This window comes from Benincasa hispida, chromosome 7 (assembly GCF_027475165.1).
Source record: "Benincasa hispida cultivar pf3 chromosome 7, pf3_genome.v1.1, whole genome shotgun sequence".
Classification (NCBI taxonomy): Eukaryota; Viridiplantae; Streptophyta; class Magnoliopsida; order Cucurbitales; family Cucurbitaceae; genus Benincasa; species Benincasa hispida.
The window spans coordinates 29,912,182-29,984,270 of record NC_143484.1 but is presented as its reverse complement, the minus strand read 5'-3'; the positions used below and the strand labels follow the sequence as shown (position 1 = coordinate 29,984,270).

The 72,089-nt window shown below is 33.1% G+C and overlaps 5 protein-coding genes across 12 annotated transcripts; 2 read left to right on the top strand and 3 right to left on the bottom strand.

Annotated features, from left to right (window-relative positions):
* The first annotated feature begins 2,098 nt into the window (after positions 1–2,098).
* On the top strand, positions 2,099–13,442 carry ORC4 (origin recognition complex subunit 4). 8 transcript variants are annotated; one of them, XR_016530907.1, is made up of 17 exons: positions 2,099–2,523; positions 2,751–2,841; positions 2,944–3,000; positions 3,433–3,480; positions 3,680–3,730; positions 3,813–3,856; positions 3,930–3,993; positions 4,205–4,291; positions 4,466–4,557; positions 4,671–4,752; positions 5,182–5,267; positions 5,363–5,472; positions 6,234–6,326; positions 6,419–6,483; positions 6,591–6,734; positions 6,911–7,094; positions 9,779–9,981. XR_016530907.1 is itself a non-coding variant. In XM_090315853.1 (16 exons), exons 1-16 carry the CDS (start codon positions 2,408–2,410, stop codon positions 6,935–6,937), a joined length of 1,257 nt encoding a protein of 418 aa, XP_090171979.1. In that variant the 5' UTR covers positions 2,101–2,407; the 3' UTR covers positions 6,938–7,622. The 8 variants fall into 8 exon arrangements, 1 of the variants encoding a protein (XP_090171979.1); XR_016530909.1 differs by lacking the exon at positions 9,779–9,981 and adding an exon at positions 13,205–13,442 and having other exon boundaries at positions 2,101–2,523; XR_016530913.1 differs by lacking the exon at positions 9,779–9,981 and adding an exon at positions 13,205–13,442 and having other exon boundaries at positions 2,101–2,523; positions 6,569–6,734.
* A 19,781-nt stretch (positions 13,443–33,223) lies between these two features.
* LOC120081454 (sorting nexin 2B-like) lies at positions 33,224–36,651 on the top strand. Its single transcript, XM_039036333.2, has 5 exons — positions 33,224–34,577; positions 34,904–35,113; positions 35,702–35,962; positions 36,176–36,262; positions 36,354–36,651. Exons 1-5 carry the CDS (start codon positions 33,585–33,587, stop codon positions 36,438–36,440), a joined length of 1,638 nt encoding a protein of 545 aa, XP_038892261.1. The 5' UTR covers positions 33,224–33,584; the 3' UTR covers positions 36,441–36,651.
* Positions 36,652–36,667: 16 nt separating this feature from the next.
* MRLK (meristematic receptor-like kinase) lies at positions 36,668–39,938 on the bottom strand. Its single transcript, XM_039036332.2, has 2 exons — positions 37,602–39,938; positions 36,668–37,504 (listed from the first exon to the last, which is right to left on the bottom strand). Exons 1-2 carry the CDS (start codon positions 39,514–39,516, stop codon positions 36,885–36,887), a joined length of 2,535 nt encoding a protein of 844 aa, XP_038892260.1. The 5' UTR covers positions 39,517–39,938; the 3' UTR covers positions 36,668–36,884.
* A 5,503-nt stretch (positions 39,939–45,441) lies between these two features.
* LOC120082178 (PRA1 family protein B1-like) lies at positions 45,442–46,597 on the bottom strand. The gene has a single exon (XM_039037435.2). The coding sequence runs from the start codon at positions 46,466–46,468 to the stop codon at positions 45,821–45,823; it is 648 nt and encodes a 215-aa protein (XP_038893363.1). The 5' UTR covers positions 46,469–46,597; the 3' UTR covers positions 45,442–45,820.
* A 19,721-nt stretch (positions 46,598–66,318) lies between these two features.
* On the bottom strand, positions 66,319–69,342 carry LOC150035095 (uncharacterized). Its single transcript, XM_090315825.1, has 2 exons — positions 67,623–69,342; positions 66,319–67,417 (listed from the first exon to the last, which is right to left on the bottom strand). Exons 1-2 carry the CDS (start codon positions 68,449–68,451, stop codon positions 67,185–67,187), a joined length of 1,062 nt encoding a protein of 353 aa, XP_090171951.1. The 5' UTR covers positions 68,452–69,342; the 3' UTR covers positions 66,319–67,184.
* Positions 69,343–72,089: the final 2,747 nt, after the last annotated feature.

The following is a 72,089-nucleotide window of genomic DNA, read 5'->3' as shown; positions in this document are numbered from 1 at the left end:
TATACTTTGATGGGTTTTTACATGAGCCCGCCCGGGTTGACGCCTACTTGCATCTAAGATAAACTAACATTGAGTGAAAAAAATGAAGATCTATACATGATTCGATGAAAAATCCCAAATAATCTTCAAATGAAAAGGAAAATCTGAAATGTAGTTGAAATCGAGTGAGAAAATGGAAGAATGAAATGGAAGGAAGGCTAAACGGGTAGGTTTGGGAGGGAATGAGAGTTTGTGACTTTTGAAATGTTGAAGGGCATTACAGTAATTTTACATTGTTAGGGGTAAAAAAAATAATATTTTTAAAAAGGGTCGAAATTTTAAAACCAAAACTCTAAATAGCTCATTTTTGTTAATTATCCTATACTTTTGAAGGAGTGGGATAGGGTATTTTGTTGGAGAGAAGGAGAAGGGGTAGTTAATAGAAAGAGAGTATCATGAGGTTAATTGAGATATTTTTAAATCACACACGGATATAAGTGTCCAAAAAAAATTTCTTCATCATTAGTACTTTTATGTATATTATAGATAAGTGTTACGGAATTTTTACTTCCCTCCAATTTTGTTCTTTACTTCTTGCATCATGAGCTTTTAACTCTAATTTGAGATTTAAATATGTGAATGTCCTAGGAAGAAGAAGAATATGTAAAAAGTGATTTATTTTTCAATATCATAGCATGACTTGTTTTTATTGATTTTTAGTTTTATTATTAATCTAAATCGATCACCTTAGTATATAAAAATCGAGTTTAATATTAAAAATGTCGGATACAATTTAGTTTTCATAAAACCAAGGTAGGAAAAGAGCTTAGAAATAAGACTTTATTTTTTTTTTTTATCACCAACATATAACAAAATTTTTAGTATCATAGATGATTGTATTTTATTAACTAAATTCACATTAGCCATACACAACACATGTAGATTTAATGGCTTAGAGTTTGTTTGAATTGACTAGAGAAAAAAATGTTTTTTAAAAATTCGTTTTTATTTACACTCTTTTAATAAATTTATTAAAAAAATACTTTTAAAAATTATTTAAAAAATTAATTTGAATGATTGTCAAACACTTAATTTTTTTTAAATGACTTATTTGTAAAATTAAATACTTGAAAAATTTAGCTAAATACTCTTTTACCTCTTAAAGATACTTTATAAAAAGTCGAAATATGTTTTAAATTCATATTCACTATGCATTTAAATTGAGCGGGGTGACAAATTGCATATTAGGCTACATTTACTTTTAAAAGGGTATGGACATGTTTGAATCCTTCATTCTCAATGATATCTTTCTTTTCTTTTTTCTTTTTCTTTATTTTCTTTTAGAAAAACGATCTCTTCATAAATTATTTTTGCATTGGTTACCAAAGCCGTTTTCTTGAAGAAAACCTTTGTTTCACTCTTAGAATCTTCATAAATTATTTTTGCATAGATTATCTTTTTCATGCTAAAAAAAACATATTGTCAATTGACTGAGATATATATATTGTCGACCAAAAAAATAATAAGTCAAATCTCCATTTAAAAAAAAAAAAAAAATCAAATGTCTTCCATGGTAAATTTTACTATTTTGCACGTAATTAAGTTATCAAGTAATCTTCAAACCGAGTATAAGTCAATTGACATACGAGTATGTTAGAAACCACGAACTTTGTGTGGCTCGAATCCCCTACCTTTAATTGTACTAAAAAGGAAAAAAAATGTTATCGAGTAACATTTATCAAAATTCACAAATTTCATCCAAAGGTTATCATTTCTAATATTATTTTTCTTTCAAATCTTATCAATTTTTGTCCAACTACACATATGTTTAATAATTCATTCATGGCATATATGACTACATTTTTTAACATTTTAATGAAAACTCATCGAAGTTTAAATTGCAATAAGTTTCAAGTTTAAGGTTAAATTGCAATTATTATCTAATTTTGACCTTTCATAAATATTTTAAAATTATTTTTAGATTATAATTTTATTAAAATATTTGATGAAAATCGAGACTTAATTTTAATGTGACAAAGACTTAATGAAAAATGGGAGCTGAAACACTCTTGCTAAAAAAAAATAACCATATATATACGCATATATATTGTAATTTAAAATATATTAAACATAAATTAATTTTTTAAAAAAAGACAGTAAGTTTATTTCTAAAATTCTCTCTGCCCCGCCCATATCCATTTCCTCTTTGCCGCAGAAACCACCGGCCGCTCCCTCTCTGCCGCTCGCCGGCACTTAGTTCTTTCTTCTCCTTCTATCTCCCTCTCTGCCGCAACCTCACGCCGCCACACCAACCACCGTCTTCCGCCGCAGTCCCTTCCCTGTTCACTTGCCGTTGAGATTCGTTCTAATTTGAAATCCTCCCAAATCCAGGGATTCCAAACAGAAACTACAAAATTTCAGAGGAAAAATGGCAGCAGAAGATCTTCCAGAAGCAACGGCAGCCCTCAGCCTCCTCCGCACTAGACTATGCAACTCAAGTTTCTACTTCAAACCTCCATGCGATTCTTCCGATAGCAATTACAGGTACAAATCTTTTTTTTTTTTCTCGCCTGTATTTCTCATTTTCCCTGTGGTTATCGCGAATGGAGGTTTACATTAGTGCTCGAGTTCTCTAGTCGAGATGAATTAAACCGAACAAACGTATACTTGTTGTTTTTCTTTCTTCTTTCCTTCTCGAGTTTTTCTTTTGAAGGGAACAAAATTTTTTCTTGTTCAATGGAAATGAAGTGTTATTGATTTGGTATCTTCAGCAAATTGAAGTTCATAATATCCAGTTCGGTGGCTGAAGCGTGTAATAATTCGATCCTGCTTCTTGGCCCCCGGGGTTCAGGGAAAATGGCGGTATGTGGAAGAAAACCTATTGGTATTAAAATTTTAGTGTTCTTTTTTAGATTAGTTTATTGTTTCGTGAAATTATTTTGGTGTTTGCTTTACGCATTTTAGGTGCTGGAGCTCGTTCTACAAGATTTATTACTAGAATATCCCGATATGATTACTGTGGTAGGCCTTTTACTGATTCTCTTGACTCTTTTTTTTTTTTTTTTTTTTTTTTCAAGATTTTCGCAAGTGTTCAACAATTTTGACTTGGTAATCTATGAAACGAACAAGTTTAACCTGTGAAGTAATTTTATTGAAAGGGAGGACCACAGATAACAATTTGTTGGGGAGTAAAATTAATTTCGAACTGTATATTAATGATTGATGCGTATACTTGATTAAATGAGAACATCTGTAAAAATTCTAAAGGCAATCCCTTTAATGAGCAAATTTTGGTTACTTCATAAAAAATATCATCAGATGAGGGTTATGTCTTAACGTCTACAATTGACTAGAGTAGTAAATAAAATTCTTGAAGAATAAAAAAAGTTTAGAAACGTTAGATCTACTTGGTTTGATAGATGCTTTTAAAAGGCTTCTCCTTATTTTTTGTAGATAAGGTTGAGTGGTCTTTTGCATTGCGACGACAATGGTGCCTTCAAGGTGGGATTTTCTCTCTTTCTCTTTCTCTGTTTAGCATGAAGTATGAACTGAGTAGTGTAAAAGCATTTTTAAATATCGAAAATGATTTTTTGGAGAAAAATCTGCATCTCGAAGTCTAAACTCTTTGTTCATAATGTGAAAGGATGATCTATTTTTATCTTTTTTATTCTTTGACACCTGACATGCCATTGACATTCAGGAGATTGCTAGGCAGCTTTGCTCAGAGTATCAATTATTGTTCTCAAAAATGGTAAGACACTCTGTCTATTTTATCTATCTTTATGCAATCATGACCCATTCTGGTTTATTGATATGGATATGATATGTTATAGGCATCCTTCGACGATAACTCCCAGTTTATGATAGCTATGCTGCGGTAAGTTATCTGCTAGTTTTCACTTATCTAAATTACTTGAAGTTTTGCTAAAGCCATGGATTCTTATGCTTAGGGAGTGTGGCTTGGCACACAAGACAATTGTTTTCGTACTGGATGAATTTGATCTTTTTGCACAAGTAAGACTCCTCCATCCTGTGCTGAAATCTACTTTTCTCAGTTCTTAGACCCCACCGTTCGGCATCCGTTTTTATATGGCTCTGACTTGAACTCAATGATATCTTTGGTTGAATCCTGGGATTCCATAGTCCAAAGGATTGAACATTTGTTTGTAAAGGACACGTTCTCTAATTATACATGATATGTGCTTTCTACTATTGGTCATTTCAGGGAAAACAACGGCTACTTTATAATTTGTTAGATGCCATGCAATCAGTGTCATCGCAAGCTGTTGTTATTGGCATCAGTTGTCGATTGGTAAGTTGCCTCAACAATGTATCCATTCCCTTTTGAAAAGTGAGGGTAAAAGATATATTGAGAGTTAGTTTCCTTCCAATTTCATTGGTTTGGATGTATTGCATGATCAGATTATTTCTTGCTTATGTTTTTGATAAAATCAAGTTACTAACAATTTCAATTGTTTTTCACCAGGATGCTGATCAGCTACTTGAGAAAAGAGTAAGATCTCGGTTCTCCCATAGAAAGCTGTTATTTCTTCCTCCCTGCAAGGAAGATGTGGAGAGGTAATTTGTTATGAACTTTATTAGTGGGCAGTTTTGTTTCTGTACGTTAGATTGTTGTAATTCCAGTATCATTAGTTTTATTTTGGCCATTTTCTCATACTATGATAATGCAGATTGCTGGAGCACATTTTATCATTGCCAATTGACTCAGACCTTCCTCACGACTACGTTATTAAATTTAATGCAAAGCTTCATGTATCCTTTTTTTTATTGTATATCTTATGGGAATACAATGTAGAAAGAGCATTTTAGACGGATGGTAGTAGACTTCAAGATTAACCAGTATTAGCAATCTTACAATAACGTTGATGATCCAACATCAAAACTGGCTACCTGCTAAAAAACCAAGTTTTCCATTTTGTAGGATTCATTAATAATCCAGATTAGGCATTTCGTTACCTCATAAAAAACATGACCCAAGAGCTCCATCAGATATTGCGAACAACTGGAGGTTGCTTTGAAATCATTATTTTGCAGTACTATTTCAGTTTAGCTGGCGACTGAAATCTTATGAATGCCATTAATGTTAACTTGTGCATGCAGAACAATTTTGTATGGCATAACTAATCCTTTTCAACCTTATTAAACATGGTTTCCCTCTGGTGAAGTACTTGACATTTGTAGAATATGTTAGCAAATGAGAGATTTAAAGAGATCATTAACACTTATTTGGACTCTGATTCGACCGTCAAACAATTAGTGAGATATCTGTAAGTTCTTTCACATGCCTCAAATAATGGATAAATTTCGTATGTTTGAGCTTCCATCCTAGGTTAAACTTACAGTGAAATGTCATGACATTTAGGTTTTGTGCCATATCAAAGATGGACTTGAAATCTGGGTTGCTGACCCTTGAGAATTTTGAACATGCTCTTTCAGATATTCAGAGGCAGCCAAAGCAGGAATATATAAAAGGTTCGGGGATTGAAAATGTTATAATGACTGTAATATCAAACTTTTTTCATCGTCATTCTGTAGTTTATGTAGTTTTGTATGTGTGCTCGCTTGTTTTTAATATAATAAATTTATTAAATGCTGTCTCTTGTATGTACACACCAAATTCCAGAGAATACCCAACATTGAATTGCAGTAAACGAATTCTAAGTATTTTAGTTGAGTTACTGTGCTTATAGGTTTTTGTTCCTTAATTTTCTTTTACATTCTTCTATTCTTGTGATTTTTCAATGATATGCTTAATCTTTATCTTTTTTCTTATTGGTTACAATGTTATTTTATTTTGTATATGGTGAGCTATTGTCCCATCAGTTATATAATATTGCTGTAGTTTTATTATCTCTTTCGGACCTACCCACTTTTTCTCTCGAGTCAGTTACAACATTTCTCTCTCCTAGTCTCTTATGAGAAATCTACTAAACAAAAAACATATTTAAAATGTTGATCGGTAAGTCTATTTGTGTTTAGATTAGTTATCACTATTAGTCCTTTTCAATCATTATTTAACATCAATTTTTTGTTATGATTATTTTTTTAATTGAATTTTCTCTTGTATTATATTTATCCATTCTTGGGTGTTTTCTTCAATGATAAAATTATTCCCTCCAAAAGCAACATGAAATGTTGTAATCGGAAATTGAATATGTAAGCATGTTATCAGATTGAATCCATTTCTTTATCCTCATTAGCAAGTCACGAATTTATCGAACTTTTTCTAGCAGATTGTTCCATATTGGAGCTCTATATTCTGGTATGCATGAAAAGGTTGGAAGTTAAGGAGCAGAATTCATATAACTTCAATTCTATAATGAAAGGTGCACTTCTGTTGATCCTCTAGTTGTTTTGTTGAAACTTTGCAAGATGTACAAGCATTCTTTCAAAATGTTTTTATTATTGAATGTGACAGAGTACAAGAGTATACATGATTCATTCCGGACATCTGATTATTATTCACGAAGTGTATGCTTACGGGTATGTTGGCACTGAGTGAAATTGTTTACATTAATTTTTTTTAGCTTCCTTCTAGGTTGGGCTCTATATTTGATTCTTTTACCAGAAAATTCCCTGGAGTTATGCAGGCGTTTGAGCACCTTCTACAGCGTGAATTAATCTGTTTCACTGACAACCGTGGACATAATCAATCAGTTGAATTTCGATCAGTCAAGCTGTTAATAACATCTCATGAACTACATCATGGACTGAAGTCTTATCGATCATGTCCTGTAAGTTGTTACCATAAAAGCAGTCTTATGGTGTGGCATTTGCTTTTGAAAAATTGAAAATTTGATTAAATGTGTAATCAACCATTTGTAAATTACATGTCAACTCGTAATTTATTTTTGTTCGTGTACCTTCCATCAATGTTGTAGTGACTGCGTCTTTTCTCTTATGGTTACAGGTCATCCTTCAGAAATTAATGAATTAAGGAGGTCAAATTCATGCAGCTGAGATGACTGGATGGCTGTTTAGCAGCCTCCCGACAGCGAGTTTTTCAGAAATTTTAATATAATATATTTACTTCCACAGATGTTATTCTGGGACTCCAGACCTTTGGTCTTGTGCAAGGCAGCTCAGGATCAGCGGTAAGTCCCTTATGCGAACATCTTTTCCGGATAGTATTGGGTTAGGTTTGACAAAAACTCAGCTCATTTTCTAGGTGGGACTTAATAAAAAAATTTCATTACTTGAACCAAATTTGCCCACCTTCATCTTATATGTTGTTTTCTTGGGATCCCTGGTGGGTATCAATCAAAATATTGGAACAAAAATCCTAGATCAGTGTTGCCAGTTTAAGCATAGATCATCTTGCCAAATTGTTGTATCATCGACAAAAGGATCAGGAGGTTCGAATCTCCATCTCCACGTATTGAACTCAAAATGTTTAGATTCAGTAGACATGTTGCTGGAGGAAAGACGAGACTTTTATGTGGTTTATCACCTGCATCAAAACTCATCTGCAGTGCGCTAAAGAGTAGTGAAAGTTTAGTGCAGGATTTTGGTCATCACAGTCTTTTAGAATACTTTGATCTTCGTATTGTTCAATCATTTTGGAAGACTCATATTGTAAATATTTTTATAGTGCTGGATGTCAACTTCTTTCCCATGAATGATTTCTTGTGTGTACTATGTCTTGAAGCATCTGTTTAGGAGGTACTTTTTCTTTACGACGGTTGTCTAAACCATTTTGATGGTATGTGTCGAAAAAGGGTTGGTTTGCCCTAGAGGTTTATTTGTAATTCTCTTATGGGCCTAGGGCTTCCTGTCTGTCTATTTATTTGAGCAGTCTTTCTGTATTTCGGTGTAACTCAATAATAAGATTGATCGTGGTTTTTTCTCCCTGGCCTAGGGTTTTCCACGTAAATTAGTCGTGTTTTTTTCCCCTCTTCTTCTTTTATTTTTATCTTGGTATCAGAGCAAGGGGACGAAACCTTAGCCACCATTGATGAGTCTCTTTCGACGACCAATTTTGAGATAGCTGACACGATTGAGGAAGCTGCCCAACAATACCTAGAGATCGCCTTACCTCGCCTTCTTCAACAAATGAGTGCCGCCAGAACGACAACCCAATCCATCGACGGACAGATCGGATCGCGCCCAACCAAAGAGAATCAGCGTCCAGATTTGAGCGATGCCTAGCCACCCTTTAGCCGTGGACCCGTCGATCTCCTAGGTGCAAATGGTGTTCGGCGAACAGATTCGGTCGTAGACCCAACTTTCCTCAAATCTAGAATAGTTGACTGACGGCGACCAGATATGTCGATCTTCCAGCAGCTTTCGCGCACAACATGCCAGTCAATCTCCCAGCAGGCTTCGCACAAACCAAACGTGAGCTCACCAGATCGATCGACAGCCCTAGGGTTCAAAGTCGCGACGACTTTTCTGGCTCGACTAGCCACGACCTTGTCGGTGGGTTTTCTGTCCAGCAACCTCCGGTGGTAGATCGACCAGTCCTCTCTTCCATCGGAATCGTCCAATTTACAGCTAGGCTCCGAGAACCCGGTAAACTCTTTCCATTCTTTACCTGCTACAAATTTATTATCTGGATCAATAGGACACTCTGCAGGAATTATTATTGGAGAAAAGTTGAATGACGAAAATTATTTCTCCTGGTCTCAATCCATTCGAATGACTCTGGAAGGAAGACAGAAATTTGATTATCTAATTGGGGAGATAGTCAAACCTGAACTTCGCAGTCCACACGAACGTATTTGGAGAGTAGAAGATTCATTGCTATGATCAGTTCTGGTGAGTAGCATAAAACCTCAAATTGGCAGACCGTTACTTTATACGACGACTGCCAAAGAGATCTGGGATGCAGTACAATAGTTGTATTCGCAGAAGCAGAATGCATCCCGCCTTTATACCTTATGCAAACAAGTCCATGAATGTAAGCAAGGAGCTATGGACGTCATGTCATACTTCAACAAATTGTCCTTGTTATAGCAAGAAATGGACGTATGTCGTGAGATTATCTGGAGATGTACACATGATGGGATGCAGTATTACAAACTTGAGGAAGTTGATCGAGTGTATGATTTTCTGGCTGGGTTAAATCCGAAATTTGACAGTGTTCGCAGCAGGATCTTGGGCCAACGTCCTACACCCTCACCGAGGAAGGTATGCTCTGAAATACGCCTCGAAGAAGACAGGTTTAGGGCCATGAATATTTCAGTAGTTACGTCTACTGAGGCTGCTGCTTTTGCCACTAAGTCATTTGGATTAGACAGTGACAACAAACCTCCACATGTCTGTGAGCATTGCAAAAAACCATGGCACATGAAAGACCAGTGTTGGGAAGCTTCCAAATTACAAACGACGTCAGTCATAGGACAAGGCTGGTCCTGGACGGGCTCTGGTCAGCAACTCGGCGAATGACAAGACCTCGACTCTGCCTCAAGCTGGCAGTCAAAGTAACTCAAGTGCTGTTGGGGTCGGTGCAATTGTACACTCAGGTACGACTCAGTCTTTTGGTTTTATTAGCATTAATGGTAAACGACCCTAGATTGTGGACTTTGGAGCAACAGATCATCTGACTGGGTCTTCTGATAATTTTATATCATATCACCCGGGTGCCGAAAAGATTAGAATCGCAGATGGGTCCTTTACCCCTGTTGCAGGGAAATGACATCTTTCTTTGTTTGATGGTTTAATATTGCGTGATGTGCTGCATGTTCCTAAAATTTTGTATAACTTACTATCTGTTAGTAAAATTACAAGGGACCTGAACTGTCAGACTGTTTTCTCACTCGACATTGTTTTGTTTCAGGATCTGAGCTCAGGGACGACGATTGGCACTGCCCGGCACGATAGGGGCTTTATTTCCTGACTGATGAAACTTCCTTTAAGGATGGTTATAGGACTAGTTTTATGTCTTTGAATTTCTCTACTGTTGAGACCGATTTTATGTTATGGCATTACCGTCTGGGACATCCTAATTTTCAATATATGAAGTATCCTTTTCCGCATTTATTTCATAATATTAATATATCATTCTTACATTGTGATGTGTGTATTCGGACTAAACAAAGTCATGTTTCGTTTCACTCTCAACCTTACAAGCCGTCCAAACTGTTCAGTTTTATCCATATTGATGTCTGGGGTCTCTCACCAACCACTACCTCTACAAGCAAACGATGGTTTGTCACCTTTATTGACGATCTCACCAGATTGACCTGGGTCTTCCTTTTGACCGATAAGTCTGAGGTGTCCTCTGTTTTCCAACAATTTTATGCGACCGTAGAAACCCAGTTCAACACAAAAATTACCATTTTATGGAGTGACAACGGGCGTGAATTCATTAATAACTCATTTTGGGACTTTCTAGTACAAAAGGAATTATCCATCAAAGCTCGTGTGCCTATACTCCTCAGCAAAACAGAGTAGCCGAGAGGAAAAATAGGCATCTAGTAGAGGTCGCTCGTTCCCTTATGACCTCTCTTTCTTCCTATTTGTAGGGCGATGCTATCCTCATTGCAGTCCATCTAATCAACCGCATGCCTTCCCGTGTCTTATCCTTCCATACTCCTCTTGACCGTTTCAAAGAATTGTATCCCAACACTCGGTTAATTCCTAACGTACCTCTGCAGGTGTTTGGATGTGTTGTCTTTGTCCATACTCACAGTCCCAATCATACGAAATTCACTCCTCGTGCCTAGAAATGTGTCTTTGTTGGGTACCTTCTCCATCAATGTGGGTACAAGTGTTATCATCCCTCGTCTCGAAAGTATTTTGTGTCTATGGACATCACCTTTCTCGAGGATTAACCGTTTTTCTCTGTTAGTCCTCTTCAGGGTGAGCGTCCTAGTGAAGAGGCTAACTGGTCCATGCACTCCATTCCCCTAGAGGTGTTGGCTGAACCTGAACATCCTAGCTATGTTCTTCCTAGTCTTGTTCTTCCCACTAATCAAGTCCCTTGGATAACTTACTACAGGAAGAATCTCAGAAAGGAAACAGTGCCGCCTGTCGCATCTCCGGCTCCAGTTCATGAGTCTGACTCGGTCTCAGTTCCAGGTATGAATATCCCTGTTTGTGATACTGATGATTGTGTTGAGACTAATAATTGTAGAGTGGACAGAGATATAGAGATTGATGCAAATGATGAGAAAATATAGGGAATTGAGGAGGATGGAGAAACTGATGGAAAAGACAACATTGAGGAAATAACTCTAGCAAACGAGAATAGTGGAAGGGAAGGTGATTGTGTGGGAAGTCCTTCTAACGAAAGATCCATGGATCAGACGGCTAGTTGCAGCAAGGAACGTGGAGAAGAGGAAAACCGTGCATCTCTTGATCTTCCAATTGCCTTGAGAAAAGGGACTAGGTCATGTATAAAGTTCCCTATGCATAGTTACATGACATATAATAACCTATCTCCTGAGTTCAAGGCTCTTACTATCAGTCTAGATACGGTAATGGTTCCAAGTAATATACAAGTTACCATGGAAACTCCCGAGTGGAAGGTTGCAGTTATGGAAGAAATGAGAGCTCTAGAGAAAAATGGAACATGGGAACAGGTTGTTCTTCTTGAGGGGCACAAGACGACTGGATGTAAATGGGTGTTTATTGTCAAGTACAAATTTGATAGCTCGATTGACAGAAACAAGGCGAGACTGGTAGCCAAAGGCTTTACCCAGACCTTTGGTATAGACTACTCTGAGACATTCTCTCCTGTGGCCAAACTCAATACGATCCGGGTACTGTTATCTGTTGCTGTTAATAAAGATTGGCCTTTGCACCAATTAGATGTGAAGAATGCGTTTCTTAATGGAGTACTCGAAGAAAAAGTCTATATGAGCCCTCCACCCGGCTTCGAACACCAGTTTAACCATTGGGTTTGTAGATTGAAGAAGTCATTGTATGGGTTGATTGTAGATGACATTGTTCTGATCGGTGATGATACTGATAAAATTATGAGACTTAGAACAAAGATGGCTAAAGAATTTGAAATTAAAGATTTGGGAAAATTGTGATACTTCTTTGGGATGAAGGTGGCTCGATCGAAAGAGGGTATCTCTGTCTCACAACGAAAGTATACTCTAGATCTCCTCAAAGAAACAAGAATGACTGGGACCTGTAGACACCCCTGCAGAATATAATGCCAAACTGAGTAATGTTAATAATGGAGCCCCTGTTAGCAAAGAGAGATATCAGCGATTAGTCGAGAAGTTGATATATTTATCTCACACAAGACCTGATATATCATATGCCGTGAGTGTTGTTAGTCAGTTCATGCAAGCTCCTTATGAGGAACATATGGCAACCATTGAATGCATCCTACGGTATTTAAAGGGCACTCCTGGTAAAGGTCTTTTGTTCAGGAAGTCTAGTAAACGTGGTATAGAAGCATATACAGATTCGGACTGGGCTGGATCTGCTGTTGATAGAAAGTCTATGTCTGGATATTGCACGTTTGTTTGGGGCAATCTGATCACTTGGAGAAGTAAGAAACAGGGAGTGGTTGCCCGGAGTAGTGCAGAAGCCAAGTACAGGGCCATGAGTTTGGGGATATGTGAAGAGATCTGGTTGAAGAAAGTATTAACAGATCTTCGACAAGACAGTGAGCTTCCAACGAAATTGCTCTACGACAATAAAGCAACAATAAGTATTGTCAACAATCCGGTCCAACACGATAGAATCAAACACGTCGAGATTGATAGACATTTCATTAAAAAAAGTCTGGATAATGGGAGCATATGTATTCCCTACACCCCTTCAAATCAGCAGATTGCAGATGTCCTTACAAAGGGGTTGTTAAGACGGAGTTTTGATTACTGTGTCAGCAAGTTGGGTTTGATCGATATTTACATCCCACCTTGAGGGGAAGTGTCGAAAAAGGGTTGGTTTGCCCTAGAGGTTTATTTGTAATTCTCTTATGGGCCTAGGGCTTCCTGCTTGTCTATTTATTTGAGCAGTCTTTCGTGTAACTCAATAATAAGATTGATCGTGGTTTTTTCTCCCTGGCCTAGGGTTTTCCATGTGTGTTTTTTTTCCCTTCTTTTATTTTTATTAGTATGAAAATCACATTTAAAAGTTCAAAATCAAATACTAAACTGATCAAGTGAATGAAGACATGTTTTATAGTGATTTTATATATGACAAAAGTGATTTTAACTATTTAAAAAATGATTTTTTTTGATAATTGTTAAGTCATCTCGGATTCTCGATGAACTTGCTCTTTCAATCACTGGTATAGGCATTTCTGTGGCTGCCAAATATAGGCTTCAGTGTGCTGGTAAAGACCCTGGATTTGGATTGTAAAAGTTTATTGGATTGATTTGCTAGTTTCTTGTAGAAGATTGATTTAGTTTGTTTTGATATATAATAAAGAGGATGGCGTTGTATTCAAAATGGTAACATACAAATAACAATCATCAATGACATATCTATTAAAATAATAATAATAATAATAATCAATGGCATGTATAAATGGATTCCTCATATAGTCTTTAGCTTAGAGAAATGTCTTGAATTTTCCCTCTGATGATAGATGTCTTTATAGTTGGATTGTGTCCATGGCGGAAAGGTGTAAATTACAACTAGGATTTCATGGATAGATATGTTATTCACTTTATTTTGTCTAATTATCTATTATATGCCATCTCTTATCACGTCATATCAAATAAGTCAATATTTGTCAAACATCAATTTTTTTCTTCTTCTATCCCGTAGTTAATAGGAGACACATACATTTTTTAATTTCCATCTAACAGTTATTATGAGACAACCAACTCATTCGATAATTTTTTTTTTCACCTGCCGATCAATTGAGTCAAGCTTTAAACTTTGAAAACTTCCTCTCGTCTAGTTCTCGATCTTAAGAAGTTGACAACATAGATATATATTTCAAGCTATAGAACAAATTTAGACCTCCATAAGATTTGGAGGAGTAACATAAATTTGAAAAATTGGGCAAAATGATCCATTAGAACTTCTATTTTGTTTTTTAAACCTATCTTTTGAAATTTTTTTTTTTGATCCCTTGATGATGAAAATGATGTAAGCATGATTGTATAATTACTCTTATGCCCCTTACCACTAACCTACCAAATTAATTCACATTCTCCACCTAAATTAATTTATCCAAAAACCATTAACAAAAAATTATTCACACAAAAAAATTCTCCACCAAATTTGTTGGTTGTATAATTACTCTTATGCTTCTTATTAAATTCCCACTTTCAATTTCAACCATTAACCTACCAAATTAATTCACCTTCTCCATCTAAAATTAATTTATCCAAAAACCATTAACAAAAAAATTTTCTCACAAAAAATTCTCTACCAAATTTGATTTCTTTACAACCCCACAAAAAGTTCTCTTCATCAAATTGTTTCTAGAACGAAATTCGTCAAGTCCAAAACTTGTATTTCACATAATTTTGTATACTCTGTTGTAAGAAGATGTGTATTTCATTTTTTTTTTATGTATTCTCAATAGTTCACTAATTACTGGGAAAATTGACAATGTCCTGCATTTGATATTTATTTATAAATTTTTGAAGTTTGATTTATGCTTGCTTTATTGATTGTTTTTTTTTTATTAATGCCCTACATTTGATATTTATTTATAAATTTATAAAAAAAATTAAAAAATATGATTTTTTTATTCCCAATCAGGCTTCACTTAGTAGGAAGCAAATGAGTTCAAATTACCCGGCTGGGCTCCATCGGGAACAAAATAAATGTAGGAATAATTTTGATACTCGGTCGGGCTTCACTAGGTATTCACCGAGTAGGAAGCAAATGAGTTCAAATTACTCGGTCGGGCTTCACCGGGAGCAAAATAAATGTTGGAATAAGTTTGATTCTCGGTCATGCTTCACAGGGTATGGCATAAAATGATTGACCCCTCACCGAGTTACCAGACCGAGCTTCACCGGGTCTTCCTCGGGTCCGTGCCCGGTAGAGTTGATCCTAACCCGGTCGGGCGCACACAATAAAACATGATTCTATTTTTTGGCCTGGTGGTGGACCCGGCCGGGTAAGACCAATTCCGGAAACTCGTTTTTAGGCTCAAACTTATTCAGAAAACGTCGAATATGATGTTTTTAGGGAAAAAAATAACATTCAACATAGATCTAACATAGATTTTAAATATTCACGCAAGAACATCTAACATAAACTAACACATTGAGTGAAAAAAAATGAAAATCCATACCTTAGTTCAAAAATCCCAAATGATCTTCAATGAAAAGGAGAATGGCAAGGAAATCTAGAATGAGAAAGTGAAATGGGGTGAGATTGAGAAAATGGTAGGAGGTGACCGAAAATGGAAAGGAAAATAGTGAGAGTGAGGGTTTGGAGAGTTTGAGTAACCTTTGAAATGTGAATGGTATTAGAGTAATTTTAATTAATTTTCAAAATTGTGGAGTCAAAAAAAACAAACTTTTTAAAAAGGGTCCAAAACTCAAAATCAAAACTTGAAAATGGTTATTTTTGTCAATTACCCCATGAATTTACTATCAACTCTCAAATAAGTTAGTTAAAACCAGTTTTCTATAGGGCCCACTAAAGACTTATTTGATAAAGTTCTTATTTTTTTTTGTTTCATGTTCTTAGTTTCTCATTTTTTAAAACGTTACTTCTTTTTTTTTTTTGTTTCTTGTTCTTAGTTTCTCATTTTTTAAAAAGTTACTTTTTTTTTTGTTTCTTGTTTCCAAACTTTAGAAATCGTCTCTAAAAGATTAGTCAAATTTTAGAAAATGTATAGTGGTTAGTTGCCTGAGTTGAAACAATATTTTCTCTTTTTTATTTCTTCCCCTGTTATTTTATTTTATTTATTTTTAATTTCTTTACCTATTATTTTATTTTATTTCTTTTTTATGTCATTACTTTACCATATTTATATTCACATATATATTTTTAATTTTTTTAATTTAGCAATATTTATATCAAAACTATTACTTAATTTATATCTTAATTTTTCAATATGTATTACATGTGTATATTATTTCAATGATAAATTTTAAATTTTGAAAAAAAAAAATATATTTATAAATTATTTTAATTTTTAATTTTGTTTAACAGTTGGTGGGTTGGAAAAGATTCGAATCTCCGACCTCTAGGTCAATAGTACAAACTTTATGGTCAATAAACTATTTTCACTTTAACTTTTAATTTTGAATTTAAATTTTGTCAACATGTATAGTTTAATATTTTATAATACAATAATTACATAGCAATGCAATTTAGTTGAATCTGGGTCAATATTATTTCAAACAAAGATCTCGAGTGAGAAAATATTTCAAATAAAAATTTGATGACATTTGAAGGATAGAAACACTTTTATTATTCTTGTTAATTTTGCATCAAAATTGTTTTGTATTGATAATGTAAATTTTTTATAATTTTTTTAGGGCATTTTAATGCATATTATAGGGTTTTATATTGTGTAACTAAATTATATTTAAACTTAAAAAAGAGACAAATGAAAAAAAAAGAAATTATAAATGATAAATAATAAATAATTATCAAACAAGTTTTTGTTTCTATTTCTTGTTTTCAAGAAACAAAAAAACTGAAATAATTATCAAACATATTTTTGTTTCAGTTCCTAAAAATCAAGAAAGAAAAAATAAAAAAAGAAAGAAAAAACAGGGACCTTTAATATTAATATTGTTGTTTTCAAAACTTATTAGAGAAATGTTATTGTTTTGGGATTTCGAGGCTAGAAGTCGAGGGTTGAGGATTCGACTAATGTAGAGGTCGAACGTTGAGAACTCGACAAACAGAGAAAAACATGGAATTAGGGTTGTCAAGGGTTGAAGTTTCGACATAAATAAGTCGAAACTTCAACCCTTGACAAGGAAAGGGAAATCTCACTAATTTTGTGATGAGGATCTCGCTCTAGAAGGGAATCTCGAAAGGAATCTTGCTAATTTTGTATATTAGGTTGTCGAATGTTGAAGTTTTGGCATACATAAGTCGAAACTTCAACTCTTGACAACGAAGATAAGTGGGTGAAGCAGATTGTAAGAGAGAGCAAGATTGTAGGAGAGAGCGAGATTGAAAGCGAGATTGTAGGAGAGAGCGAGATTGAAAGCGAGATTGTAGGAGAGAGCGAGATTGAAAGCGAGATTGTAGGAGAGAGCGAGATGGAAAGCGAGATTGTAGGAGAGAGCGAGATGGAAAGCGAGATTGTAGGAGAGAGCGAGATTGTAGGAGAGAGCGAGATTGTGGGAGAGAGCGAGATTGAAAGCGAGACTGTAGGAGAGAGTGAGATTGAGAGAGCGAGATTGTAGGAGAGAGCGAGATTGTGAGGGAGAGTGAGATTGAGTCTGCCACATGGATTAAACAGCCAACCAGTCAGCTGACGTGGTCTGCCACATGGAAATCGTCTTCACTTTATTTACTTTCCATAAGTCTGAAAAAGTGCATATATATCACCAAGCTGCCCCTGCTCTGATTCCCTTGCACGATTCCCTGCATGCATTGGCGTTATCCGATTCCCCTGCTCCGATTCCATGCATTCATTGACGCATTCATGCCCCTCTGCCATAGCCTTAATGCCTTTTCAACCACCCTAAACCCGTGGGCCGAGTGTTCAACACTCGACCTACATCCTTTTAAACCACCACCCTCTTCATTTTTCCTCAATCACGCCCTCGATAATTTTTGAAGACTCATTGCCCTTGATTTTGCTCATTCCTCTCCCCTTGATTTACTCACTGCCCCTTCATAGCTCACTGCCTCCTCACTGCCTTCGAAATAATCTTCCTCTCCTCCCATTTCCATTTCTCTTCTTATATTTCGTTTAATACAAATTATTCTCACACAACTATACTGGGTCGTTACTCTACTAAATTTTTATTTTTTAAGAATAATTATAAAATTTATTTTTGTTCTTATATTATTTTTTTATAGATTCTATTTTTTTTTTATTTTTTGTAATTGTTGTCAGATAACAAATAACAGGAAAAAAGGGCGAACGTTGTCACTTTGAAGGAAAAAAGAGAACTACCGTCGAATCTGTGAGTTGAACTTATGATATTTGAAAAGTTTAGTTTATTCTTATGATATTTGATTTATTTAGTATTAACTTTGATGTTTATAGTGTTAAAATGTTTAGTTTATTGTTATGTTTAAGAAGTTGATATTTATAGTTTAATACAAAATTATTGTGATAGTTAACAAGTTTAGTATAGTTTCAAAAGTTTAATATAGTTTGAAAATTTTAGTTTATTCATATGATATTTGATTTCTTTAGTATTAACTTTGATGTTTATAGTGTTAAAATGTTTAGTTTATTGTTATGTTTAAGAAGTTGATATTTATAGTTTAATACAAAATTATTGTGATAGTTAACAAGTTTAGTATAGTTTCAAAAGTTTTAAGTTTGAAAATTTTAGTTTATTCATATGAAAATTATTGTTGTTATGTTTATTGTGATAAGTTGATATTTTCTAGTATTAACTTTGAAAATATAGTTTAAAATAGTTTGAAAAAGTTTAATTTAATTTAATTTAATTTTTTATTTTGTATTAAATTTGAAAAAATAGTTTTAAAAAGTTTACCTCATTTTAATTTGAAAAGTTTAATTTGTTGTTATTTTTAAAAATAGTTATAAAAAGTTTAATTTATTGCTATGTTTAAAAATAATTATAAAAAGTTTAATTTATTGTTAAATTTAAAAAGTTGATGTTCATAAAACTTAAAAATTTATGTTTATAAACTAAAAATTTAATATTTTTTAATATACTTCTTATAAAAAGTATAATACAAAAAATTTGATATTTGTCTTTTTTTTTTTTTTTAGAAAATGGCAGGCAAATGCTTGGGATTTTTGTTGTTTACAAATGCTAATATGATTGATGGTATTGATGGAGTTGAGTATGACCAACCACCAAGTGGGAGTTTTACCATAAATGTGAACAGTGGAATTGTATTTAAACAATTCATTCAAATGATTGGGATGTTACTTAGTGTAGATATAGGAGCAAATCAGATAGAAATAATATATAGACATCCCAATCTAGAACCATCAGGATCAATAAGATATATGTCATTCCCTATTTCGAATGCACAGGCTATGAACTTGATGTTCTCAATGACAATGCCAGTGTCAAATGTAGTGCATTTGTATGTAAATGTAAATATGATAGGGGTGGATCCTAATACATCATTTAAATAGCTTGAAGATCCAACTCAATGTATCGATCCTGATCCGGAGTCAGTTGCATCGCCATGTGATAATGAAGATATGGCGGCTAACAACCTGTACAGAGACTTCAGAACAGAAACGGATGACAAATTTGAAGAGTTGGATTTCGATGGTCGTGAACATAAGATGCTTTCAGATACATTCAATGATTTGGATATGAATGTATTGGATAGCATTCGGGAACATGACCCAATTGTAGCTCCTGTGGACGTTGACAATATGCAATTGTATAAAGGAATGATTTGTCAAGACAAGGAAATGCTACAACACGTGGTCAAATGTTTTGCTATAAAGTGTCACGCACCATACGAGGTTGTTGAATCTACACTGATGATTTGGACAATTCGGTGTAAGAAGTGGGAGGAAGGTTGCAAGTGGAGACTTCGTGCAATAAAGAAAAAATCGCATGGCTTGTTCGAGATCACTAAGTATGATGAGCAACACACATGTTTTTATTCAGAACTAAGTCAAAGTCACGTGCAATTGGATTCATCAATGATTGCACTGGAGTTCTGTGATGCCGTAAGAGAAAAACCATCTATCAGTGTGGCACAACTGCAGTCCGACATGAAATCAAAGTTTGGATATCATGTTCCTTACCATAAGGTATGGGAGGGAAAAAGAAAAGCGTTGGCTAAAGTATTCGGTGATTGAGATGAGTCTTACAAATTGTTGACTAGGTGGTTATATATGGTTAAGCAGACCAATCCCGGAATACGAGTAGAGTGGCGAGTTCAAGAAACGCTTACTGAAGGACATGTTATCCTACTATTCAATTATAGTCAATTTTAGTATATATATTTTTTTTCAGATCATGACTTTAAACCCAGGACCTGTTGATCCCGATGTTTTGTACGACCAGTCCATTCATCGATCATATGTTGTATGGCGAGATCGTACTACTGGAGAAATATCTTGCAGACGTCGAGAGGCAGTTCGATCCAGTGCACTATCACTCTACAAGACATAGAAGTGTTGTTGGCGTTACCTGTTGACGGTGAGCCGGTCACCGGAGTGATGTACGATGACTGGTTAGAAGTTTGCCAACTGTACCTCGGTGCGACCCCACCTGCCGACAAGATTAAAGGATCGAGGTTAAGTTTAATATGGTTAGGAACACAATTTCGTGAGCTCACAGATGATGCAGACGAGAAAACTGTCATAAGATATGCGCGAGCATATATACTACAAATGATGGGTGGAAGCCTGTTTTCAGATAAATCAAGTCATTTTATTCACTTGATGTTCCTGCCACTGTTAGCTAACCTCCATGATGTGGGGCGGTATTCATGGGGTGGAGCATGCTTGGCATGGTTGTATAGACAACTATGCAAAGCAATAAAACCTGAGGTTCGAGAGATAGTTGGGTCTCTCATACTTTTGCAACTATGGGCTTGGGAGCGATTTCCAACAATGGCTCCACAGCTACATCATGTTAATGACGCTCAGTTAGTTGGACGAGCCTACGGTTCTCGGTATATTATTTTAATTCAATTTAATTTTTATATCACTGATCTAGTTAATTTAAATTCTAAATTATCAATTTAAAAATTTAGGTGGAGAGAAAAATTTTGTGTGACTAGGACAGCCACACATGTAGTCATACATGTTTGATCTGCTTCAACCTGAACAGGTACATTACACTAAACCTAATTGATTATTTTATTCACATTTTTATTGTATTTGTCTTTAATATTCTCTAATATAATATTTTGTGTTTCAGGTTATTTGGGAGCCGTACAAAATTATTGTGCATACTTTGCCTAATTTTTGTACGAATGGTCAAAACATATGACGGACGATGAGTCATCTCATATGTTTTCACATTGGTGAGTGGCATCTTCCTGACAGGGTGATGAGACAATTCGATTTTCAGCAGGATATCCCATCGCCTTATAATACTGAACCCGTACTGCATGATATTGACCTAAGGACTGGAGATTGGTCCGAAAAAGTTGCACATTTGGTAATGCGATGACACTATCGTGCAAGGTTTATTGCAGTGGGGGTTTCTCTTGAACAGTTTGACACAAATGTCACTCAAGAATATATTCATTGGTATAATAATATCACAAGGCGCTACATCACTCATCCGGGAGCAGATGTGAGTCATCTGGTAAATGAATGAATATTATCTAATTTTTTTTATTTAAATTTATTTTAAATATTGTCTAATTGTTTTATAATTCACAGAGATCGAACAACAGTAGACTCCGTGAGGTTGTGAATGATCCAAACCAGGTTCTTGCTATATCTAGTGACAACCAAAGCTATATGGAGGAAATTCATTATATGTACGAAATACCTATTGTTCCTCCACCAGCTCCTAGATGTAGAGGACCTGTTTGGGAAGAGGATGAGTTTGATGAGGTTGCACATAATGTGGAAGAGTTGCCCTCTATGACGCAGACGCAGAGTCAAACTGATTATGTTAGTCCGATGATGATGATGCCAGCATTTGGTTCAGGACATTATGACTCTTTAGGTTGGTCCTTCGTCTTCATACGTGCATGGACATGGTTGGGGTCGTGGAGAGCATAATGAATATTTATATTATGAAGCGCCTGCAGAGGTACCAGAGCAACATCAAGAAGAACTCGAGCAACCTCAAGTTCGAAGTCGACGACGACAACCAGCTCGAAATCGACGACGTCCGCCTTGTGGGATACATTGATTTTTGTAATTATTAAAATGAGATATTTAATTATTTTTTATTTTTATTTTTATGAGTTATTATTATTTTTAATTTATTCTTTTTAGAGTTTAAATAAAATAATAAATATTTTTAGAATTTTTTTTATAAAATGAAAAATTTAAAAAAGAAAAGAAAAGAAAGGATTAGAAAGAAGAAGGTGGAATGTGTAATAATTAAAAAGGAAAAAAAGGAAAATTTGTACGGTATTCTCGCTCTCTATCAAAATCTCGCTCTCGCTTAAACTCTCACTGTCTCTCATAATCTCGCTCTCGAATTTGATTAGCTCGTTAGCTCGTTAGCGGCAAAAAGAAGGAGATTCATTAGCTCGTTATTTAGTCAGACTTGCTGAGATGATAGAATCCGTTTGAAAACAACAAGATTTTCCTAAAAAAAAAAAGGTATTTAAAACAACAATATTTTTACAAATAGTTTGAAAACAACAATATTTTCTTAAATAGTTTCTAAAAGTACAATATCCTTTTAATTTTCCCGAAAAAAGCAGAATCGTTATCAAACGAATCTTAATTTATACCGCCCCATGTTGTAACAATAAATGATAAGTAACATGTGACTTTTTCTTCTTTTAGGTTTAGTCAGAGGAGGGAATGAGTGATCTAAAACAAAAACCCAATATTAAGGTCATGTTTGGTCTTTGCTTTTGAAAATTAAGTTTATTTTAACCACATTTCTTACAATGATTTGTATATTTCTTAATTACAATGGTTGAATTCTTAACCAAATTTTAAAAACAAAAACAATTTTTTGAAAAATACTTTTTCTAGTTCTCAAAATTTGGTTTCGTTTGTTAAACTATTAGTGAAAAATAGATAACAAAAGAAAAAAATTTAGAAGTAAAAGTAGTGTTGATAGACTTAATTTTCAAAAACGAAATGATTACTAAATAGGGTCTAGATTAATTTGTATTTTTTTAATATGCTAAATTAAATATGTGGGTTTAAAATTGTAATTTGTTAAGATTATTGTGATAAAAAAAAAGACCAATAGACATTTGTGTAAATTTGGATGATTTTGGACATAATGAAAAATGAGTCATTATGAACTATATCCATGTAGTTATCTACTTTTTAAATTATTGGTAATATTACGATTATTATTTTTTTAAAAAAACATCTAAATTAAATAAAAAATTCTATTTCCTAAACGTTTAGGTTTTGTTTTGTTTTTGCTAAAAAAATTTTAGGTTTGTTCATTGGACACTCAAATTTTAAAAAAGTGTTCAATATTATTTGCATCTAATAAATTTCTTAATCTTTAGTTTTAGATTTTCTAGAAAAATGGATCAAAAAATAAATAAGCAGAAGAATTTAATGTATGATGTGTCTTTCCTAATCACTTATTTTTGTCTTCTTCAATCTTATATTTTTAAGATTAGACCTTAATAAAAAAAATAATACCGTTTTGAGACTAAACAAAAGGATTGTACACAAATTAGACGCTAAATCTTTCAATATTATTTGCAAAATTAGAAATGAGGGGGAAAACCAATACCAAGAGACTCAATTTGTTTAGAAATTTCTAATTGTAACAAATAGTCCAAAGAAGGTGTAAAAATTGCTTTTAGAGTAATCATTAATTTATTAAGTAAAAAAGACGTAGTTATATTTGATTAATTTATTAAAAAATGTGATGTATGAAAAAGTGAATTTTTATAAGAAAAAATGAATTAATAAAATATATAAAAGATTTTTTGTACCAATAGAAAAAAATATTATATATATATATATATATATATATATTATATATTTATATTTATATATATATATATCTATATATAATGTGTTAAGAGTCAAACTATTGGTAGCATTTATGAAGGTTTTCTTGTCTCAAATTTTAATTTATTAAAAGTGGAGAAAAAGTATGAAAAATAATGGAAGCCCTCTAGAAGTGTTTTTTCTCTTAATAGGTCAAGCATATAATAGATGACTAAAATGTCCTTTATATTATAAATATTATAAAACTAAATATCCAATACTTAGTATCCAAAATGGAAATTCATGTGACTTGTAGTTATCCATGATTTGTGTCCATGTAAGACCAAATCTTACCTGTCACTTTGCCTGCCTATAAATAGTGACATTTCGTGGATCTTGAAAACATACACATTGGTGAGAAATTTCACCTCAAAATCCCACTTTGAATTTCCATATTATCATAATTTCATAATTTTAGTTACTTTATAATTTTAGTTATCTTATTTTATTAGTATATTATATTTTATCCATATCCGTATTCCCGTTGTGCTCCTCATTTTTACAACACGTTATCAGCACGAGCTCCTGTCGCTTCCCCTGCTAAAGGTAGGTTGGATTTTTTTTCCTTTTTATTATAATTAATACATCAAATGTTATTTTGCTAGTACATATTAAATTTCTAATATAAATACAATGTTTTGTGATAGTGTTGTCATGACAAACCTTATGAAATTAGAATTCTCAGCCTTTGACATTAATGACAATAATTATTTGTCATGGGTGCTCCATGCCAAAATCCACTTGGATGTTATGAACTTTGGAGAAACAATTAAAGAAAGAAATATGACATCTAATCCGGACAAAGCAAAAACTATGATTTTTCTTTGTCATCATCTCTACGAGGGATTGAAAAATGAGTATCTTACACTAACAGATCCTCGTATTTTGGGAAAAATTTTGAAAGAAAAATAGTGTTATGAGTGGATGCATTTGAGGTTAAAAGATTTTAAACCAGTAAGTGATTACAATTCCGCATTATTTAAAATCAGTTCAAAATTATTGTTATGCAGAGAGAAAATTACTAATGCTGATATGTTAGAGTAGATATTTTCAACATTTTATGTCTCGAATATGCTCCTACAACAACAATGTCGAGAGAAAGGTTTTAAACAATATTATGAATTAATTTCATGTCTTCTCGTGACCGAACAAAATAACAAGTTATTGATGAAGAACCATGAATCTCGACCAACTGGAACAACACAATTCCCTGAAGTGAATGCTGCAAATGTTGATAATCGTGATCGTGATCGTGCTCATGGTAGAGGTCATGACCGTGACAGAGAAAGAAATATTCATTATTTTTGTGGTAGTCGTTCTAATCATTCAAATTTCAAAAGAACCACACAAAATGATGATCACAAAGGAAAAACTACACAAGATAAAAATTCAAAAAGTGTTGAAAATAAATGCTTCTGATTCAGAATGACTACGTCAAAACACTTAGTTGATCTTTATCAAGCCTCCCTAAAGAAAACGAGAAAAATGTGGAAGCAAACTTTGATACCAGGATAATGACATATTTGACCCATCCCATATGGCAAATTTGGCAGACTTCTTTGAATCTCCTAAAGAGAAGAATTGACACAGTTGATGGAACATTCTTTTTATTTTGAGAATATCTAGATTTAGTGTTTTTTTAATAATTTTTTAAATCTATTTTCATGTTTTTTTTAGTAAATATTAACTTTTGTATATTCCAAGTGTTGTTTTTCTTATTATAATTTTTTTCTTTTAGTGAAGAAACCTTGATCATTTTCATATGTTGGGTGATTAAAATGAATAAAGAAAATCTATGTCTGGCAGACAGTGCAACTATGTACATAATACTTACAAATAAAAAAAATATTTTTCCAAATTGACAATATTGAAAGCAAAAGTCAATACAATATCAGGTTCTGCAAAATTAATTGAAGGGTTTGGAAAAGCAAATATTATTCTGTCGATACAATTGACAATGCATTGTTCTCTAGTCAATAAAAAAAGAAATCTTCTAAGTTTTAAAGATCTACGTTGCAATGATTATCATATTGACACTGATAATAAAAATAATGTGGAATATCTATATATTATCTCTACTATCTCAAATGAAAATGCATATTGGAAAAGTTGCTTGCTTTATCTTTTGGATTGTATTGTATGTTGGGTTGTATGTCCTCAAACTCGCAATTTGTAAGGTTAAACATATTCTATAATCAATAAAGATGTTATTTGACACTACTTCAATAAATTTGTTATTGAAATCTATAAATTGCACTTATAAAATCTAAATCCAATAAATTAAGATCCATGACTATTATATGAATACTTACTTTATGTGGAGACATAAAAGTGGATCAGGTTCGCGTAAATAGTCAAAATAATTTATACTATACGAATAAGGTTGGGTGCTTATTAACATTATTAGATGCGGCCCACTCTGTAGTGGTTACAAGTTGTTGTAAATGTGCTACAAACGAAATGATCCTGATTCGTTCATGAATTAACGAGGAGTGGGGGCGTCCTGTGTAATGAGTTTGCATAAGATTAGACCAAGAAATAAGTCACTCTTATTTTGTAACGTTGTTTACTGTTTAAGACCGACTATTTTGCTTTGATGACCGAGGTAACTCGATCTTAATCCTGAGCTAACTATGAAATCCTGTTTATTCGGGATTATCCTTAGAACATGAACACCTTGAATTAATGAATTGAGTGAACTTAGAATGATATCAATTTGGATTGATCAAATTGAATTTCAGTTTGAAAATATTCAAATTAAAATTAGGGTTTGAATTTGAATAGTTCAAATTCAAATTAGGGTTTGTACAATTATATTCGATTAATTAATCAATGTTTAATTTATCGAAATTAAACAAAATTGGAGAGTTTATAATATTTAAATATTGATTTAAATACAAGGATAGGATTCATGTTCAAAATTAGGTGTGTGATCAATTTAATATTTTGATATTAAATTATTATTTAATTAATTAAATATGTTTAATTACTTAAAAATCAAATTATTTTTTAATTTCAATTCAATTTGAGAAATTGAATTTTGATGTTTTAAATTTAATTCATAATGAATTAATTAAATCTCAAATTTTAGTTAATTTTTGAATTAATTAAAATTTGAATTTAAATATACAAAATTGGAAATTAGATTTGAGTGGGATCTTCCTACTTTTTCACACAATTGAGGTATTACCCTCATATACACACACAAATCCTATTTTCATACATGCAATTGAGGTGACCTTGAGATGTCTCCTTCAGTGCCTGCATGAAAAGAATGGATAAATTCACTCCAATTTGGCTGAGAAATGGAAGGCTAGATATTGGAAATAGGTTTCCTACAGAAAGCTTGTTCATCATCTAAAAACCCATTTTTCTTTTACAAATTCACTCCAATCTGAGTTCCACTACTCAAATTCAAGACTGAGAATAGTAGAGAAGATCTCTTGGTGGTTTACTGTTGAATTGGAGCTGGAATCACGTGAAGAGTGACTTGGAATTGGGAGAATTCATCAAAGGTATGTAGTTTAGAAACCATTTTCTGAATGTTCTGTTTAAGCATACTTTTAGAACTCAAATTAATTGATTCCATTTGCTTCTGTTGCATGTTAGTAGATCTTAATATTATACTTATATACGAGTAATTGAAACATATGCAACAATGAACTTGAAGTTCACGAATCTAGATATATTAGTTATTTGACATGACAAATAAGGTCATCTAGGATCTATAATGATGAAAAGAATTATTGAGAATTCAAATGAAACATCCATTAAAGAGCCAGGAGATTCTTCAATCTAATGAATTATCATGTGATGCTTGCTCTCAAGGTAAATTAATAATTAGATCATCGCCTCGCCAGCTAAAGTGGGAATTGAATCACCTGCATATTTAGAAAGAATTCATGATGATTATGTGGACTTAGCCTACCAAGTGGACCATTTAAGTATTTTATGGTATTAATAAATGTATCAAATAGATGATCACACGTGTGCTTATTATCAAGTTGAAATCTTACATTTGCAAGATTACTTGCTCAAATAAATAATTAAGTTAAGAGCACAGTTTCCTGATTATACAATTAAGACCCTTCGTCTTGATAATGCGGATAAATTTATATCTCAAGCTTTTTATAATTATTGTATGTCAATTGGGATAAGTGTTGAACATCTTGTAGCTCATGTTCATGCACAAAATAGTTTAACAGAATCATTTATAAAACATTTACAATTAATTGCAAGACAATTGCTTATGAGAGATAAGCTTCCTACATCTGTATGGGGACATGCTATGCTATTTTGCATGCAACATTACTTGTACGCATTAGGCCAGTAACTTATCATAAGTACTTGTCATTACAATTAGCTTATGACCATGAGTCATATATTTCTCATCTGAGAATTTTTGGATGCGCAGTATGTGTTCCAATTGCTCCACCACAACGTATTTAGATGGGTCCTCAAAGAAGGTTAGGAATATATGTTAGATATGATTCCCCATCAATTATTAAATATCTTAAACTCTTGACAGGTGATTTATTTACTGCTTGATTTGTTAATTGTCATTTAAATGAAACAAATTTTCCAACGTTAGGGGGAGGAATTAAGAAGTTGGAAAAAGAAATTACATGGAATGCATTGTTATTGTCTAATTTAGATCCCCATACAGATCAATGTGAATTTGAAGTTCAGAAAATAATTCATTTGTAAAATATAGCAAATCAATTAACAGATGCATTTATAGATGCAAAGAAAGTAACTAAGTTGCATATATTAGCTGCAAATATCCCATCGAAAATTGATATCCCAACACAACAAGTTATCACTATTGAATCTGGAATACGTCAGAAGTGTGGTAGACCAGTGAGTTCCAAAGATAAAAATCCTCAAAAATGAAAAATAATTAATAGTAAAAAATACTTGGTTGAGAATATAAATACCCATGAAGAAATCTTTAACATAACTAGTAAGGAAGGTGAAATATCTAGAGATAATAATAAGATTTCAATAAACTATGTCAGGACAGAAAAATGATAGAATCGATCTAATGTAGTTATTGACAACATTTTTGCATATAATATTGTTCTTGATATGATATCTAAAAATGAGGATCCTGAACTAAAATCTGTTGAAGAATGTCGACATAGAAAAGTTTGGCTTCAGTCGAAAAAAGAAATTGAGACAGAATTAAACTCACTTTCAAAACGTTAGGTTTTTGGAGCAGCCGTTCAAACACCAGAAGGTGTCAAACTTGTGGGATACAAATGGGTATTTGCATGAAAATGAAATGAAAATAATAATGTCATAAGATATAAAGCAAAACTAGTTGCACAAGGTTTTTCACAAAGACATGATATTGATTATGAGGAGACATATTCTCCAGTGGTGGATGCAATTACACTAAGATATTTAATTGATCTGACTGTGTATGAAAGTCTAGATATGCATTTTATGGATGTAATTACAACATATTTATATGGATCTCTTGATAGTGATATTTATATGAGAATTTCAAAAGGATTTAAGATACCTGAAGCATATAAATCAAATTCCCGGAAATTGTATTCAATAAAGTTACAAAGGTCATTATATGGATTGAAACAATTAGGACGAATGTGGTACAATCACATGAGTGGATATTTGTTGAAAAAAGGATATCAAAATAATCCAATATGTCCATGTGTTTTTATAAAGAAATCACAATCAGGATTTGTTGTTATAATTATATATGTTGATGACTTAAATATAATTAGAATTTTTGAAGAGTTTTCAAAGGCAATAGAATATCCTAAGAAAGAATTTTAGATGAAAGATTTCGAAAAAACAAAATTTTGTCTTGATTTACAAATTGAACATTTAGTAGATGAGATATTTATTCATTAGTTAACTTATACAAGAAAAATTTTGAAAAGATTTTATATGAACAAAACACATCCACTGAACATTTCCTTGAAAGTTCGTTCACTAGATGTGAAGAAAGATATATTTCGACCTCGAGATAATAACGAAGAACTTCTTAGTCCTGAAGTACCATATCTTAGTGCAATTAGTGTACTTATGTATCTTGCTAATAATACATGACTAGATATTTCGTTTTTAGTAAATTTATTAGCTAGATATAGTTCTTCTCCAACGAAAAGACATTGGAATGGAGTTAAACATATACTTTGTTGTCTTCGAGGAACGATTGATATGAGATTGTTTTATTCAAATAAATCAAATTTTGATCAAGTTGGTTATGCAGATTCTGGATATTTACGTGATCCATACAAAGCTAGATCTCAAACAGGTTATCTATTCATATCTGAAGGAATTGTTATATCATGGTGATTAGTGAAACAAAACATAACAACTACTTCAAATCATGCTGAAATCCTCGCTAAGATTAATGACTCGGCATATTCATGGAACATGTGGTTTGTTTTTTAGTAAAATTCTTCCAACAATACTATACGAAGATAACATAGCATGCATATTTCAAATCAAAAGAGAATATATTAAAGGAAATAGAACAGAGCATATTTCACCAAAGTTTTTCTACACTGAAGAAAATGGCGACACCACTATACAACAAATTTTTTTGACTTATTGAGGCCTTACCTACTGCAACCTTTGAAAAATTGGTGCATAAAATTGGAATGCGGCGATTATGAGATCTCAAGTAATATTTTCATGAGGGGGAGAAAATATATTGTATTCTTTTAGGATATTAAATTTTATGAAATGTGTACTTTTTTTCCTTCAGTAAGATTTTTTTCTCATTGGATTTTTTTTTCCTAGTAAGGTTTTAACGAGACATATTTCATACATATATATGGGCACTTAAGGGGGGAGTATTATTAATATTATCAAAATAGATGTCCAATGCTCAGTGTCCTAAAAGTCATGTGTCAATCATCTTTGTTGTCCCATATAGTTATTCATGTTTGGTGTCCATGTAAGACCACACTCTACTTGCCACTTTGCCTATAAACAGTGGCATTTGGTAGATCTTAAAAACACACATTGGTGAGAAAATCCACCCCAAAATCCCACTTTGAATTTTCCATATTATCCTATTTTCATAATTTTAGTTATTTTATTATTATATTATATCTTATTCACATCTATATTCTTGTTGTGCTCCTAACTTTTACAACACTTTAAATGATTATTATTTTGTAGGGATTATGATGTAATACAAATGTAGATTGGACTCTTGTTTCGTAATCACGCTTAAATGGAGTATTTAGAGTTAAAAAGTATAATCTAGATCATGAAGGACACAAAAAGACGATTCTGCCTCGATGCTCTAAAATCCAAAATCCTATTTATAGAAACGTGATAGCATCACAATGCTATTAACGCTAATTTATTACATTCAACACAAACAAACACAAGCTATCACGTTTCTACAATATACAACGTTGGAGATCGAACTTCAAACTTCGAGATTAATAGTTCAGTTTATCACATATATTTGTATACTATTTCTCTAAATTATTCACTAGAGACTAATATAACTTGTATGGTAATGAACGCCAATCATTAGTTAAGATATTTATATATTCTAAAAAATTGAAGGTCTTCTCTTATTTATTAAACTAAAGAAAGTGGTGATTTATATTCAATCGAAATCTAAGATTTAAATGAGACTGGTCATGTTTGAGATAAACAACTTCTTAAAAATTAAACATTTTTTTATTTGTTAGAACTTTCATAAAAACGATTAAATATAAGATACTTGTGTTTGAAGTATGACCACTAAACCTCGACCAAAGGAGGATTTGATTCAATAAATTTGGTGGTATAAACTTGACAATAAGCATCACTAATAAGGTGTCAACATTTAAATTCTATAAGAATCTATATATGAATTGCTCTAAAATAAAATTTGGGAATATAGTTCCATTAACCTAATTTTATAACAAATGCACTCAAGTTAATGGTGTGAACTTTTAATTTATGTTGTTAATTAATTTCAGAAAAAAGGTACTCAAGAGAAAGAGGGTTCATTTTACTTCTACAGAAAGATTTGGACATATTATTAATTGGACAACTTACTTGAAGCATAAATGAGTACACAAAAACTATGTTTTATTATTATTGCATACTTTAATAGTGAGTATAAGCTTCTTTTACATGCATGAAAAATGGAGCAATGCTTACTTTACCATACCGAAACAATTATTAGAAAAAGTATTTAGATTAGTTTTCTTACATTTTGTCACATCAAGTTGAAATTTTCACTTCCTCTTAGTTCAATGAATGTGAGAGTCAAAAGAAAAAAAAAATGGAACTTTTTAACTTTTAAGAGAAAGTAATAAATATCTTATCTATGAGCAGATTTTATTATTTTCTATTAAGGTGCCTCATCTTGATTCTATTTTCCTCTTAACAAGGTAACTAGCACTTTTTCTTTTTCTTTTTCTTTTAAAGTATTTAATTTTAAAAATAATCGACTTCACGACCGCTCAAAATAGATTTTAAATACTTTTAAAATTTATCTTAAATAAATTTTTATATATAAAAAAATTTAAATAAAAATATTTTTTTAAAAAATACTTTTGTCAATCCAAACCGGTAGGAAATTTGAAAACAAGAGATTCAAATAAAGTTGTATTTTATATTTTCATATATGTGTTTTGCAGTAATTCGGAAATTGAATTCTAATTTAAATTATTGTTTAAAATATGATTGATATTATATTTATAAATCAATTTAAATTTGTTGGAGCTATTCACTAAATATTAGTTGACAATAAACTATTATTAATTTATTTATGAACATGTTTTATGTTATTTTTTTATAACTACTATTCATTGCATAAAACATATATTATTTTTTTAAAAAAATGAATTGAGTTTATAACATGATATATTGTATAGTTCTAAGTGTTTTTTTTAATCTCTATATAATATAATTTCGCACTTTTTAAAAAACAAAATCTAAATTCAATTAAAACATAAAATTTTATTTTTTTAAGTTGCAATATTCAGATGACAGAAACAAAAAACAATTTTAAGAAATAGGATCTGAGTTGTCTATTAAACACATGTTTTTTTTTTTTTTTTGAAGAATTTGAAAACATAAAACAACTTCTCTACCAAATAAGCTCATAATCACTCCACCTCATAACGAATTATATATAATCTTGAACTAAAAAGATTTCCCCCTTTTCAACTATTGAACTTTTTTTTTTTATAATTATTTTAATAATAAAACTACTAAAAATATTTTCAAATATAGTAAAATATCACTGTATAGGGATAGACAATGATAGATATCTATTAGGCAATAGACTACGATAGACATTTATCAAACATTAATAGATGACTATCGTGGTCTATCGTGATCTATCACTGATAGATTGTGATATTTTACTATATTTATTACTAAGTTGGTTCATTTTCGTTTATTTAAAAATAGTTTTTTTAAAGAAATATTTTTATAAAATATTTTATTCCAACACTCATTTTCATCAAAAAAAAAAAAAAAAAAAAAGAAAAAAAAAAAGAAAAAAAAAAAAAGAAGAAAAGAAAAATCTAAAACGGATAAGGCAAAGAAGTTTATCAGTATATTGTCTTATTGTTTAAGTCTGATTCACTCACTAAAAATAAAAATAAATCACCAGTTTTATACATTTAACTCGCAAAACCGTACACTGAGTCGACTCAGTTGTCAAATTCCTCGAGTTCTTCGTAATGTTATTCTTACCCACGTGGTGACTCACTGCCTCGGCTGCCGTGTTCACCTCTCTCCATATGCGGCTTCATCACATCTCCCCGAAGAATTTTTCAAACCTTCTTCAAATTCTTCGCATAGTCCACTGTTTTCGCCACTAATCCTTCGATTTCGACGTTGTTTACAGTAGAAATTTGAAGATTCTTGTGTTGATTTCGCCATTTTTCTCTCCTGATTTCGTTTGTTTAGTTTAGTTTTGTGTTGTTCTCTCTTTGTTCGATTCGATATGATGAGCCATGGAGATCAGGAGGAAGAAGCGGACCTTCACTCATCTCGTGACGAAATGGAGAGTTTGGTTCTTGATGATCCTCCTGACGAGCAATCTCATGGTAGGAACGGTCAATTGAGTCGGCCGGTGACGATTAACTATGATCCCTTGCTTTCATCGTCGCCATCTTATGTGGACCGTCAAAGCCCTGATTCACCTTTCGATTCCTTTCTTGAACCTCCTTCTTATGCAGAGGCCATTTTCACTTCTTTTGATTCGTCCTCTAATGGTCGCGATGGTAGCCCTGATTTCTCTTCCACGCCGAACGCTTTGAGCTCAGAGTTCTTGAGTATTTCGGTTTCGGATCCGCAGAGAATGGATGAGCTAAACAATTCGTTGGTCCCTGGTGGAAGTGGTTACTACACGTATCTGATTACGACGAGAACTAATCTGCCCGAGTACGGAGGACCTGGATCCGAATTCGGTGTTCGAAGGCGGTTCAAGGATGTTGTAGCATTGTCTGATCGATTACTCGAAGCATACCGTGGATTTTTCATACCGATGAGGCCGGATAAGAACGTGGTGGAGAGCCAAATGATGCAAAAGCAGGAGTTTGTGGAGCAAAGGAGGATTGCATTAGAGAAGTATTTGAGGAAATTGGCATTGCATCCAGTAATCCGGAAAAGTGAGGAGTTGAGAATGTTTTTGGAGGCAAAGGGTTCATTGCCATTAGTTAGAAACACTGATGTAGCTTCAAGGATGCTTGATGGAGCGGTGAAGCTGCCGAGACAACTATTTGGGGAACCAGCAGCGGCTGTAGATTTGCAGGAGGTGGCAAAACCCGCAAAAGGAGGCAGAGATTTGTTGAGAATCTTTAAGGAGTTGAAGCAATCAATGGCAAACGATTGGGTTGGGGCAAAGCCGATGGTTGTGGAAGAAGATAAGGAGTTTTTGGAGAAGAAAGCGAAATTAATGGACATTGAACAGCAACTTAGCGATGTCTCCCAACAGGTGTGAATCTTATGCCGTAAAGTTTTTCATACGTATCTCCATCTTGTCAAAACTAGAGAATTTTAGATAATGTGACATTAGGATTAGGAATAATGTAAATATTTTGAGAAGCTCTATTAAACCATAGTTAGAGGAGTATAGGATTGAGTTGTTGTTAAGTCTGAAATACATTGCTGATTGCCCTTAATTTTGGATATGAAAATGTATGGCGCTCATTTCTTTATACTTTCTAGTACTGTTGCATGTCTTGCCATTGTTTCGAAGTTACATGTCTTACCATTATTATACTTTCTAGTAATGTTGCATGTCTTACCGTTGTTTTGAAGGCTGAATCACTCGTGAAAGCTCAGCAAGACATTGGTGAGACAATGGGGGAACTGGGATTAGCATTTGTAAAGCTTTCCAAGTTTGAGACGGATGAAGCTATTGTCGAGGCTCAAAGAGTACGAGCTGCTGACATGAAGAATCTGGCCACTGCTGCTGTTAAAGCCAGCAGATTGTATAGAGAACTAAACTCACAAACAGTGAAGCACTTGGTGAGTTCTAAGAAGTATGTTGCAAGTTGAATTAGTATCTACCACTTGGGCGAGTTTGATAACTCTTAGAAGAAATTATTTTTTCACTATGGTTACAAAATGATTGATTGGGTGATTTTGAAGATTCTAAAATACTTACCTCATGTCAAACTTACTTTAAACTTTAAAGGCCGTTTGGAGAGTTAAAATGTAATCAGGATTACTGGGAATCAGAGGAGTGTTGGAAAGCGTGGGTAATCGAAGACAGAATGAAAATGAGATCGTGAAGTGTGAAAACAATAAGAAAGAGGGTTGGATTGAAAACTATCAGAACATAATGAGTTTTATATTACAAATCGGGTCCAAAACGCTCAAACATGAGTTTTTTATTACATTACAACCCCATCCCGTTATGGATCACCAAACACCCCCTAAATGTCTTATTGCGGCCTGTAAAGTTTTCCATTCCAGAAAGTTCAAACTCATGCTTTGTCCTGGAAATGGGCTCTCCCTTACTGATCAGTACTATTAAGTTGATGAGGTCCTTTAAGGAGATGACTCACTTCATCAATTATCTTGTCCTTACTTGTATCCAATCATCCATTTCAGGATAAGCTTCACGATTATCTTGGAGTTATGTTAGCTGTCAATGGTGCATTTTCTGACCGAGCAAGCGCTCTACTGACAGTTCAGACCCTTTCATCAGATTTATCTTCCTTGCATACAAGGATTGAGAAGCTTGAGGTTGCTTCATCCAAGATATTTGGTGGAGACAGATCCAGGTTGCGGAAAATTGAAGAGTTGAAAGATACTGTGCACGTCACAGAAGATGCTAAGACTCGTGCAGTAAGAGAATATGACCGGATCAAGGTAGTTTGCTTCCCCAGCTCCCCCACTTAACTCGTTTTTCTGTATGTGCTACTTTGGAAAATATACGATTACATGGATATTCATACACCTGGCTGTTGACTTTGAGAGGGAGAGGCATTTAATTGAATTATGTATGCATGTAATTAGGTGAATCATTTTAAATTAAGTCTTCAGATGCTTAAAGTGATGAATATGAGTATAATATGAGTGCAGGAAAACAATAGAAGTGAGCTCGAGAGGCTCGATAGGGAGATGCAAGAAGACTTTACACAGATGTTGAGAGGTTTTGTCCTTAATCAGGTTAGATTCTCTTGAGTTCCACGTACAAAGAAAACCTTCACTTTGTCGTATAACCGGTTTGAAGTACCGTAATCGAAATTCATTGTGGCAGGTGGGATATGCAGAGAAAATGGCAACTGTTTGGAAGAATCTTGCAGAAGAAACTAGAGACTACCAGAAACAGAAAGATCACAGCTGAAAATTTTGGTTGTAGTTTTTACAAGAATGTATACAAAACACACCTTTTGATTAATGAGGAGTTTCTTGTAGTCTTAGCGAGCGGATCGGTGTACGTGTTCATGATGGTCTTGTAAACTCTTTCGTCGAGCGCTTTATTTACACGATATGTAGAAGAATTTATTCTCAAATTTGATTGCAAATTTACAGGGAAGTGAACTGTTGTTATTCAATATAGTACTCAGCAGATATGGAAAATAATATTATATATAACTAGAATTCTAGTCATTTACTTATCAAAGTAGAAAAATTGGCCTTGAAACAAAATATATGAGCTGTTTTTGCTCGAGAGGCCAACCATATTAAATTCTAAGACAAAAACACCCTTAAAAGAATTAAAAGAATCACACAGAAGTCGCTCTTTCTATCATCCTACATTGCACTTGTTTGGAAAAAGCCTTTTTTTTCACTCACTTATTGAAGGGCCTCCTCCTCCTGCTCCATCATCCCCAGAACTTGGAGCAGTTTCTGGCCTAATCTCCTCCAGTTGTTGCAAAACTTGTTGAACTTCCGGTCTCGCTGATGGTGAAGGGTCGACACAATGCAAAGCGAGTTTCAGAGTGTTTAGTAACTCATCACCAATTGTAGATGCATCCCTCATCAGCTCCAAATCGAAAACTTCATTAGTCCATTCCTCTTTGACGATGGATGCAACCCATTGTGGCAAATCGACTCCGTTCATGGCCTCACCGGGAGACTTACCAGTCAAGAGTTCCAATATGATTACTCCAAGGCTGTAAATGTCGGTTTTCGTATTTGCTTTCTTCAGCTTTGAGAGCTCTGGTGCTCGGTATCCAAGTGCCCCTGCTGTAGCTATCACATTTGAGCTTGCAGCTGCAGTCATCAACCTTGACAAGCCAAAATCTGCAATCTTAGCATTAATGTACTCATCAAGTAGAATGTTGCTGGATGTTAGGTTTCCATGGATACTGTTCTCATGCACGTGAAGGTGACACAGGCCACGGGTCATACCCTGAGCTATCTTCATCCTCGTCGGCCAATCAATGGATGTGTCCGGTCCACGAGCTGGAGATTTCAAAGAGAGTTAAAGAGTAAACAAGCTTGCAGAGTATATACATTACAATAAAATGTGAAACAAAGTACGAAATTTGCAGTTACTTACCGTGCAGGAACGCTGCGAGACTCCCGTTCGGCATGTAATCGAAAACGAGAAGCTTTTCTCCTTTGGGTCCCAAGTAATAAGCTCTCAAAGCTAGTAGATTTGGATGCCTGATCTTACCAAGTATGTTCACCTCTGCTTCAAATTCCTTCTGGCTCTTAGTGATTTTCTCTCTCAATCTCTTCACCGCGACTTGATTTCCATCTTCCAATGTAGCCTTGTAAACAGTCCCATAAGTACTCTTTCCCATTATTTCTGCTGTTGCACACAAAAGATCATCTGCTGTGAAGACCGTTTGCCCGTCGAAATGGACGAGCTTTCCACCGGCATCCCCTCCTCCTGCTTCAACTTCACTGCTAGTCGGAGGAACGCCCTTCTCTGCCCTTGCAGCCCCAGCTGCTGCAGCCTCACCACCATCCTTTCCTTTTGAAGCAGCCCTTTTCCTTATCAAGCAGCAGAGCAATACAAAGAAAACTATAACCAATACTAGAAGGAGGGCTCCTGCTGCTATGAGGATTATATCTTTAGTACTTAACTTCCGATGTCGGGTTGTTGAACTTTCTGGTGGAGGAGCAGGAGCTTCTTGAGAAGGGGCTGGGGATGGGCACAGAATCGAACCACTGAACCCACAGAGCTGAATGTTCCCAACAAAGGAACTTGCATTGAATTTCTCGGCGAGAGGTGGAGGAACCAAACCCGAAAGGTTATTGTATGAGACATTTAAGGATTGAAGACCTTGTAAATCAGCAAGAGAAGCTGGTATTTCTCCACTTAGATTGTTCTGAGATAAATCAAGTTGTGTAAGTGTTGAAATGTTCCCTAAAGTTTCAGGAATTTGACCATTGAATCTGTTTCTACTCAAGTTGAGAATAGAGAGGTTTCTCAATCTATCAAAATTTTGTGGCAAGCTTCCATTAAGGAAATTATTGGAAACATCCAGAGTTTTCAGCAGAAAAAGCTTACTAATTTCTTCAGGAATGCCACCATTTAACCTATTGTGGCTAAGGGAAACCACTTGAAGCTCACTTAACTTGCTTAAAGAAGTTGGTATAGTACCTGAGAGGAGATTGCCATCAAGAGTCAGAGACTTGAGCTGAAACACCCGGTTTCGCTCGGTGACATCGCCGCCCCAAGAGTCAGGAATGTTGCCTGAGAGATTGTTATGTTGAAGATCAAGAAAAGTAAGGGACACCGATCGAGCAAGACTCGTAGGAATTGGACCCGAAAACGAGTTAAAGCTCAAGTTAAGCCAATAGAGCTTGGTGGAGTTTGCCAAAGTAGGTGGGATTGTTCCAGTGAGCAAATTGTTACTAATGTGAAGAGTTTGAAGCAGAGGACAAAGGCCCAATGAAGCCGGGATCGAACCCGAAAATCGATTATTAAACAACTGAACTCCTCTAAGATTAGGAAGAAGCCCCAATGAAGAAGGGATTGATCCACCAATGAAGTTATCATGTAAACTAAGCTTCCTAAGTGCTTGAAGTTGGCCAATCTTCTGAGTGATTCTACCTCCTAATCCCTTCCAAGGAAGCTGTATTACAATAACCTGTCCTTTAGCACATTTAATCCCAACCCAACCACCAGAACAAGCCCCAAATCCACTATCATTCCAACTCTTCAAAAACCCTTTAGGATCATCAAGCTCTTGCTTAAAAGCCTGAAGGGATTGAAAATCAGCTTGAGTCACAACCACACCATCCCAATCCTGACTCAAAACAGGTTGAACAAAAACCAAATTAAACAACAAAAACAACAAACCCAATCCACAAGAAACAAACCCATTAGGGTTTTTTCTCAGAATCTTCTTATATGAAGAAAAACAGAGCCCATCAGGAGATTGAGTGAAGAAAACACCAAAATCCCGAAATGGGTATCTCCAAAAAGAGGTGAAATCAAATGGGGTTTGAGGATCATCCATAGAAAAGCTAAAGAAGAGCAAAGAAAAGAGTGAGAGGGGATGAAAATGGAATGGAAATGGAATAGAGCATAGGGGAAAGAAGAAATTGGAAGCAGAGGAGGATGAGGAAGAAGATTGGTAAGTGGAAGAAAGGGGTTTTGTAGAGATGAATAAGAAATGGGGTTTTTTGATGAAGAAAAGACCACGTGAATCCCTGAGAGAGACACAAATGTCAGGTGGATGCAATAAGGGACCAGAGGCTCTTCTTCTCTTGTTTGATGGCCTTAACGGCTAGTTTCCTTTTTTTTTTTTTTGGGTTTGATTCTGATTTTTGTGTTTCTCAAGGTTTAGGGTTGTTTTTTATTTTTTTGGGAGAGGATTGAACACAGAGAGAGAGAGAGAGAGAGAGGGAGAGGGTTTTAGGGAAGGTGGCAATACCGCTCCTCCAACGGCTATGTCTTTGTGTTTTCAGTGATGGGATCCACCGGCTCAGGACAATGTGAGAGAGAGAGGATAATTTCATTGGAAATGGTGCAAAATTATTTGAGTTTAGGGTTTATAAAAGGTGGATTTCAAATCAATTTTTACCCATACTATTAAATTTTAATATTTTTAATATACAGTAAAAAATCTATGAAACATACCAAGAAATAAGTGATATAGTGCCACTAATGTAAATATATTAGGGATATTAGATATATCAATTTGATTAAAAATCATAAAATATTTATTTATTAATTAATTTATTTTTTGTTTTTATAATGTTTTTTAGAAATATCCATCAAAATTCCTGTAAAACTAAGACACCGATATTTTCATTTTTAAACCTTAGTTTCAAATCAATTTTTAACTTTGATTTTTTTTTTATTAATTTGGTGGTTAAATTATAAAAAATAATCATGATTTACAATGTCAAGTAAGTTCCGTTTTAACTTGTGAAATTTGATTTTTTTTTTTAAAAAAATAACTACGAAATGTTTTTTTTGGTTGAAATTTATGGGCGAAAAAAATTTGTGTATGCTTTTATATCGGTTAAGTGAACAATATACGTAAAAGTAAATTTGAGGGTTAGAGTTAGACAAAAAAAACAGTAAACAACATAACAAAAAATTATAGTTCGAGGATGAAATTTAGAAGAAGACAATATGTATGGTTCACAGATATGTCATTTGTATGAATTTTCTTCCTTGTATGCGTTTAACATTCACAGAAGTAGATAATTTTTTTTTATTTGTATATTTAATAACAAAAGCCTAGGAGTATTGTTTTTAATAAACATCAAACGTCAAAGGTTAAAATGAAAAGATTAGGAGTATAATTATAACGAAACCCCATAACTCTTAAGGGCATTTTTTTTATATAATTTAACTTAATTTGATTAAATTAATATTCTGGTCACTTGTAATTTGAGTTTCATTTATTTGGTTTTAATATTTTCAAATATCTAATTTTGATTCTTGTATTTTTAATTAACGAAGTTCGATAACCATTAATTTTTAATAACTAAATTTAAGATTTATTGAAAATATAAGTACTAAAGTTCAAATGGATTAAAAGTATAAAGATTATAATTGGACATCTAAAAGTAAAGTACATTGATTAAAAAGAATGAAACAAAAAAATGTAGGGACCAAACTGATATTTTTACCTATTAATTTTTATCTTAAATTTTCGTATTCCATTAATTTGAATTCTATTTCAATATATATGGTTATATTTGCTTTTTGGGTAAATTGCAAAAATCATTTCTAAAGTATAGTGGTAGTTGCAATTATACCCTTAAACTTCGAACTTTAAAAATTGAATCCTCCAAATTATATAAATATATTAAAATTGGATCAAACTGAACCTTTAAACTTACATAATTGTATAAATTTAACATTGGTATCAGTTAAGTGTTCGATTTTTAGGGTCCAATTTTAACACTTATAGAAGTTTAGAGACCCAATTTGTACAACTAAAAGTTTGAGGGTATAAATTGCAACTACCACCATACTTTAGGGGTGGTTTTTGCAACTTATTCTTGCTTCCCCCCCTCTTTTAGTATGACAAATAATATAGAGATTTGAACCTCTTACCACATAGCAATTTGTACATGTCAATTACCATTTTGTTATGACCATATTTAAGTTGATTATCGAGAAAATAATTACAAACGAATCTAAATTATTCAAAAAGTACTTTTTTTGTCATACACCATATATATTTTTAAATATGTTCGGTTATGTTTATTCAAACACACCCTTAATAGGAATGATTAGTGACAAAGTTATGCTCATGTTAACAGTCTTATGTTACAATTCTATAACAATTTAATCTCTACCATTGAAGATTTCATTACGATGTAAGATTTATGTATGCAAATCGATACATTTTAACCATAAGCACGAAATAGTTATACACCAAAAGGTCGATATTCACTCGTTAATGACTAAATCATAACAAAATTGAGTATATAAGAAGTATATCTTATTTTAACAAAAGTGGATTAATCAAATGTAAATAGTTTTAAGGGCAATGTTTGTATTAGATAATGGGACATTGGACCTACTAGCAAGGACATGAGAAGATACTTCCTAGGAAATGGAGTGAAATTAGAAAATAGGAAAGAGAAGAGATTAGTATCTAAGTTTTTTAGTTTAGTTCAGTTCAGTTTGGCTTTTACTTTTTTAAACTGACCCAAATTGGCTTGTTTGATGCTGTGTTTTTATTTTATTTTTCAAGAAGAAAAAAACCAATTATATTTTATTCACTTTGTTTGATTCAAAAGATAAAATTATTCATTTCTATTCATGTTGTCTTCTTTTGTTTAATGTAGTTATAGTTAGCTTGTTAATTTTATATATAGATAGTTTTTGGGGTTTTGTGGGGATCTCCAAGTTAGTTTGAAAAAATATATTAAAATGATATGTGTTTGAATTAATATTTTTTTAATATATATATATATATATTACTTTTGAACCTCTAATATCTTTTAGGAAAAGTATCTTCTTAGTTCCAAGTTCTAAAAGATATGTTTGATTCATAGTTTTGCAATTACATCTTCTCAATCCTCCAATCTTTAAGAATATGCATATTTTGATCACTATGTTTTTTTTTTTAGTTTTTGAATTTTTAAGAATAAATTTAAAAAATTCTTGAAGTAATTTTTTAAGTATTTTAAATAAACATTTTAAATTATTTGAAAACAAGACAAAATACACCTTCTTAAAAGTTCAAGAACTAAAAAGTTACATTACATTTTCAAAATTGAAATCAAATGCATCAACATTTTGGAATTTGGAGGACAAAAAAAAATATATATATATATATTCTTTATTTTTTGTACTCATTTTTATCCATTGAAGTAATGCTTATTTTGATTTGTATTCATATATGTAATTAATTACTTTCTCTCCAAAGCCTAATTCCCCATCATCTGCCTTGTGTTAAAAAGATAACAAAATTTATTCATTATCCCATACCATTTATTCCAAAATCAGTGTAGCATTAATCTAAAATGCAAATTTAGATCACAACACCACACGATAATGTTTTATGAAAGGTCAAGAAGAATATTGCTGTTAAATTTTAGCGAACTTAGAATTAAACAGGGATGAATAACCTACCTATTCACTCAAATTTCCCCAACTCCATCTGTAATTTTCCATTTTAAATCAAATTTAATTTACCTCAACCAAACTTACTCCATTACAACTCTGTAAGCTACTATCCCACTTCCCTTAAATCCAAACATATACTCAAGCAATGACCTTATAATTCACAGAGCTGCTTAGAAGGGCAAGACAAACATTTCACATCTTTCCTACCAAACTCAAAAACCATGAAATTTATGCAAGAAAATCAACTACTGAGAATTATTCAACAAAACAGAGGAACAGATGCACTAATTGTTTTTCAACACTATTGACTAGTTCTTATTGTACATGCTAATCAGCTAGCTAACTCCTTTTTATAATTAACAACCACCATGCTTCCATTGATGAAATATTACAAAGGGCACTAAAAAACCAGGCTAATAAAAAAGTTCTCCAATCTACTACCTCCAATGTACTCGAATACAAATTCAAATATGTCTTGACATTCTCATGGGTAGGAGGATCACTTTTGTTCTACTCCATATTCATCTAGCATCCAAGAACAGTAAAGACATTTGAGACCTTTACTACTGGAATTGCATCAAACTACTCGGACACAATTGTGCCACGTCATTGATAATAAGTACGAGAAAATACTCAAATGGGTTGAAGACCTGATAAGTTTCCTGCAACTTCCCCAAGGGCCAAGCTGAACTTTTGAAGAAAGAATGACCCATTTTTCTAGGACTTTCAACTACTCAAAATCAGCTCATTCAGTGTTGGTCCTTTGAAACTCAAGGAAGACACTCTCTACTCAACTCATCCAGCCGAGTCTCCTGCAGGAGTGGATGGCAGACTAACTAAAATCCAGTCATCTACTCGACACAATCCCCAACTAGCAAAATAGCAGTTTGGACAACAAGATTCAATACAGGCACACCTTTTCTCAACTCAATGTCAAGCCTAAGGCACCACGCGACCACTATGCGACAATCAGAGTAAGCGACACCTTGTTCAAGTAATCAGACAGGAAAATGTATGTTTCTACATCCATATGATTTAGTCAAGCTCCCTAAGCCTATTTGCACAGCTATAAATTCTAATACCATGTGCCTAAAGTTATCCTGAGTCAACTATACTTGATGCTCCTCATCCTAATAGTTAAAAAGAAAATTGTCAATCATCCATGCTTGTTCCCAAATCAAGGAGGAAACTACATACAAACAATGCATGATCTCAACACTTCCCATCACTTGCATGCATGTTGGCACTTTGAGTATTACAATGTTCCTAAACTCTCAGACTACTCCCCGTTGTGTTGCAAGTGATAGGACATGACAGTATACTTTCATTCGTCTACAACACAATCCAATTCTAGCAAAATAAGCAATTTTGGTGGGGCCATGTGAGATTAGTAAGATTGTGGTTGTATAATAGGCAAATTCAACTTAACTAAAACATGAGGTACTTCCGATTCAAACAAATCCTCAGAGTCAGAAAAAGCAGTCGACATGTAAATTGAAAATCAAGGATGGGATTAAAAAGTGAGATAGACATAGGGCACAAATATATACGGTCACCTTTACCCTTTTCATTCTCATAACTCTCTTTCGACACAACGCTCAATACTTGAAACATTTCAGCCAAACTAAATTTTCTACAAAGTACACACCACTCTACCTATCCCCCCTCTCTCACTATCACATTTCACATGTATTCACTACCTTTCTCTGCACCAGCAAGCTATCACAAAGGACTATGTATATGCCATATTTTGAAAGAATGGCTCTAACCTCAAAACAAAACTCACATACAACCAAGTATAAAGTCTATCCACTTAAACAATGTCTTCAAATACCGATTGCTGTTTCAAAAACCACACAACCTATAAGCCTGAAAGAGAAGTACCACTACCAAATCCAAAGACAAAAACTAAAAAATAAATAAGCTTAGATAATACCTTCTAAGATGACTTGAACTCCTCTCCACAAAAGATTGATTCAAGTAAAAAATATTCATATTTTCTACTGTATAATAGAGTAAATGACAAGTAGAGAGGCCATAGAATAAAGTGATGTTGAACAAAAGACTATTGAAGATCCCATCTAGATAATCTGGAGAGCAAGCAATTATTAATTTCACTAACTTCAATGAAATCCAATCTGAAGATGAACATAAATGACAACGTAACCCCTTTCCAGAAGCCCCCACCACCCACAACCCCTGCAAATACACATGATACACTAATTTTTACTGCTGCCCAAGAAAGAATATAGGTAATATACGATTTGAAGCGCAGTACACAACCATATTCAGACTTTCCTGCAATTACAGAATTAGAGTAACATGAAAGGAAACAGTCCAATGCTAACCAAACAATTGACACACTTTGAATTTCATTAGAAGAAAACAAGATCTGAAATTAAACAGGACCATAGTAGCAACGTACATGACAACGGGGTTGAAGCGTTATCTAAAGAAATGAGAGACTATAGTAAAAGAATTGCGTAATAATCGCCCTAAGTGATACAGACTCCGATTCGTTGTATTGTATATAGAACAACTAAACAAAAATGTTGATATATAAATTTGCAGCATCTTGAGATACAACCTACGTTATGAGAGAACAAACCCTAATCCAGTTCTTACAGATCACAAGAATTAAAACTGAAGAGAGTACAACAAGTAAGCCTAACCCATAATCAAACTGCCATCAGTTCGTTCATCAGGCGCCGATCAGGATCTGGCTATACACGCGCTGCAATTGCAGGACCTGCGGCTGAAGCAGCAGAGGCGGCGCCACCGAGAAATGACAGGAATCCTCCATTTACAGGCTCTTGATCGTCAAGGAAGAGATCCTCTGGAACCCTAAACGCACCGTGAATGCACACAATGGAAAATCCAATCATCGACGCCGAAATCAGGAGCGATCCAACACTAGTGAGGAACACCACAATCACAGTCAAAACCCCCAACCCAACCAACGTTTCGAAATCCGAAAAAGTACGGCCACGAATAACCAGCGGCTGATCGGAAGGACGGAAAATGTAGAGAAAGCTCCAAGCAGCGAGGAGTGAAAGAAGAGTCAAGAGAGAAAACGGGTGGGAGAGAAGAGAAAAACCGAGAACAAGGGCAAAGAGGGTGATGTAATTGACACGGAAGTATGAGAAGTTCTTGCGGATCCGGGAATAGGCTTCGGAAAGGTTGTCGGGGCGAGCCATAGAACTCCGATCAACGAGCTCCGACCATGGGCGGCGATGGGAGAAGCCTTGGCGGACGGAGGAGGTCAAACGAGAGAGAAAAGCGCGGAAGGCAGGAGTGGCGATGGGTGGCTGAGATGGAGCTCCGGCAGCCGACTGAGGGCCGGAAATCGGAAGTGTCGGTGGAGAAGCCATTGGTGTGGCTAGATCTGGCAGTGCGCTGTGATATTTACACAATGGGGTTTCAAAGGAATTTATTTCTTCGTATGGAGACCCGAGAAAGAAAGGACCTTTACGCCGTTCTCTCAATATATATATTCCTTTAAATTTCAATTTTGTCCTTCAATTTTGGGTTTATTTTGTTTTCATCCCTAAATTCTTTAAATATTTACTTTTATGAGAATAGAATTATTGATAGTATTAATACCATGTCAATTGAGTTATGTTCATTTTGACACAAAATAAGGTAATTAGAATGGACAGAACTTTTAGGAATAATAATTAAGTGAATAACAATATTTTTAAAGAATCGTAAATATAGTAAAATCTATTCATGATAGACTCTATTAATGATGGATTTTATCATTAATAGACCTCGAGAGTTCGATCTAAATTTTGTTATACTTTTGACTTTTTTTTTTTCTTTTATACAATAGGTATGTGAGCCATTTGAACCGTAAATAACTTGGTCACTAACACATACTACATGTTGGCTAATTAATTTGGATTGAAATTATATTTGTATTAAAATATTAAAACCAATATTTTAGTATACTATACATCATTAATTTGTTAAAAATATATACTTGAGGTTAAAGGAGATATGAAAAATATATATATATATATATATATTTTCATATTGGTAAATGTCTATTTTTGTCCTTTCTCTATGGGAAACAACTATTTGAATGTAAGTGTCTTTAAACGCTATTGTCCTTCATTGATAGGATATTGATAGTTCGAATGTAAATGCCTTTTAAGTCTTATTAGTACAATCGATGACATGACATCCTTGTTTGAATTGAGGTAATCACACATCAATTTACATATGGGTATAATCCATACATAACAAAGAATAAATTAAATATGTTAATACGTACATGATCTTATCTAAGAAAATTATAAAAATTTTACGAAAATTTGAAATCTCATAAAATTTGAAAAAGCTATTGGAAGTGCATATGTGAAAGATTAAAAAATACAAACTAAAATACTTGCAATTGATTCATGGATGCATTTTTGCATGTTTTTTTCTTGACATTCTTCCTTTTGATTTTGGCTTGATTTTAGCCTAGTTATTTGTTCCTTGAGAATTATAGTCCATGCATTTTGTTATGAAATATCAAAATTTTGTGGTGATATTATATAGTAACTTATTTTTGTTGCATTATTTAAAATGATTTTTAAATTATACCATTACGACTAATTTTAAGATATCGTCAAAATATTTAATGAGGAAAGTATTTAAGAAAAATGTTAAAAGAGTAACAATTGAAAAAAAAAAAACGACTAATTTTAAGATATCGTCAAAATATTTAATGAGGAAAGTATTTAAGAAAAATGTTAAAAGAGTAACAATTGAAAAAAAAAAGAAAAAAAAGAGAACACATTTTAAATCACTTGGAGTGATTGATTCATTGATGTATTTTTGCATGTTTTTTCTTGACATTTTCCTTTTTATTTTTTTATTTCATTTTAGCCTAATTGTTTTTATCTCTATGAATGTAGACAAGTCCCTAGTGCATGTCTTGAGTGCAGATCTTCCACTACAGATAATTCGATGAGTTGATCTTTATAGTCAAGACTCAAAGCTTTTCATAGGTCGATGTAGTCAGTAACTGGCTCTAGCTCCACCTTCCGCTACTTGACGCTTGTTAGCTCCATCATACTAACAGTACACCTAATGTTCTAGAAATAATTCATGAATTCTCTTTCTAGCTATTCCCAGTTATCAACCACTTTAGGCTTTAGATCAATGTACAAATCAAAAGTGTTCCCCTTCAGTATACAGATGAACTTATTGATTAGAAGCCCTCTTCTGGTTTCAACGTTCTCGCAGGTTTTAACAAAGTGGGTAATATGTTGTTTCAAATTGACCTCTCCATCGAAATACTAAAAACTTTGGGAGTTAGTACCCAACAGTCATTCTTAAGTTGTCAAATTCTTCATATATACAATTTGGAGTACATAAAAGAATTATGAGACAGTCCTTTGCATTGAGCTCTTATGGAGTTCATGATCACTTGCAGTTGTCGGACCGATAGTGAAGCGACGGATGTGGAATGTTACATCTGGTTTTCTTGTAACATAGTTTCCCCCTCGTCATTAGCTTTGACAGCAGTAGTTAGACTAGAGATGTCTACGGGTGAGAACGGATGAGGACGACTTCTCTGTCCCCGTCCTTGTGCTTGCTTCATATTTCAATCCCCATCCCATAAAATTTTCCAAGGGGATCAGGTTCCTACAAAAAAATTCCACGTTGGTTTTTTTCTTAATTTATTTTTTATTTAGGAAATCTTTACCTTTATTCTCAACCATATAAAATGTTTAAAATTTTCTATATTAAATGGGTCATTTCCAATACATTATTATTTAATAAATCATTATAAAAATTTATTATAAAAATAATAATATTTCATCTCAATAATTTCTAATGTTAAAATTTAAATATTGTAGCATAGTTGTCTAGCCTTTGACTTATATATTACAACATACATGTTTTAAAAGTTAGAAAGTTTTAACATCTCTATCCTAAAAATGAACTAAAATTTTAACATCACAAAATTGTTTTAACCGAATCAATTTAAACTTTTATACGATTATATTTCAAAATTGTCAATGCATCAATTTTTACATATGTATAGACTTCTTCAGATATCGATTTAACAAGATTGACAAACAATTTGCATGGGCAATTCTAAAAAAACTCTTAATTGAGAATCTAAATTGATTCGCTAATTTAAATTTAGAGGTTTAACTAATAAAGTTATAGGTTTTACATGATGTTTATCCAAATAAAACATAATTGATGGTTTAAATCGATACACTTACGGAAGTTTAGAATTTAAATCAATACAATTATTAGTTTATAATTTAAATTGATACAACCACTTAAATTGATATTTGCCCTAATTATTTTTATTACCATGAAAAATAAATAAATAATAACTCCATGCAAATACTCACAAACCCTTGCAAAATTTTAAAATTCTTCACCTTATTTAAAATTAATTTATTACGTCAACATGATAAGGATAATAGAACCTCGACCTATCTTTATAATGATACGATATTATCCACTTCGAACGTACATAACTTTGCTTTTGAAAATATAAGTCTCATATCAATAGAAACTATTATTCTTACTTTTTTTACTCGTGGTCACATCAATGTGGAGTTTTGTTTGCATCTAACGTAATATACTACGTCAATTAACAATAAAATTGATTTAGTTCGAATTTTAATGACTAAAACGTATTTTTTGAAACTCATGGACCAAAGAGACATTGACTCAAACTTCAAGAACCAATTGGTTTTGCCTTTGACCCATCAAAACCCAATCATGTAAAAAGAAAAAAAAATGAAAAAAAGAAAATTAGGAATCACATTTCCACAAACGACAAAAAATCACTTTGTTTTTTCTTAATGGTTTTGAATTGGCTTGTTTTAACCAATTTTTCTAATTGCAATATGGCTCTCCTGGACCCAATTAAATTAAGACCACGTTTATCCCACTGAAAATGTTATAGATCAATGAGAATAAAGAAAATGAGTCCCATTTGATTACTTACTTGTGTTCTGCAGTTGTATTGACACATGGGCTCCATATCTAAATTTGTAATGAAATATCACAATATGATGGAGATGAATAAAGAGTACTCAATCCATTTGTGCCTGAGAATTACGTCATATCGTTACTGTTACTATTATAGTTATAGTTGCGGCTACCATTATTGTTACTGTTACAATTTAAAAATTATCAATTTTGACATCTTTACTGTTATCATTATTGTTACAGTTACCACTTGACTCTTAGAGATAGAGCTAAAGGTAACGGTACTAGTAAATTTGACAAAAATCATAACTCTAAGTAAATGCGATCAAAATCAATCCAATTACGTTTGCGGTTCAACTTCATTACAATTGATTCATCAATGAAATTTCATTACGATTTGTTGGATTTTATGTCCTAGAATTCGTGGTTTGAAAACAATAAAACTTATTCTGAAAATTCAATAAGTTGCTATTGAATATATGAATTGTTTATTTCGTTTTAGAAATAAATCCAATAAACTAAAATCCATGACTATTACATGAGTACATGAACTTTATGTGGAGACATAAAAGTGGATCAGGTTCAAGTAAATAGTCAAAATGATCTATAGTATATGAATAAGGTTGTGTGCCTTATTCTGGTAACACTATTAGATGCGGCTCACTCTGTAGTTGTTATAAGGAGTTGTAAAGTGCTACAGACAATGTGATCTTAATTCATACATGTTATGACATGAGGAACGGGAGCATCCTGTGCAATGAGTTTGTATAAGATCGAACCACAAAATCAATCACTCTTACTTTATAACATTGTTTACTGTTTAAGACTGATTATTTCAAAGCGATAACCTACGTAACTTAACCTTAATCTTGAGCTAACTATGAACTCCTATTTATTCGGGGTTATTCTTAGATTTGCATAGATGAGGGTTGGCTCAACAGCGTCAGCTCAAAAACTTCCATTTTAGAGGTAAGAACGAGTAGATATCTGGGGACATAGGGTGCAAGATGGAATTCACTCCTACCCGCTTTTAGGGATTGTACAGAGGTTGTTCCCTTAAATGCTAACTTCGGGTCTTAAATAAGGAGCACTATCCTCTCATGGGCTCGAGAGGGACTCGATTTGTTGATTGGATCACAAACCAATTGTTCATTAGAGGATCAGTGGGACTTAAGGAACAAGAGGTAATCTCGAGGGTAAAACAGACATTTGACCCAACCGTTATTACGAAAAACCTGTGAAGAGTTTACTTACTAATCATGATTATATCGAGTTGACATAATATATCTAGAGTGAGGGGAGTGCAACTATGGGCTTTAGTGGAGTGACCCATTAATTAACGAATGAGGGTTAATTCGGTGTAAAGAGTTTAGCCAATTAATCTCGGATCGTTGGAGCCCATGATCTGTAGGTCCACGAGGTCCCCCTATTAGCTCGTAAATGGATTAGTCTTAGAGTATCGTGATAAGTTAATTTGAAACGTTCAAATTAGAATTAAGGAAATTAGTAATTATATGTGATATAATTATGCATTTAATTTTAGAATTAAACGAAATTAGAGAATCAATTAATATTTAAATATGATTTAAATATTAAATTTATGAATAGAGATTCATGAGGTGGAATTTGTGTAAAATTAATTTAATATTTGATATTAAATTAATGAGAATTAATTAATTAATTATTATTAATTTTATTAGAAAATTAGTTAATGAATTAATTTTGTAAAATTAATAAAATTTTCAATTTGTGAAAACAAAATTGATTTTAGAAATCAATTTGAAAATCAAAAGATTGAAAACTTGAAAATGGAAAAAGTGGGAAAACTCCACTTTCTCCATGTACTAGCTCACTCATTTCCCACCATTGCTTTAGTCAATCTTCCAAGGATGAGCTGCTTTTCATGCAACTATCTTCTTTGCATGATGGTCATGCAATAAATAGGGAAGATTGGACTGAGAATCGAGCATGTAATCTGAAGCACTTGAGAGGTTTTTCTAAGGTGCTGCAGTGTGCTTCTTCTCCAAATTCCTTTTATTCAAGCTTATTTTGAGTCTCTCAACTCAATCTAAGGCTCCAAAAGAATAGCTGGGAAGACCTTGAGGTGGTTCACAAGAAGATTTGGAGAAGATTTGCAATTGAATTCGAGTTTCAAGAGGTTTTACAAAGGTATGTCTTGAAACCCTCTTATTATTGTATGAGCATGGTTTATTTATAGCCAAAATTAATGAATTAGAATGCTTATTGATCATTGTTGACATTCAATTTGGTTTAATTTTGGTGTGGTGGGTGTTTTTTCATGAGTAATATGAAAACGGTGCACTAATATGGTTTTCTGAGATTTGACATTTAATTTCTCTTTGATTCATTAGTTAAATTTGAGCTTATAGGTGTGCTAAGAGTCTGTAATTTATTTGGAGTCATTAGAGTTGAAATTAAGTTGTAATTGAAGAAAGAAGTGAAGAAGGCCGAGTTGCAGAAAACTGATCGTGAGTTTCTGTCCAAGCAGCATTGCAACGTTGCTCATATTCGAGCAAGGATCGAGTTTTAACAAGTGTCAAGCAACGAGTTGAGCTGATTGAGCAACGAGTTTAAACTAGCCAACGATCGAGTTTTCTTCATCCAGTCGTTGAGGATCGAGTATCAAACGGTCCAGACGAGTTTGACCGGCTTGACGAGCATTGATCGAGCGAGGAAACGAGTTATGATCCGATTTGACGTTCGAGTGAGCAAGTTTTGAGCCGGTTCGACCGGTTCTTTTCTTGTCTAATCTGGTTCAGCTTCAAAAAGGTTTTGGCTGGTTCGGTTCAGCGGTTCACATCCGGTTCAAGCTGTTTGGGTCCAATTTGGAGCGGTTCGAGCGGTCCGAAAGAGTTTTGGAGCTATTTCTTGTTGGCTTTTGTAATAATTAGGCCTTTGTTTGCTTGAAAATGCCAAAACTAAAACCGTATCAGTATGTGTTTAATTATTTATACATATGATATATGTTATAATTAAATAAATCTTGTATATACATATAGTATACCATGTAGATTTAAAATCCCACCATACGAAGCATGTTACATGATTTGAAAGTATGTTATAAAATATAATATATAGTATGCATGTTTAGGGTTTCTTTTATTTAATATAAATGTTATATTAAATATTGAATGTCTTTGATGTATGTTGTGGATGTTTAGCATATCTAAAATTTTGTAAGCTGTTATAAAATTGAGTTAGAGATTTAAAATCCATAACAAAGAACAGTTGCATGCTCATGTAAGTTAACCACTCGTTTTAATAGTTAAAATAGATCGTTAAACTTATAAAACTCGGGTTACAAACTCAACCGGTATATAATCCTGTCGAAGGCTGGATGTATTTAAGTTGACGGTCTACGAAACACCTCCTACCTAGGGATTATGGCCAAATAATTGAGCGTTGTTAATCGATTTTATGAGCAATACGTGAGTGATGTGAGGTTTTAAAATTGGTTTATCACCTAGACATCGTAGGTTAAATCCAAATATAAACGTTATACTTGGATAAACACCTAGACTTAGGTTGTTTAATTATTCGAAACAAGCCTAAACGTATACCCTGTTTAATGTTAGAACACTTAGTGGGAGTTTAATAACATATATGATATACTATTAGAACACTTCAGTGAAAATCATATAACGTATATGATATGTTAAAACACTTCAATGGGAGATTAATAAACATATATATGATATGATTATTTTTAGCTCTCACGTCCCTAAAAGTTCACGATCGAAATTCATGTGGCACTTCGTGTCACTCTGGGAGTGATCTCCATTCGAAAAGTGTTTACATGAATCGAGATTTTGGTGAATGGGGGAAGTTGTTCACCTTAAAATCAAATGTGATGTTTTGATTTTAAATTTTCACGTTCTCAAGTTGTTCACACCGAAAGGTTCATGCGGCACTTCGTGTCACCCTGGGAGTTACCTCTATTCAGAACGTGTTTGCGTGGATTGATCATGGTGAATGAGGGGAGGCTGTTTAATGGAAAATCAAATATACGATATATTGATTATTCTCACGTCCTTACATAATTCCCATCGTGAGATCTGTGCAGCACTTCGTGTCACCCTGGGTGTAACCTCCATTCTGAAAGTGTTCGTCATGAAGAAACTCTTATTCAAGAGTACATACGAATGGAAGCGGATCTTTCCAATTCATTGTGACAAAATTACTGTATATACATTCAAAACATACTAATATGCATTCATAATGCTAAAGAGATCAAGAGATCAAGAGATCATACCAGATGGGGATTTCTTCTTCATAGAGAGTCTAAAACCCAACCGTTTACCTCGAACAATCACCACTCGGACATAAGAAAATGGAGAAGGCAACACCACTTAGAGTCCTCAGTATTCTTGGAGTGAGAATCCAAAGTGTGGGCTTTGTTCAGATTTGATAGAGGGAAGGAGGAAGAAAGACCGTACACAATGATCAAGCAAGTGGGAGATGAGGTCGTCTATCACATAGACAAGATGCTTGATCGTTTAGGTAAAGTATACAATCGTGTAGGAAAAAATAAGTGATCGTCTAAACGATCGTGTAGGAAAAGGTATGTAATCGTATAGGAAAAGGGAGAGCGGTCGTCCAAATGATCGCGTAGGAAAAACTAAGTGATCGTCTATAATCGTTTAGTAAATACCGGGAGCTAAACGATCGCTTAGGAAAAAGGTAAAAAATCGTTTAGATAATAACGCACGACGGTGTAATCAGTAAGCGATCGCTTAGCAATATCATATATGAAAGTGATCATACAGTCACTGTCGTATAGGCACTGATTTTCTAAACGACGACACTATCTTTTTCATAATGTCCATGCATACGAGCTCAACACACCGTCAGCTATTTATAATGCACTCATCCGTTATTTAGAACAGAATAGACGCCGTCCCATTTCCTTTATAACCTTCCAATGAATGTGATCTTATCATATTTATAACATATAAATTAATATCATATATTAATTATAATATTTTCCTTTACTAAATATAAATCATATTTATATCCAATTTCCTCCAAATTAATATATCTCATACATAAAGTTAATTATATCATATTTAATTAACTCGTCCAATTATATCATATATAATTGAACTCACTCTTGTCAATTTGAACATTTCAAACTGACTTAAAAACTGATTCTTAACTTGTATCCAAGCTACCAAGGGGACTTTATGAACCTATGCCTCAAAGCTCTAATGGTACGTGAATAGCTGACTAAACTCTTTAGTCACAATATCCACCATTCGTTAATTGCCAGACATTCCACTAAAGACCGACAGTTGAACTCTTCTTGCTATAGATATATTTCTTTGTCTATTGGATATAACCAATCATCAATACGATGACCCTTCACAGATGTTCATAATTACAGCAGGCCAATTTACTGTTTTGCCCCTATAATTACATCTTCCTTCTTAAGTACCAATAATCCCTCTAATGAACAATACAACATAGTTCTACCATGTGTGAACACCTCTCGGGTTATGAGAAGGTGTGTGACACCATATTGTTCAAGCTCCAGGATCAACCCTTAAGAGAGCAATCTATCTATTTATCCTTACTTTAGGGAAGGAGTGAACTTCATCTTGTGAAGCTGAGTTTCCAGCTCCCAAATTAGACGAATTCTCAAAATGGTAGGTTTTAGTCGGCGTTCTGGCCACTCGCACCCATGCAAATCAAAGGACCGCCCTCAATGGTAGGAGTTCCCAACTCACTCAGGATTGAGGTCATGTTACCTATGGCCATCCTAGTGAAGTGAAGTCTCAGTCATGAACGATGTTATATGACAAGACATTAACACTTCGAGGTCAAGTCTTCTACAAACTCTTTGTATAGGACGCCCCACCTCGCATGTCCACTACACGAATGATCAGGATCAGATCATCTATGACAAGTCACAACATTTGTAACAATTCCACAAAGCGGGCTACGTTCGTAGTGTTACCAGGATAAGGTTTTCCTCCTATATCCATATACTACATACCATTTTTTGTCACTTAAGACATGATCCACTTGTATGTCACTACATACATGCTTAAGTTACATAAAGACAACCAGGGATATTAAGTTTATTGGTCTGTGGTAAAAATAAAAACATCTAAATGTGCAAAGTCAAGTAGTGAAATAAATATCATTTATATTATACATCACAAGTGTTCGTACAAAGTTGTTTACAAACTACTGGACACGAAACTTTAGGGCACAAACCCCCACGTCATAGATCAAGACCAAAGTGAATGAGGAAAGTAGTTCATAGTAAGTGGGTGAAGGATATATGTCAACATATCCTATGGTCTCTTCTGTTGGTTTGAACCGTGGGATTTCTATGTTGGGCCTACTTGCCTTCTTTAAGTTGGTCTCGATAGTCGTCTAACGACGATTATCCCCTCGGAGGGTTTTAACATAGGATTCGAAACAACTCAAACTTTAGAAATGGATAGGAATTATAAATTCGATTTTAAAACTATACTTTCCAACTTTGGGAGCATCATTGGAGTCGACTTCTGAGGTATGAAAACAGAGGGTTACACTTACAGAATCACAAAAGTGTGAGTAATTTCTGACAAAAAACGTAGCTAAATGACTATCAAAATATGAATTATTCTGGAGATAGTATTTAGTCAAGAATGTCCTGCTGTAGTATCGTTGCAAAAAAATAATCTCGGGTATATTATTACTTTGCTAATACTTGATTGGGTTTAAAAAGAAATTCCTTGATAAAATTTATTTATAATTTTTCAGAATGATGAGTTCACTAGTACAATTATTGGCGTCTGTTAAACTGATTGGGGATAATTATGCAACTTGGAAATCAAACCTGAATACTATACTGGTGATAGGCGATTTATGATTCATTTTAATAGAGGATTGTCCTCCCATTCCTAGCTCAAATGCAAATCGAAATGTTCGGGATGTGTATGATAGATGGATCAGGGCGAATGATAAAGCCTGTGCCTATATTCTCACCAGCATGTCTGATGTCTTGGTGAAGAAACATGAGACTATAGATACTGCCAAAGAGGTTATGGAATCTCTACGCATGATGTTCGGACAACCATCCTTCTCCCTAAGGCATGATGCTATTAAATACGTTTACAACTACCGACTGAAAGAAGGGGTCTCTATTAGAGAACATGTCCTAGACATGATGGTCCATTTCATATAGCAGAAGTAAATGGGGTTATCATTGACAAAAAAAGTCAAGTCGGTTTTATTCTAGAATCTCTTCCGAAGAGTTTTCTGTAGTTCTGCATGAACGCGCTTATGAATAAAATAGAATACAGCTTGACTACTCTTCTGAATGAGCTACAAGCTTACCAGACAATGATGAGAGCTAAAGGTCTGGAACTGAAAATACACGTTACTACCGCTGAGAAGAGAGGAACGTCCTCTAAAAAGCCTGATGTTGCTTTCTCTTCACAGATTAAGAGTATTCCTGTTAAGAAGAATAAGAGGAAAGGGAAGAAGAAAATCGCTGGTAGAAACGGCAAAGCTAACGCTGTAGATAAAGGAAAGTATTTTCATTGCAATGAGAAAGGGCACTGGAAAAGGAACTACCCTCAGTACCTTGTTGAAAAGAGAACAGAGAAAGCAAAACAGACAAACTAGTTCCTGAAGATTGCTTACTGTCCTCAACATGACCAGTGGGAGATGTTGCTGCCTAAAGAATCTTATCAGCTTTTTGTAATAAGAGTTGGTTCATCTTATTGTAAAGTACAAATTATATAGATTTTTGTAAATGAAATATTTATTAGCGAAAGTTATGTTTGTTCTACTACATAGCAACGTCTGTTAAGAACCAACCTAGTTAAAAGCCATTTGCAAATATTTAGATATTTAAAACGGCTAGAAATCTATAAAGGCAAGTAGTTATTTAAACTAAGTGATAAGTTTAGAACACTTGAAAAAGTTAAGAGTGTATAAAACTTGTTAGGTAAAATGAAACCGAAATACTTCAATCGGATCAAAATATAGAACATTTGAGATTTCTAGGTCTATTTGATAGAACATAAAATCCAGTGAAAAACTATCTAAATTGCCTTAAATTGTTTTCTCAACATCATTCCAATTATTGGAATAGTGTTCGAGATCACCATGTATTACTTGTTTCCATAAAAGCTTGCATAAATCAATAAAGAGTTTTGAACTGACATTGTAAACAAAAGTTGTTTAGACAGGTCAGATGCATCTTACTCAAAGAGTTGAGAGTACCTCGATGTAGTAGGAGTAGCCATTATTGAGAAACAAGTGTTGTGAAAATAAGATGCATTCCTCATATAGTTTAATAAGAAGTCTATTGTACATTAACATGTTTACAACAATCTCTTGACTAAAGTGTTTGAGAATCTCCTAGTAAGACTAGGAATACCAGGTATATAACCTAGGGCAAGTGGAAGAAAAACTGGGTATGAGATACCGAATGGTAAACCATGGGTATGTGATGCCCTAGTTTATCGTATTTCTCTGTAAAACTTAGAAACTCAGTATTATATATTTAGATATATAAGTTAACACTGGAGTTTTAGTCTAAGTGAGAGTTTGTTGGGTTTTATGTCATAAAACTCGTGGTTTGCAAACAATAAAACTTATTCTGAAATTTCAATAAGTTGTTATTGAATATATGAATTGTTTATTTCGTTTTAAAAATAAATCCAATAAACTAAAAGATCCATGACTATTACATGAGCACTTGAACTTTATGTGGAGACATAAAAGTGAATCAGGTTTGAGTAAATAGTTAAAATAATCTATAATATATGAATAAGGTTAGGTGTCTTATTCTGGCAACACTATTGGATGCAATTCACTCTGTAGTTGTTACAAGGAGTTGTAAAGTGCTACAGACAATGTGATCCTAATTCATACATGTTATGACATGAGAAGCGAGAGCATCCTGTGAAATAGTTTTGTATAAGATCGGACCACGAAATCAGTCACTCTTATTTTATAACGTTGTTTACTATTTAAGATTGACTATTTCAAAGCGATGACTATTTCAAAGCAGAGAAAGCAAAACTAGGTATGGGATACCGAATGGTAACCCATGGGTATGTGATGCCCTAGTTTATTGTATTTCTCTGTAAAATACAGAAACTCAGTATTATATATTTGGATATATAAGTTACCACTGGAGTTTTAGTCCAAGTGGGAGTTTGTTGGATTTTATGCCTTAAAACTCGTGGTTTGTAAACAATAAAACCTATTCTGAAAATTCAATAAGTTGTTATTGAATATATGAATTGTTTATTTCGTTTTAGAAATAAATCCAATAAACTTAAATATCCATGACTATTATATGAGTACTTGAACTTTATGTGGAGACATAAAAGTGGATCAAGTTCGAGTAAATAGTCAAAATGATCTATAGTATATGAATAAGGTTGGGTCCTTATTCTTGTAACACTATTGGATGCAACATACTCTGTTGTTGTTACAAGGAGTTGTAAAGTGCTACAAACGATGTGATCCTAATTCGTACATGTTATGACATGAAGAGCGGGAGCATCATGTGCAATGAGTTTGTACAAGATCGGACCACGAAATCAGTCACTCTTACTTTATAACATTGTTTACTATTTGAAACTGACTATTTCAAAGTGATAACCTAGGTAACTTGACTTTAATTCTGAGCTAACTATAAACTTTTGTTTATTCGGGATTATCCTTAGATTTGCATAGGTGAGGGTAGGCTCCACAGCACCGCCTTAATAAACCTCTATTTTAGAGGTAAGAACGGGTAGATAGTTAGGGACATAGGGTGTAAGATGAAATTCACTCCTACCCGCTTTCCGGGATTACCAATTGTTCATTAGAGGATCAATGGGACTTAAGGAACAAGAAGTAATCTCAGGGGTAAAACAAACATTTGACCCAGCCGTTATTACGAATAACCTGTGACGGGTTAACTTACTAATCATGGTTATATCGAGTGGACATAATATATCTACAATGAGGGGAGTGCAACAATGGGCTTTAGTGGAGTGACCCATTAGTTAACGAATGGGGGTCAATTCCGTGTCAAGAGTTTAGCCAATTAATCTCGAATTGTTGAAGCCCATGATCTGTAGGTCCACGAGGTCCCCCTACTAGCTCGTAAATGGATTGGCCTTAAAGTAGCGTGATAAGTTAATTGAAACGTTCAAAGTAGAATTAAGGAATTAATAATTATATGTGATATAATTACACGTTTAATTTTAGAATTAAACGAAATTAGAGAATCAATTAATATTTAAATATGATTTAAATATTAAATTCATGAATAGGGGGATTCATGAGGTGGAATTTGTGTAAAATTAATTTAATATTTGATATTAAATTAATTAGAATTAATTAAAATATTTATTTAATTATTTATTATTAATTTATTATAAAATTAATTAATGAATTAATTTTGTAAAATTAATAATTTTCAATTTGTGAAAACAAAATTGATTTTGGAAATCAATTTGAAAATCAAAAGATTGAAAACTTGAAAATGGGAAAAGTGGGAGAACTCCACTTTCTCCATATACTAGCTCACTCATTTCCCATCATTGCTTGAGCCAATCTTCAAAGCATGAGCTACTCTTCATGCAACTATCTTCTTTGCACAATGATCTTGCAATAAATAGGGAAGATTGGGTCGAGAATCGAGCATGCAATCTGAAGCACTTGAGAGGTTTTTGCTGAAAAACTTGAGGGTGAAGAAGGTGTTCTTCCAAGGTGCTGCAGAGTGCTTCTTCTCCAAATTTCCTTTATTCAATCTTATTTTGAATCCCACAACTCAATCCAAGGCTTCAAGAGAATAGTTGGGAAGAACTTGAGGTGGTTCACGAGAAGATTTGCAGCTAAATTCGAGTTTCAAGAGGTTTTTTCAAATGTATGTCTTGAAACCCTCTTATTATTGTATGAGCATGGTTTATTTATAGCTAAAATCAATTAATTAGAATGCTTATTGATCCTTGTTGCTTCTGCTGCAAGTTGATATAATCCAACATGATTATACCAATTTTCATTACGTTTTGACAAACGTGGCCTAAATCAAATGGTGAATCGAATCAAACCTGCCTTGAGTTGGACAAAATAAAAAAGTATTGATTTTTATCCCAACTTTCTCATTAATGAAAAAAAAAAGACATTTTTAATCGATTGTGAATAATATATTAATCACCACTATAAAAGTTGGTGACTCGATTCTCCACTTTATAATTATTGAATTAAAAGATATTGAACTCAAAATAAATATATAAATAAATATAAGTAATTATAATGGTAAATATAGTAAAAATGTCAATTTAAACATAATTGTTTATTCATAGGAAAAGTATCTATCACTATTATTGCTATCAATGATATGAATGTAATGGTTCCATATGTTTATTTTTAGGATAGAAGTTATCACTGATGCTTTAGGGAATATGTTGACAGTTCATTGATAGTTTGTTGATGGATTTGTCTATCAACAAACTATCACTAATGGATGCTATCATTGATGCTAATTTAGTTTCCTGTACTGTGATTTGATTATTGTTTATTCATAGGAAAAGTATCTATCACTATTATTATTATCAATGATATGAATGTAATGGTTCCACATGTTTGTTTTTAGGATAGAAGTTATCGCTGATGCTTTAGGGAATATGTTGACAGTTTATTGATAGTTTGTTGATGGATTTATCTATCAACAAACTATCACTGATGGATGCTATCATTGATGCTAATTTAGTTCTCTGTACTGTAATTTAATGATTGTTTATTCATAGGAAAAGTATCTAGTACTATTATTGCTATCAATGATATGAATGTAATGGTTCCACATGTTCGTTTTTAGGATAAATGGAGAAAGGAAATAGAAAAACATTGAAAGGATCAACATCTGGGAAAAAACACAAGAAGATCAAGGTCACAATCTAATGATATTTTATAAATTTATATAGATTTGTGGTTGCTTTTTTCTTACATTTATGTTATTGTTATATATACAGGAAAATGTATTAATTATTCCAGAAAGTGAATGGACAAATCCATTAAAAGTTAGCTCCTTCATAAGTTTAGATGTCCTATCTAACATAGAAAAATTAGATGAGCCATCACTCCAACTATTTAGAGAAGGTCCTTTTGGGCACTTCTTATATATGAAAATGAAAAGGATGCCCAACCAACTCATATCACACCTTATTAGAAGGAAATGCACAACTACCAAGCAAAATATACTGGCCTTTAATTTAGAAGGACATATTTCAGAATTTGGCCTCGAGGATTTTTGTTTAATAACAGGTTTAAATTGTGATGATTACCTTATAGATGGTATCTATAGTGAACAGGAATCTTTTTCAAGACAAATAAAAAATTATAAGAAGAGAGCTCCAACCTACTTTTAATTTGTTAGGTTCTGATGCCAACATACCCATTGATATAAAGGTCAAACTTGCACATTTATATTTTCTAGAAAGCTTCCTAATTCCTACACAAGGACATAACAAAGTAAGTTGGAAGCATCTAAAAATGTTGGATGACGAAGAAAGGTTTAGATCTTATCCATGGGGTAGGGTTTCCTTTGAACTAACTATAGAGTTTTTTAAGAAGGCTGTCATCAATAAGCCATCTTCCATTTTTCTCCAAGGATTTCTACTAGCTTTGGTATATTAGGTTTTTGAAATTATACCAAGATTATCCAACCCCACTATTGGATTTGCACGAAGAATAAAGAGCGATGGACCTAGACTTACTCAATGGGAGTCTCAAGAACCTAATGATTGGCAACACATCAACAACAATATTTTCAAAGCCACTGGTGTAAATCTTTTATCACTGGTATTTCCTTTATTTATATATATTATTAGCATGCTATCAAATGATAGAAACTATAACTGATGTTTCAACTTTTATGACATAGAAGATACCACTATCAGTGATAGCTTCTATTAGTCATTTGGAACTATTGTGATATCTCCTATCATTGATAGCATGTTATTATAGATAGAAGCAATCAGTGATAGCTTGAAATCAGTGATTGTTTCTATAAATTAGCTGTATCACTAACATCTTTATTAAACTTTCAGTTTACTGTTGCTTCATTTGTTCCAATTGAACAAGAATTGCAATCCAATTATTATGCCTATTTTGCGGAGGTGGAAACCAGGGAGATGGATATTGAAAAAGAAAAAGAAGGAAAACAAATGTCAACCGAGAGAAGAATTGCATCATTACAGGAGGCAATTGAAGAATTAAAAAGAGAACAAGAACATATTAAGAAGAACATCAATGAAAAGCACAAGGAGATTCTTATATATTGGGCCACATAAAAGAAGCTATCGGTGATAAACTTCCACAAAAAGAAGAAGATGGTGAAAAGTAATCTCAAGAATCTCTTGAGAAGAACAAAGCGCCATCATCTAGTTTGGAGCTTTTAGATGCAAGTTTGGAAGTTCGAGAGGTAAAACTTGTAATTTTCTTTTTCTGTAAGGAAGTACAATAACAAAAATGATATATGCATGTAGGCTGAAGTTGACACTGCTAAGGACAAGGAGGCTCAAGATGATCAAGAGAATGACCAACAAGAACAATTGTATGATGATCCTGAAGATGAAGAGGAAGATCGAGAAGAAAAAGATAAAGAAGATATGACGAAAAATAATGTAAGTATTGATTGATTGATGATCTTAATTATAACATTAGCATGAGAATGTAAGTATTGATTGATTGATGATCTTAATTATAACATTAGTATGCTATCAGTGATATCTGAAATCATTGATAACCAACTATCAGTGATAACATACTATCATTGATAGTTTGTTATCAGTGATAGTATAAATAATAGGAAGCTTTATTTACTGGACTGATATTGATAGCACATCGATGCCATGTTATATTTGATTCCATGATTTCAGGTGATTGAAAAGACTTTTAAAAAGAGTCCAAAAAAATATCGACCAAAGGTTGTCATCGAAAATATAGAGGACAACAAGAGACCAAAAAGACAAGCAAAACCAACCAAGAAAATTTTGGAGAACGCAAAGAAACAAAAGAAAGACAAAAAAAAGGTCTCTCCAAATGTGTCTACCAAGGTGTCTCCAAGTAAAGCTACAAGGCAGTCTCCAAGGTAGAATGACGACGCTCCAAGCTTTGATTTCAAAATATCACAACTTTGATTGACAATAGATAGGCTTGTTTATTGACAATAGACTTCTGTTTGACAATAGTTTGGAAATTATTTTGACAATATACAGTGATTGTTATGATTTTGGAAATTACATTGTTATTTTACAAGATCAATGATAGTTATATTGAATCAATATGAATCTTTCATAAATGTGATTGATATAGTTGCAACTTTCAATTTATTTTAGAGGTTGTTTGGTTGGAGGGAAAAGAGGGCAATCGTATAGTATAAATGTGATTGATTCATAAATGTGACACCGACGATACTCTCTAGAGCGACACCAGCGATGGAAGATATCAGTGATATAGTTCAATTATTTTCATGTCATCAATGATGGAAGATATTAGTGATAGAAACTATCATTGATAGATCATATAATAAGTCAGAAACAAGAAACCTGGATTTTTTTCTTCTAACTTCATCAAAAACTTTGGAATCAAAGCAAATGATTCACGTGCATCGCCTTTCAAAGACTTCATTATTTGCTCTTTTGCCCTTCATGCTTTATAATAGCTAATTGTTACTCCTCTAGAGCGACACTGATTCATAAATGTGATTGATATAGTTGCAACTTCGTATAGTATTTTGTTACTAGCGAGATCCTCTAGAGCGACACTGGCAAGATCCTCTAGAGCGACACCAGCGATACCCTCTAGAGCAACACCAGCGATGGAAGATATCAGTGATATAGTTCCATTATTTTCATGTTATCAGTTATGGAAGATATCAGTGATAGACTCCAATCAGTGATAGAAGTTATCATTGATAGATCATATAATAAGTCAGAAACAAGAAACCTGGATTCTTTTCTTCTAACTTCATAAAAAACTTTAGAATCAAAGCATATGATTCACGTGCATCGCCTTTCAAAGACTTCATTATTTGCTCTTTTGCCCTCCATGCTTTATAATAGCTAATAGTTACTCCTCTAGAGCGACACTGATTCATAAATGTGATCGATATAGTTGCAACTTCGTATAGTATTTTGTTACTAGCGAGATCCTCTAGAGCGACACTGGCGAGATCCTTTAGAGCGACACCAGTGATACCCTCTAGAGCGACACCAGCGACACTAGCGATACCCTCTAGAGCGACACCAACGATACCCTCTAGAGCGACACTAGTGATACCCTTTAGAGCGATACCAAGCTTTTCCTGTGAAATTCTTGGCGATACTCACCTCAATTCCTAGCGAGATTTCCCCCGAGAGTGATATCCTCCTTATAAAATCCTCTAAGCACAAGCTGCACAACTTCTATCACTAATAGTATGGTATCAGTAATGCTATACGATCGTGTAGCATTTGGTTGGCGATTCTATCAGTGATAAAATCTATCATTGATGGATCTTTTACAAAAATGCTTATCTACTGTCAGTGATAGAATCTATCACTTCATTGTATTAATTGCTGACATAAGCTATTAAAGATAGCTTGATATCATTTCTTTTAATTGTTATGGCTAAAAGAAAACGAAAGCTTCATAAATAAAAGCATCATATTGACTAAATAATGGATATATCAACAACAAAGTCTGTTCCACTAACAAAACATTAGTAACAAGGTCTCTAATATATTTATGACAAACATCAATAACAAATTGTCTCACTATCTAATGGTTAAATTGACGATGACAAGCAAAAACTACAATCTAATTGACAAATTGGTGAAAAACATCGACTGTCTCACTATCATTGATAAATTGATGACAAACATCAATTACAAAACAAGCTTCTTCATTACAAACATCAATTACAAATCAAGCTTCTTCATTAAACAACTGGTAGAAATTTGCATGTCCTACAATTATGGCCACGACGATGACATCGACTGCACTTCGAGCTCCTTTTCTTTTCACCAATTGATAGTATTCTTTGTTTACGTGGTCGTCCAGCCGGACGTTTAACTATTGGATGTAATACATTCACACCAACATCGATAGATCTCCAATCAGAATGATTTCCAATAGGATAAACTGATCCTTTATAGGTTGATAATAATGTATTGCAAAAATAGTAGTCTGACACAAAAGTATATATATCTAAATTTAGCCCACGAATAACAGCACAAGCATGAGCACATGGAATCTCCACCAAATCCCAAACACGACAACTGCATGATTTATAGGCCAAATTTACCAAATAGTGATTGTCCCCATCAACTACTTTATATTCTTCATTGTTAATAGTATCAACCTGAAAATAAAACAGTCAACAAAATATAATCAACTAGGTGAACTAATGGAATGTCAATGAAAACTAAAATATAAACGAAATTGTAAGTGATATTATCCCTACCCGATTAAATATTTTCAAGCTATCAGTGAAAACAAAAAATATCAGTGAAAATAAAAAGAAGCTATCACTGATAACATGTTATTAATGATATTTTCTAATAGTTAAGGTATTTGTACCTTGAAGCTTCTTGACTGATTGTGTTTCTCTCGCAACTCAGACTCTGCCCAACTAGTCAAAACAGTCTTCATGGATAATGTTGATTGACCTTTTTCATAGAACCAATTTTGAAGTATTTCTCTAATATAATCAAGTAATGATGCAACGGGGAACTCCCTAGGCTCTTTCAAAATATTATTCAAGCACTCTGAAATATTAGTAGTCATCATATTATACCTTCTTCTTCTAGAATGTGCACGTGTCCACTTCTCAAAACCAACTTTACTGAGATATTCTCGAATTGTAAGATATATTGATTCCATCCATTTCATATAAAACTCGAACTTATCAATTGTTTAAGCTTTTGCACAACTATAATATATGTTATCAATCAAAGAATCCTTATAAATCAATTTCATATTTTGCAAAAGGTGTCGTAGACAAACACAATACTCAACATTTGAAAAAACATTCATAACACCTTTCGGAATGCTAAAATGCCTATCAGAAATAATGACTAATCCTTCTCGTTCACCAAAACTTTTCTTTAAATTCTCAAAAAACCATCTTCAGGATGCATCATTTTCAAAGTCAACAATACTAAAAGCAAGAGGAAAAATCTGATTGTTACCGTCAATTTTTGAAGCCATCAAAAGAGTCCCGACATATTTACATTTCAAGAACGTCCCATCAACTGATATATTAGGCCTACAATGCTTCCAACCCTCAATTGATGCTCTAATAGCCATATAACAATACTTAAAAGGCCCATTTATGTCAGCTTCATAGGCATTAAATGTACCTAAAAGGAGAAAATAAATAGTTAAGCCAGATTACAAAAGGTATATAATTGATTGATGCCTACCACCAATAGCTTCTATCACTGGTTGCAGTCCATCACCAATAGCTTCCATTATTTTCATGTTATCAGTGATGGAAGATATTATCTTCAATCAGTGATAGAAGCTATCATTGATAAATCATATAATAAGTCAGAAACAAGAAACCTGGATTTTTTTCTTCTAACTTCATCAAAAACTTTGGAATCAAAGCATATGATTCACGTGCATCGCCTTTCAAAGACTTCATTATTTGCTCTTTTGCCCTCCATGCTTTATAATAGCTAATAGTTACTCCAAATTCCTTACGGACTTTATTCACAATATCACTAGGAGTTGAGGTATGAGAAGAACTAAATCTAAAATCATTTCTCAAACATTCAGCTATTAAGGACGAAAAAGCTTGCCTATGACAAGTTTGAATACTTTTTATAAAACAATCATGAATATTAATAAACTTCCTAAGCATCCACAAAACACTCCGCTTGTAACGGGATGCCCTCACATACCACTGACAACCATTTTGAACACATCGAAACACAATTGCTCTTGAATTTGACGTTATAGTCTTAAATTCAAAATTCTTCTTAACCGCTATCAAGTAAAAATAATTTGATAAAATCTCTTTACTAACAAACTCATTTTTTTCTTTCAAATCACGAGTAATATGTATATCCATAATCACTTGGAAATCACCATCATCAATCATAGGCTTAGAAGAAGGAACAGTAGACAAATAATTCTCAGCTCCACTAGAAACAACATTAGAAGACACTTCCAAACATGAACTACTGGCATGAGCAACCAAAGGATGTCGTGTATTGTGTTCCTTAACTAAAGCCAAAAACCAAGCTATATCCTTATCTTCACGGATTTGAACTACATTTTGAACCTCATTCATAACAAAATCTAATAAAACTGAAAGTTCTATAGAAGAAGTAGACACATCCAAACAAATCTCCTTAACTATTACCCCCATAAAATCTTCAAAAACCATTCTATCATCTACTAAAACTCCAGTAGATTTGTAATTCACATAACAATATTTTTCATTTCATATTCCACTATGAAAAACAACTATTGAAATAACCATGTTTTAAAATTCCTGCAAAAGTAAAACAAAAACTATTGAATAACAATATCAATAAGTTCTAATAGCTATCAAAAGCAAATATAAATCTATCAATATCATTGATACCAATCTAAAACTAGGCATGTCTTTCAATGGATATCAATAAAAAATGATAGCAATCACACATTCTATCAGTGATAAACATTATCAATGATAGCCACTGATATCTTCCAATACACTGATAGACATTATCAATGACAAACACAAAGTCAATGTAGCTGTAATGTCAAACCTAAAAATATCAAACATCAAAATACACTGATATGTTTATAGAAAGAATATACAGTATCAAATGAAATAGTGAAGAATGCAAGCCCTAACTTAATTAATCAATCAAAACTCAAAATATCAACGCAATGAACAAAGCAAAATTTCATGAAAGCACACAAACTCTGCTCCCAATCCATTATGTTCACAGTGAGCTGAAGAAATCATTAGGTTCTTGAGAAAAAGAGAAAGAAAAGACTAAATGACCAGAAACTATTTAGGAAAAATTGAAAAACAGAATCGAAAAAACAAGAACGAACGCTAAAAGAAAAAAAAAAACTCCCAATCAAAGATGAAATCGAAAAAAGAAAAATGAACTCACGAATCGGAATTGATCGAAGTATCACGGAGCTTCATGAATTGGAATTGATCAAAGTATCATGGAGCTTCACGAATGGGATTTCATGGAGACTGTGAAAAAAAAGGAAAGAACGGCAAAAAGGAAAGCAAAAAGTATCACGGAGCTTCATTGATTTGATTTCATGGAGACGATAGATATAATCAATGTGAAAGAAGAAGAAGGTCACAAACGACAATGTTCAAAGGAGGTGACGAACGAGAAAAAGGAAAGTTAATAAAGGGAAAGAGAGGGTAAATTTGGAATTTTGAAAAAAAGGAAAGGTTGACCGGTCAATGTTTGCTATAATAGCAAATATTAAAAATGTGGTATATATAATCACATTTTTTCCCCTTTTGTATTATTCAATGCAAATTTCCTAAAATTAAAGAGATATAGGCTTCAACCATAAAATTGTATAAATGATTTAATTATAATGTCTAGTATTAAATATGATAGTGAATCAAGGACTACAATTGAATATATCAATAGATCAGTCATTGACATATAACTACATAAGATACACATCATTATCTCAACAAATGCTAATATTTTTAAAAATCAATTGGAAAAAAGTTACCAACTATAAACATATAATTGATTTCAAACTTAATCTTTTGACATAACTTTAATCTTTTGACATAACTTTCTATAATATCTTATCTTAAGACGAGAAAGAACATAATATATTATATAAAAAAAACTGGAACATCCTCATCTTTTCATCCACAGATAAAAAAGAGTTTTAATATGACAATAAGGGAACTTGAGTTGATGGAGATCCATTTTGGGGCCCAAAATGAAACGCCTTGCTTTTTAAAACCTAATTTTTTTTTACCTTTTGTTTACATCAATCTCAAGAAATTTTACAAAATTATCCCTCTTTTCTTTTCCTCTCGTCCAGATCTATTCATATCTCTCTCATTCTTCGTTCTTTGTTGTTCTTCTTTTTCGCTAGACTATGAGATCTTTCTATGGTGAGTGAGATCGTGCCTAGATCCGGTGTATTGTAGAACGAGTCGGATGTCGGAGAGCGAGGAAGAAGAGAGGCGAGCGAGATCATGAGAGAGGAGAACGATCTTGAGAAAACAAGGAGAGAGTAGAACGATCTGTAAGGGAGGAAAAGGAGTGAGATAGAGGAGAGCGAAAGCATGAAAAGCGAGAATTAGCCATTCCACATGCACACAAGGGTTTCACTTTGGTAATTTTACCTAAATTTGATGTTAGTAAAGGATAAAAAAACTACATTTTCAAAAAATGGGGCAAATCTCATTTCCCGTCCCCTTCCCACCTTGTGTCATCCGTACAGAACCCCCCGAGTTAATCCCCTCAATGCTACTCTATTTTTTCTTTCTTACTTTGTTTCTTTATTTCTCTATTATGACTTTTTTCCTTTTAATTTATTCTTTTGTTTTTGTTTTTGTTTTTGTTTTTTTTTACATTTTCAATAACAACACTTCAATTTATTTTTATGCTAATTGAATATAATAATTTTTAAATTTTTAAAAAATATATTCCATTGCAATTAATCTCTCTGTAAAATGAAATAAATTGCAATAGAATACATACTCTTTAGAGAACTTAAATATTATAATATTTAATTAGCTTAAAAATTAACTAGTTCGACATTATTTGAAAATGCAAGAAACAAATATAAAATGAAATGAAATGAAATTGAAAATAAATAATAGAAATAAAAGAGAAAAATAAAAAGAGAAACGAAAAAAAAAGAGCACACCGAGGAGGCTCAAATTCACGCTCCCTCAATGTTATACAAAGTCTCTAACCAACAATGATCATTATATATATATATATATATATATATATATATATTTTTTTTTTTGTTTGAATAAAAAAATACTTCGATTCATAAAAATCATGAAAGTAACGATTTAGTCTTTAAATTTTGATTCATAACAATTTAGTCACCATATTTTTAATTTCGTAACAATTTAGTCCATAAACATTAGTATGTAACAATTTAATTCTTATATCATTATAACAACTTAGTCCCTAACGTAAAAAAAATTATCAAAATTAGATGTCAAATTTCAATACTTTATGATGTAAACTTTGTATTTCTAAAAAAATATTAAGTCTCTAATTAGTTTAACGGTGCATTAAATCTCATTAAACCTTAACATTAATTTCTACCCTAGAGACTAAATCGTAACAAATTTTAAAGTTTAAGGATTAGATTGGAACTAAATTGTTACTTATATAAAAGTTTATGAACTAAATATAATTTTAACTTTTTTGTTTTTGTCGCTAAATCGTTATAAATTTTAAAGTTCAAGAACTAGATTATTACATAATAAAATTCAAGAACTAAATTGTAACTTATATGAAAGTTTATGAACTAAAAATAATTTTAAATTTTTTTGTTTTTATCGCTTAATCGGTACAAATTTTAAAATTCAAGAACTAAATTATCACATGATAAAATTCAAGAACTAAATTGTTACTTATATGAAAGTTTAAGGATGAAAAATGATTTTTAACCATTTTGTTTTTACAGCATCTTTGTACTTTTTAAAAGGCAAGGTATTCCCATTTTCTTTTGATATATTTTATTCTTCCAAAAAGATGGATATTGTAAAATAACAATATTTTAATAATAAGTTTGAAACTTGTTACATATTTTTAAAAAACAATATTAATAGAAAAGAAAATCCCTTGCTTGTCCCCTAATGTAGATCCACCACTAGACATATTATCCTTCTAATCTGAAAGAAATACTTTCAGAATTTGGAAATTTAAACACTCCAAGTTACTTTATTCATAATAATAATTGAATCACTAAAACTCTTCAAAATATCTGGCAATATATTAGTTTACTTTTTTTCCCATGTATGTTAAAAAAAAAAAAAAAAAAAAAAATCTAAGAATACAATCTAAA

Excerpts from the sequence above, each read along its gene's own strand:
- LOC120082178 (XM_039037435.2), bottom strand. The coding sequence starts at position 46,468 with ATGGCTTCTCCACCGACACTTCCGATTTCCGGCCCTCAGTCGGCTGCC.
- MRLK (XM_039036332.2), bottom strand. The coding sequence starts at position 39,516 with ATGGATGATCCTCAAACCCCATTTGATTTCACCTCTTTTTGGAGATAC. Across the intron at positions 37,505-37,601 it reads TCTCGCAGCGTTCCTGCACG|CTCGTGGACCGGACACATCC; the intron begins GTAAGTAACTGC and ends TGAAATCTCCAG.
- LOC150035095 (XM_090315825.1), bottom strand. The coding sequence starts at position 68,451 with ATGGTTTTTGAAGATTTTATGGGGGTAATAGTTAAGGAGATTTGTTTG. Across the intron at positions 67,418-67,622 it reads GTTAGAAGAAAAAAATCCAG|GTACATTTAATGCCTATGAA; the intron begins GTTTCTTGTTTC and ends TTCTCCTTTTAG.
- ORC4 (XM_090315853.1), top strand. The coding sequence starts at position 2,408 with ATGGCAGCAGAAGATCTTCCAGAAGCAACGGCAGCCCTCAGCCTCCTC. Across the intron at positions 2,524-2,750 it reads TCTTCCGATAGCAATTACAG|CAAATTGAAGTTCATAATAT; the intron begins GTACAAATCTTT and ends TGGTATCTTCAG. Across the intron at positions 3,857-3,929 it reads TTTATGATAGCTATGCTGCG|GGAGTGTGGCTTGGCACACA; the intron begins GTAAGTTATCTG and ends TCTTATGCTTAG.
- LOC120081454 (XM_039036333.2), top strand. The coding sequence starts at position 33,585 with ATGATGAGCCATGGAGATCAGGAGGAAGAAGCGGACCTTCACTCATCT. Across the intron at positions 35,114-35,701 it reads CACAAACAGTGAAGCACTTG|GATAAGCTTCACGATTATCT; the intron begins GTGAGTTCTAAG and ends CATCCATTTCAG. Across the intron at positions 35,963-36,175 it reads GAGAATATGACCGGATCAAG|GAAAACAATAGAAGTGAGCT; the intron begins GTAGTTTGCTTC and ends ATATGAGTGCAG.